The sequence below is a fragment of the Poecilia reticulata genome, linkage group LG5 (assembly GCF_000633615.1).
Source record: "Poecilia reticulata strain Guanapo linkage group LG5, Guppy_female_1.0+MT, whole genome shotgun sequence".
Taxonomy (NCBI): domain Eukaryota; kingdom Metazoa; phylum Chordata; class Actinopteri; order Cyprinodontiformes; family Poeciliidae; genus Poecilia; species Poecilia reticulata.
In genome coordinates, this window is record NC_024335.1 from 9,085,352 (window position 1) to 9,157,440 (window position 72,089).

At 37.7% G+C, this 72,089-nt stretch overlaps 3 protein-coding genes across 3 annotated transcripts; 2 read left to right on the top strand and 1 right to left on the bottom strand.

Moving 5' to 3' along the window:
• The first annotated feature begins 12,791 nt into the window (after positions 1-12,791).
• Positions 12,792-28,553, top strand: LOC103464375 (CTTNBP2 N-terminal-like protein). Its single transcript, XM_008408425.2, has 7 exons — positions 12,792-12,937; positions 16,450-16,554; positions 24,108-24,341; positions 26,168-26,275; positions 26,422-26,610; positions 26,682-26,852; positions 26,941-28,553. The coding sequence occupies exons 1-7, from the start codon at positions 12,899-12,901 to the stop codon at positions 27,865-27,867; spliced, it is 1,773 nt and encodes a 590-aa protein (XP_008406647.1). The 5' UTR covers positions 12,792-12,898; the 3' UTR covers positions 27,868-28,553.
• A 4,735-nt stretch (positions 28,554-33,288) lies between these two features.
• Positions 33,289-43,296, top strand: LOC103464374 (protein Wnt-2b-A). The gene is made up of 5 exons (XM_008408423.2): positions 33,289-33,970; positions 37,123-37,343; positions 38,121-38,398; positions 39,937-40,201; positions 41,825-43,296. Exons 1-5 carry the CDS (start codon positions 33,810-33,812, stop codon positions 42,052-42,054), a joined length of 1,155 nt encoding a protein of 384 aa, XP_008406645.1. The 5' UTR covers positions 33,289-33,809; the 3' UTR covers positions 42,055-43,296.
• Positions 43,297-45,509: 2,213 nt separating this feature from the next.
• LOC103464373 (suppressor of tumorigenicity 7 protein-like) lies at positions 45,510-59,781 on the bottom strand. The gene is made up of 15 exons (XM_008408422.1): positions 59,599-59,781; positions 59,106-59,188; positions 57,944-58,103; positions 57,805-57,859; positions 57,540-57,655; positions 57,390-57,468; positions 56,903-56,991; positions 56,423-56,523; positions 56,137-56,251; positions 55,957-56,029; positions 55,759-55,861; positions 49,039-49,189; positions 48,804-48,896; positions 48,541-48,680; positions 45,510-46,834 (listed from the first exon to the last, which is right to left on the bottom strand). Exons 1-15 carry the CDS (start codon positions 59,765-59,767, stop codon positions 46,739-46,741), a joined length of 1,623 nt encoding a protein of 540 aa, XP_008406644.1. The 5' UTR covers positions 59,768-59,781; the 3' UTR covers positions 45,510-46,738.
• Positions 59,782-72,089: the final 12,308 nt, after the last annotated feature.

The window sequence follows — 72,089 nt, forward strand, 5'->3', positions numbered from 1 at the left end:
TTTTTGGACTGTGGGAGGAAACCGGAGTACCCGGAGARAACCCACGCATGCACAGGGAGAACATGCAAACTCCATGCAGAAAGACCGGGGCCGGGAATCGAACCCAGAACCTTCTTGCTGCAAGGCAACAGCTCTACCAACTGCGCCACTGTGCAGCCCAACCCATGAGTCAATMAGGGCAAATTAGCACCAGATTTCTCACTGGATCTGTGGAGAAACAGAAAGCAAAAAGGAGGGGAAGAAAAACACAAACTGTTTTCCAAACATGTAACAGTTACCTCCTGAAGTTTCAATGTAAGAACATAATACAGAGAGTTTTAAGAAATCAGACACTAGTTGTGTTTCCATTAACCACAAAATTCCACAACTTGAAACTATGAAAATTAATTTGCTGACTGTAAACATGCCAATTAAAAAAAAWAAATAAATAAAAAAACCCTCATGTTTTTTGATAAAAAAGTTGTGGTGGGATGAGATGATTTTTCAGCCATATTGAAGTATTTCGCAGAACAGCAATAGAGACACTATTTTTTGCAACACACGAGTTACATGATCAACAGCCAGATGTTACAGCCTGCAACAAACACAAAGAAGGCAACGGAAAGCAGTAGGAAGATAATAGATTGTTTTTGTTGCTTTTGGACAATATGCAGCTGACTCCACCACAGCTCCCACAGCTTTTCACCTTTCATGAAATGTTGTGTGTCATTTGTATGGGTTGAATCCATAGTTCAAATGGTAATAGTACAAGTACCTAAGGTTTGAAGATCTTCTTGCCGTCCATAAAGGTAAGTCTGTTGTTTCTCCTGAGGAATTCCCTCCAGGATGTGTATCTATAACCAGAAACTTTCCATTTCTTTTTTCTTGCAATGACAAAATAGGAATGCTGAAAATGGCACTTACTGTTTAATTTAAAGTTTGCAAGTTTTGCTTATCTGAGTCTTCATTACAACCTGGTCCATTACATTTAACAAAGCCTATAATAATCCAAAAATAACATGTCTATTTTATTTTAACTTTTGAAGAGAATAAATGATTCTGGCAATGACAGCACTTTAGCATTGTCTGTTTCAAAGACAAAATATTAAACTTAGCAGAGCGTGTGCTTTGAACACAATCAATGTGATCTGAAGCAGAACTCAAATAAACACCATCTGACTTTTCAGGTGAGACAGGTAATTCTGGCTGTGATGTGAAATGGCAGRCTGTGACTACACATATAGYGCAGCGTTTACCACCTGTTTTGTGATTATCGCTGACCAGACAGAGTGGTTCAACAGCACAATCAGACCAGTTCAAGTGGATTGTTTTTTATATGTCTGYTTGGCATTGGGTGTTTTGGTGCAATGGGCTTTTTTAATCTTAGGAACAGACCACTGTTTTGCTGTTCAATGGATTTTTCTGGCCATCTTATACAACTTTTTTGGAAAATCCATCACAACTGATGCTGCGAAATGTTCGAAAAGTCAAGAAAAGTTTTCCGAGCAGATTTGTTTCAAACACATATGAGTGTCCTGTAATAGCAGAGGACCGTAAAGGAAATGCAAAATGTCTGTAAGCATTGAGATAACACATTTTTCTCATATCAAACACGTTGCAAGCCTGGGAGAAAATTGGACTCAGCCAACAATGAATCCAATCATTGACATTTTTTTGTACTTAATYGTATTTCACACAAATCTAATTTAATTGGAAATTAAAGCTCCAGAATAAGGTTAGTGACAGTGTTTTATGAAATAAAGCATATTAATAGCAAAGAATAATGGAACCATTAAGCCTGTGTAAGGGTGCTTTGTGATAGGAAAGGTAAAATGTATCTGGAAAAAGAGTTGTTCTGTAAGCAACACATAAATATTTGAATTATATTTAAGATGTGAGATTAATTATTACGTCTAAGATAAAACCTATAAGCATCAGATTTTTTTTCTTCATCTTGTAGAAGCCAAGAGATTAAAACATATTTTGTGGAAGCAAATTTTCATGGTCTCACTGGTCTAATGGCATCACTTTTGTTTTCCAGGGATGAGGAAACATGATTTGAAGAGACCAAACTGAAATAGCTACATTGAGACAAAGGGCATAATAAAATTTCCCCCACYAAACATGTATCACCACTTTAACCCCTGTATGTAGAAATGGGGTCCAACCGACCCCACACATGTAAAACATTTTATCGTTTGCCTCAGTCCTCGCACACACAAGGGTTAAAACTAAGATGAGCCACAGGAAGTTTTAGGGTTTTGCTTTTGAGATTGCAAATCTACTGAAACTTCAAAATACTTAAACTTAATCTCTCAGTTGGAATAGAGTGACAATGATGTTCTCAGAGTCCATCAGGTTCAGAGAAMGTAGGCAGCTTTAAAGGTGAAATTAACTTTGTCTGTGAAAATATCACCTAAATGTCATCAAAACATAGCAAACCTCAAATCTCTTTGTGAGTGACACYGCCACTGACCCATGACTGACTGGACACAGAAACAGAGTTCATGCTCTACCTTGTGTGTCCAGTTACTTTGATTTAGCATTCTTTTGTTTTTCTGCCTCTTCATTGGCTTTCCACTCAACTTTCTGGCATTCCAGTCATCATGAAGGTTGGCTTCTGATGAAAAGGTTAGAGCTTGTATRTTTTTTCTGTATAACTTCTCAGTCTTTTTGATTGYTTTTTGATAACTTCCAGGAATTAYTACTGCAGTGTGACTTAAAATATATTCAGAAATAATCAAAAKAAATCACAGTACCTTTTTTAAATAGTTGTCCTTTTGAAATGAAGAGTCTTACATTTCAAACAGCTGATTTCCCATGCTGCATCAAATTGCTTAAACAACATGGCTTAATGTTAACATTACCTCTATGACATAGAAYCTGATGTCCTGTCATTGTGCCTCTGCGTACTGCTCTGTGTCAGATTATTATCTTTTTATATAAACAAAACAATGTGCTTTTATGTCTTTGTATTTTCATATAGTTATGCATCACATATTTGTACAGAGCCTGTTTGTGAGAGCCTGGTGAGGTGTCCTTGGGATACCTCTGCTTGGGCAGTTTGAATTGTTACACAAGAAAAAAACACCATAAAGATGCAATAATTTGTTTTTGATGCATGAATGGGTATTGGCAGTATTTAAAGCTCACTTGATAAAATTTCAAAGTGAAGCAGTAATTTAAAATGGCTAGTTTTGTGGTTCTGTGGTTTCTCTGAACAGCAAGGAAGCATGATTTGAGAAATGCCTCATCTTCTGTTCAGTTTGTCYTGGAAATCTCAGTGTAACTACAGAAGATAAAACTGTGTAAKAAATATTTCAGTTTCATCTTCTGCACAAGGTCTGTTGTTCACAATGCCACACATTTTCTCCTCTATTTTCAGACAGGAMMATTTTTGTTTGCTTTTTTTGAATGTTGGCATTCAGGAGACTTTGAAGTTCAGATACATTGATTTATTTTTTCTTTAAGGACAAACATGGTTTTGTTATTGCATGGCATATTCTGTACTTAAAATGATTTCAAATATCAATRGTCACCATAATGAACCRAAATCCTCTGAGTGTTGCCATCAACAAATAACATTGACAGCATTCTTTGGAGTGCATTAACATTACAGCTTTAATGTATAATTGCTTGCTTTCTGTTTCATACACCTGCGCTCTGTGGGTCCATTTGGAGTTCAAAAATTAGTAAAAAAAAAAAAAAAGAGTTTTAAAGCCAGGTAAAACTTTGTCTATGCTACTTTCTTATTCACTTGAATTCATTTAAATGTGTTTTTGTGTGCTGTTATAAATTTCACACAGTAATTAATTTGTTGTGTGTAAATGTGTGTGTGCTTATGTTAATTTATTTGCTTTGCTATTTAAAGCCTGAGAGGTTCAAAGTGATCTCTGTAAGTGTCTGGCTTTAACAGCTAGCTGCACAATAAACAGTGCAAGGATGTTAGCCAACAGTGGAACCATTTTATTTCTCCCGTTTCAGCAAACTGTATCACTTCACAATAGTTTGAATTCATATGTTATTCTGTTTGTGTTTTGGATAATGAAAGCTGGGCATCTATCTTTTGTCTATGAAAGACCACTTCTGAAGCACAATCAATACTACAGGCTTTTATGTGAACTCATCAATGTGCTCCCACACTGTGTTTGGCTTTGTAGTTTGACACAGAATGATCTCAGCTACGTTCTGCCGTTAGGATTCAGTGTCCCTCACTGCCTTTTTACGTTATGAAGTCTCACACTGCGCATAAATAAATTTCTATGATATTGTGCCTCTTAGAAGCTGTGCATCTCTACTGATGTATGTTCTGTTGTCTTTCAAATATCACATGTTGTAAATAGCTGGGAAATTAGTGAAGGAATGTCAATGTTTTTCCTCAGTAAAAATATTTTTGTTGGGGCTACCAACATTAAAAATTCACCACTGACATCAGTGATAACCAATGTTTCTGCACATACAAAGAAACGGGTCGTGTGTGGCGCATGGATGACAGAGGGAATGAGTACTTGCCACACAGAATTTATTAACTATTTAGGCAACTGTCTTCAAATCTTGAAGGTCCCCGGGAAGTCTTATGTTCACTCCGTTGTTTAGATTTTTCAATAACTTTTCAGTTGGATTCCAGTTAGGCAATTGGCATGGGTCATTTTAGCAGCTGTATTTTTTTCTTCTGGAAATAATAGAAAATTCCCATGGCTGTACGTTTGGCATCATTGTCTCAAAGAAAAATCTCCTTTCAATTCATCTTTAGATTCTTATTACAAATTTGACATTTCTCCATTCATCCTTCCTTTGGTTACAAGAAATCTGCCAGTATCATATGCTGAAAAACAGCCCCACACCATTATATTCCAACCTTCAAAAAACAACAACTATGTTTTAGAGTGATGTCTAATGGACGTGTGTCCATTACAAGTTTACTTTGACTTATAAGTCTAGTGCAATGAGTGGGCTAAAATGTACAGTATGGGTGAAATCTTGTGTGGGGTACCCAGAAGTGGATGTTTATTTAATGAATTTTTGTTCTTCCACTCATAGATATGGTGTGTCATTGATATGAATAATTAATGAATTTATTTTGTAAGACAACAATGATTGTAAGGCTTTGCTATTCAAATATACTTAATCAGATTGAATTCAATGTTTTTGTTCTAAAGCATGTAAAACTGTATTTGGAAAAACCAAGGGATCTCCTTACATAATTTGCTCAGATTCTTGAGTTACATTAAATTGTCATTGTTAATGAGTGGGGAGCAAATATAAATCAGTTGTTTTCTTGAAGAGGAGGTGGCAAAGATATAAACATACGTAGCTGTTCACTTGGACAAACAACTGGACCTGAAAACCCACTGTGGTTCTTTTGTAGAAATATTTAACAAATTACTTATTATTCAGCCGCACAGTCAAAAGTGTAATTTTCCTTGCAATCATAATTTTGGGAATAGAAAAAAATGTTGGCTCTATAAGGTCTGCATAGAAGCCTCTATTGTCAAAGGAGAACACTAAACAAGCTGAAGGGCAGTTTTGTTCTTGTTGTTTACTTTGAGCAGCAAATTCCTTTCCATTTTGATTTACAAAAGAATTTTTCACTTTAATCTAATTTAACTATTCACTAAAAGCTCCTAACCTTTGCAGGGTTTTCTTAGCGTGCAATGGCAATTTTACACATCCAATTGTGCTCTACTAAACAGAATTACACAGAATTTAAATCATCCCCCTGTTGCTGCTGTAAATTGCATATCTGTTTTTGCAAGAATAGAAGACTGACAGCCAGAACAGCAGTGATTAAGGGGGCTGAGCTTAGCAAATTGTCAATTACCGAGTTCTACAAGGAGGCTGAAGGAAAGCACATGAAGGTCAGTTTAGTGGAGGAGCATGTAACATGTTTAAATGTAATGCCGGGCACTGGCTTTCTATCATTCATAGTCCATCAATGAAAGCTTATGACTGTGACAAACACGTTAAACATTCTGTGCTCAACCTACATTCAATGCACAGTTTGTGTTTTACAGTTATATGAATCTGCTAATACAGCCTTTAAATGTTGTTTTGGAGTTGTTTTCATGTTCAAACATGTCAAGAGGTTTGATGTATTCAATAAACAGCTGCTCAGTGCCTCACAGCAAGGAGGTGGGCTGAGGTCTTTCTGCCTGAGTTTGCATGTTTTCAGCACATCTATGGATTTAATTTCAAGGTTCTCCGGCTTGTTTCACAGCACAGCAACATGTGAGTTAGCTTCAACTGATAATTTCAGAAAAACTTCAGGTGTGAAGGCTGTTTTTAAGGACTGCTAAACCTTCCAGTCTGTACAACAACAAATCATCTTTGGTTTACACATGAGTTTGTGCAGTATTGAGTAAATGACTGAAAAAAGAAATACAATGTTGGATTTGTCTTTATTTTTATCCACTAAAGTGTATAAAAGCAATATTTTCCACGTTTGTTGTCATATAGCCACTTTTAAAGCTTCCATACTGACTTTTTTCTTTAATAAATATCACTATATCTTTTTTGACTTGTTAGGTTCAGCAGATAAACTTTAATGATCTGTGGGTGCAGATTGGCTTTAAGGACCACTATTGATATCCAATAATTGTCCTATTATAAACACTAAGCAAGATAATCGAATTCTGTCGCTTAACAGTGTTCATTAAGGTTGTGCAAATCCATGCTCTTTCCCCTTTGAATTATTATATTGAATCTGTTTTGAATATCATTTTCCATCAGTCATAAACACAGTTGTCTTAACTGGAATAAAACAATTGCACTGAAGCCCCCATCATTAAAATTCATCCAGCATCCTTGTTAGAGAGGAGCAGACACAAGGAATTAGACTTTTGGAGAGCATAAAAGCCATTATGTGATTAAATTACCATTCATAATTTTGCTATCTGGTGCGTTTGGCCTGGATGGCTGCCTGCGTAAACACTCAGCATCTTCCAGCACAGATATGCACAAGGCTTATGTTGATTTATATATAGTTCTTGAGTATCAGTTGATATTTGGAATGAAACACATTTGCGGACTGCTACAGTAACTTGCTCTATTTATGCTTTATATTTATGTYGTTGAAATAAGTGATATAGCTGGCACGATATTTTCAGCTGAAGAAATATGGTAAATATTTTCTGTTTTTGGTTGAGTGCATCTATTTTCAGCGGAAATGTTTTATATTAGATAATAGATCACATTTCCATGTTTATGAGTTGCTTGGTTGGAGGAATAGTCATAAAACAGAGGAATGTTTTACTTAGCTTAAAAAAGAATAAATAAACCTTTAGCAACAAGCTAAGGTGTATTCATCTCAGATTGGAAAATGATTCATGCCTTGTAATTATTTAGTTAGTGACTTTTAAGTCTTGATTTTAAAAAATACACACATTGTGGACATCAAAATTAATAACACTGATTTGCCTGGATAGAAAAGAGCCTGGTTTTGTCTGGTTCAAATGATTCAGGATGCTTGTAAATCACACCTACCATGATCGACTTGTTATTCCCTCTTCTTCTAAGGTAAGCCTGTGATTTATGGCAGGATTTTTTTTTTTTTTTTTGTCAGCTCACTCACAAGAAGAAAGAAAAATCCCTGACAAAGACATGGAATTATAACTCTAGGGGAAATACTCAAGATATGATGCAAAATGTTTTCCATTAAAAATGAGACTATTCTTCCCCCACACAATTATTCCAGGGGCGAAAAAGTTCAAGTTGAGAAATAATATGAAATTAGCCGACTGTGATAAAGGGGTACAGGATGATCTTGCAATCATCACTTCTCAAACATAGCGCACAATTTGATATATGCAAATGATAACACGTTGCTTACAGGTGTCACTGAGCTGCAACATCTAGCTTATTGACAGGCACCAACAAGACGACTTTCAGCTGAAACAACTGAAGTGCTAACACCTTTAGGGTGGTGTTGTAACAATGAAGCGTAGTCAATTTAAAAACAAGATGTTTTCTTCTACCATTCTAAAAAAAAATGACCAGAGATGAGAATTGAATTTTAGATATTAAAAAACTCAGCCTATACTAAGGACGGCAAAGATCCGAAAGCCTGATTATACAAAAACTGAAACTATTTTCTGTGATATGGAAACAAACTCCAAAAGATAAATGACCCTGGGAGAATGAATGCGTTAATTACTTCTATAATACATGCACAGCTGGACGTTAAAAATGTAGGACACTTTTTCCATTAAAACAAAACAGATCACAAATTGACACAACATTCCCAGGTCTTCCCAGGTCATTCTGAGTCTTTGTCTCAAATAGACTGACTTTTCATGTCATTGGGAAGAAAATAGAAAACAAATCTTTGTGTTTTGAGTGATTTGAAGGCTGATCTGTCAGCTGTCACAAATTATCTTGGAAATCTGACAAATAAAGAATATTGTTTTCATTATTTCATTTTATTGCTCAGTAATTGAGGCTAAATGAGTACAAAGATTTACACATTTGATTTTGTCTAGATTCCAGGTTTGTTCTAATAATTACTTCATTTCATATACTTCCATAAACTTTATATCCAATATTGTGAACCCTTTCATTTATTTTAATGATTTTCTTTTCTTCGGAGTACAGTTATAGACTCACTGGCCATATTATTAGATACATATTAATAGTACCAGATAGGACCTGTGTTTTGCCTTTTAACTGTTTCTTTCTTCCATGTCATAGATTCAACAAGATGCCAGAAATATATATGTATTTTTAATACACTGAAATAACTGTATTTTTTTACTACACATCTACAATGTGGAAATATGAGACTCAACTTCTACTCCTGTATCCAATCTACTTTGAGGTTCAGTGCTGTGTGTATTCAGTGATAGATGTACCTAATAAAGTTACCATCACAATGTTTAACAGATCAAATAAAGCATTTTGTAATATCTGTTTTTATTATTTATAAAACAAAACATAAACTGTGATTGATTTAGTTTATTTTTCTCTCACCAAGAGCTGGATCAGGGACAGTGTTCTTGAAAAGCTGAAAGTATTTTAAGTTAATGACATAAATAATAAAGCAATGTTGGGACAATAAATGTTCCATTCTCCAGCTCCCACATGATAAAAAAAAATAACAACAAAAAAAGCCTTTGTAGGTGAAACCAGACAAATTTCTCATGCTTCAGGACACAGACACCCACTGGTCAGATGAAAATGATTAGTCAGGACTACTTCAAGGTCAGACTCATGTAATTTACATATACTATTTTCCACACATTGGCAAAACTAATCAATGTTCAAACATTTAATCTCCTCATGCAATCAGGTCTGCTGAGCAAAGAAGACAAGTGTAACAGTGACTGACTGACTGACTCACTTAGGGGGTTTTGAGAGGCTACATCCACCCACACTTTTGAATACATCTTCTGCATGGGGAATCGGATGCAAAAAACCTGACAGATATGGAGCAATAGATGAATAACTAAAACCTCCACTGAACTGGGTGCCAGGCAACAGATGCTTATAACTGCCTCAGATTAGGTTCGAGATTGTCGCCGGCTCCTGCCAGGACTCTGATGCTATATTTACAGCTCCCTCTTTCCATTCTTCTCTCTGATCATGTCTGTGCCACTAAGGTTTGCCACATCCACACTGTCTGGCTTCAGTGATGGAGTGCCAGGTGTGAAATAGAGATGAAATATTCATTTGGCACACCACTTAAGCAGAGAATAATACCGCACAAGTAAGACAGATTGAAGTTTTGTAGTTGACTCATTCATTATTTAGACCAGGGTCCCAGATGTTTGGGGTTAACTGACTGTTGCAAATCTGGGAGAACCTTTTTTTTATGTGTGCTCATGATGGAACCTGGAACTATCACAGCTGATGAAATGATATCCCACAGGAAAGATTTTCTTTATGATTTAAGCAGTGTTTTTTTTGTTTTTTTTCCCCAACCTTAGATATCCTTTTATAGAATTCCCTGACGTGCTGAGCTTGGTGTGGCAATGTTATGATATTCTCTTTTGAACTGGATTCAGACACTCACTGAAACCCAGGACAGCTTTGTGAAAAAGAAAAGCTGTGGACTTCACAGTCAGAGATAATGTTAAAAGAGTTGAAAAAGAGCCGGGAGAAGTTTTGAGTGAACAAAAGTAATAGAAAACCTTAAGATAAACCATAGTAACAAACAGTCTATAGGTTTTTCTTCCCAGGAGGATTTGTAGAACTGTAGGAGTTTATGTGAAAAATGTTTCCCCCTTACAAATTCCTTCTGGGTTTTTTCTTTGTTGTCCTAAATGTTTCAGTTAATCAAAAATACTGTGACTGTCACACACAGTTGAAGACTTTTATTTATCTTTTACGAGTTTGTGTGTTTAGCTTTATGGTTGTTAAATAAGACAGAAATAACAAAACAACTACATTTGAGGATTTATATATCAATATATTAATATTTGTAAAAACTGAAATTTGTGTTACCTTTGCCAACAGTTTTTGATAATGGAACATATAACTTTTTAAATTATGAAAGTGAGAAATGTTAGAAACTTTACCTTGCGTGTAAACAAGGCAGACAGAAAGTTGTGGGCATAATAAGCTATCAATCTGCTTTGCTCATAGTAACCATGCTATAAAATGACTTATCCAGCTGTTACAATCTGCCTATTCAAAAGCTAATTAAATGGTATGACATATACTACAAGGTTCAAGTAAACAGATCACCAATACAAAAATCTGCTTTATGACAAACCTGTGTTTTTATGATTGTAGAAGCAGAATTCAACCACATCTCAAAGAGGGACATCAAAACTGCACTATTGAAGCAAATTATACTTTCATATCACTTCTTACAAAACCAATTTTCAGTTCTAAGAGATAGCCCTGCCATTTCCATTTTCCACACGGCCTTCCTATCTCAATTATAAAGTCCAAAATGAAGAAAAATCATTCTTGGTTCACATTTAAGCCACAAGCTTTAACAACTATTTCAAAGTGAACTAAACGGAAAACCTTGTTCAAACAGGTTCACAGTGGAACCTGTCTGAAAGGGAGACAAGGACATGGGCCGGTGAATGTAAGGACACTGATTCTCCACAGCAGCCAGTCAGCAGGCTGAGCGGAGCTGCTTAATTGAGGAGCCTGAAATAGAGACTCTTATTAGTGCTGAAGAAGCGGCAAGCAGCAGCAGCCTATCAGGAGGGACAATCCTCTGACTTTGCTCTCTGTACACCCTCAAGATGAAAGAGAGGGTGAGAAAGGAGGGCAAAATAATCAAAAATCACAGAGGCCTCTCTGTGTAAGGGTACAATTTAGTAATAAAACGGCAAAGCTAAAATGCAACTGAGATTTCCTCTTACGTCATTGTACCATGCTATTAAACCGTGCTTTAAAAACTGGGTTTGTGGTCCAGGAAGACATTTTGACAGCAGTGCATGAATCCAGCTTTTGTCCCTCACTATCACTATATTTATTGTGTGTGTGCTGACAAAGTAACTGTCAGCTATTGTACCAGCTAACTTATGTGAGCATTGCACTCTACTGGTAGTTGTTATGTATTACAGAAAGAATACTGCAGGCAATTGACACAATACAGTGTATTTTTATAGATGAAACACCTAGAAACACATGTGTGTTGTCCTTGATAACTGCTTATGTTGCTACTCAGATATTGGAAATGTCTTTAAAAAAGTTGTTTTACAGAAATTAGGACTAATTTCTTTGTTTAAGATTCCTTAAGACAGAAGACAGAGGTTTATTTAACAGGTTTGTTACATTTCTAACACTTTGTTGATATTATGAAACATTTCCAACACAATCTCTTAAACTTTATTGGCTGCTGCCAGTATAATTTTTTTATTCTGATATGTTCAACGGGGGTGACATGCAATAATGTACAACCAAAATTCCAGTAATGCTTGAATGGAAAAAAAATGGGGAAAAATGCAGTTTATGGTATTGTAATGCTAATGTCAGTTAGTTAACAACAACTAACAATTCTAGGTTTTGGGGGGTCATAGGAACACCTTCAAGTAAGGTATTAATGTAATTTTCAGATCTAAGATTTATCTTCAGAGAAAACTGAAAGCAGCATATTTTATACGAGTTTAGCTGGAATGAGCCCTCAAATGAAAACCTTCCCTGGGCTTCATACACCCTAGTCCATCCCTGGCTCAAATCTTAAAAATAAGGAGTTTATATTTTTCTTTAAAGTGTTTTTGTGTTGCTCAGCACATTTGGTTGTCTATTTCTGCATATACGCCCCAGAATCACACCCAATGCTGATTACAATAGTAGGGGAAAATCTTTCTTTAGCATGATCTAAAAAGATCAGTTTCATTTTGAAAACTTTTATTAGGGAGTTTTAACTTTTTTTCATATAATGCTATGCTTCTACAGATTTTGGTATAATCTTTAAAAACCTTTTACTCATTAGACTGAGAGCACATTTGGGTTAAAACTGTTTTGAGCATGCAAAATAAAAACCAAATAACTACTGACATTAGTGAACACAGACATGAGACCTAGGCGACGTTATGTTATCTGCTATACTACAACAACAGACATCGACCATTAATTTACAATTGTGGACCATTGTTATGGAAATTATTTGGAATGCGGGACCTAAAGTCTCCTCTCTATAACATTCTGGCTTCCAGTAAAGCTTTTCTTCAGTCTTTAAAACCGTTTGCGAGTCTCTGGGAGACCCTTTAAGAGGCTGGTACTGCAACCTAAGAAAATCCAAACAAAGAAATCCGACCAAAACTCGAACAGGCGGAATTTATTCCGCTCCTCCTATTTTCCCATTACTACATTTTTCATTGGCCAGATCTCGTGGCCGCTGCTTTCCTATTGGTTGGTTAAGCTGCTCTTCTAGAAGTCACTTGGCCTTCCAGTGTTCCGCTGCGTCGGGATCGGGGGACGCAAATCAAGGGAAACAAATCGTCTGACAGAAGAAAAGTTCATGCTGGAGTTTAGAAACGGCCTTAAAAGACACATGAAGGTAAGAAGTGAAAATGACAAGTGGTTTCTGTTGACTATATGAAGAAAACCTTCGACTTTTGATCGCGCTGGTTGTTTCACATGAGAGTAGAAAGAAAAGATTCACTCGAGCCTACTGGCCAAATCGTTTGACCAAAAAAAGTATTAAGAAGTTTCTCTTCTTTGAAACATTTTTTCCCCTTATGAGCCTAGTTTTTACCTCATCAGTCAGATTGCCTGTTGATCTCAGTGGATGCGCTCAAAGATTTTACTTTGCAGCGACTCCAGTTGTTAAACAATCCTTAATTAACTGAGAAGGAGCCACATTTATTTTATTTATCGTTTTTATTTTACGAGTAAAGCTGCGTTGAATTAGGTAGAAAGCCGAGTAAGGCAAGCTTGCGGCCGGTATAAAAATTGGGTTGGCTAATAAATCCAATTTAGTATCCAGACATGCTGGTGAGGGAAAAGGAAACACAGCAGACCTCTCCGGCTCTGCTTCCCCTCAGCTGAACCCCCCTCACCCCCATCTCACGGCTGCATGGTCTGAGGTATTTGTGCAGATGCTGTTTTTTCTTCTTCTTCTGTCTGTTTTTTTTTTTCTTTTTCAGAAAAGTCTCTTGAAAAATAAGAAGAGATATTTTTGTGCACAAATGAACACTTTGCTATCTTGATTATTCTTAAAGAAAAAATGTGAGTGCACTCCAGATTGCTTAATGTATTGGCAGGAAGGCTTTTCCTGCCATTCAGCCTGAGCTTAAGAGCTTATAACCTCTTCTGAGACTAAAAAGGGGAATAGTTAATGGGCTTTGATTGGATTAGGAGAAAGGATTTTCTTTCTTTGCCCTTATATTTTACAATCACCAGCAGCTACACTCAAACCCAGAGTCTGCTTGGTCTTCACATATGTATTTCACAGTGAAAGCTGCTTCATGTTTTATAAAGATATTTACGGCTTTACAGGTAATGCAAATGGGCTGTTGTCGTCYGAAGTGAAGCTTTGGAGGACATGTAGAAGTATTTGTGTTTCCCATGCCATCATGTYAGTATATGTCATGGTTAACTGCTCCTCTCTCAGGGAAACAGTTGTGATGCGTTTAAAAGTGACGCCAAGCACGATGGCGCATGCAGGCCTTGGCAAGCCCAGACACTTCTCACAAAACGTGCACAACACAGACTTCTCACAGTGATTATGGAGGCCTATGAAATTAGCAAGCAGGCCTGTAAAGCAAAASCTAAAGGAGGGCATGTATATGCTGGAGTTTAATTAGCGTTTTACACTGGTGGTTTAGCCACAGAGTGCTGCTGCAAAGGAGGACTAAAAATTTCTCAAGCAGATGCTGCTTGTGGTTTTTCTTCTTCTAGCTTCTGCTCACTGCTTWGCAGAAAATGCACTGGATACAGTTAGTTAAGGCACCTTGCAAAAGTATTCATAACCTGTGGACCTTTTTGCTTGTTGTGGTGTTTCAARCACAAGCTTTATTGTATTTTTTGATTATGTTGTGGAGCAGAAAGCGCATATTTGGATATAATTTTTATRTAAAAGGAAAACRACACATTTGTTTCTTTGTATTCAACCCATAGCTCTTTGCTCTGCTACCCATAAATGAAACAAGACCTGTAGTAACCCCAAGGAGCTGCAGGGATCCACTGCTCAGGTGGACAACTATTGTAGAAGAAAAGCTAAATCCACTCCTTRAAGAAAGTTATGAGAAATTAATTTTAGAGCTGACCATAAAGGGAAAGCASCAAAAACGTAGAAGGATGTGCTCTAGTGGGAACGATGGATTGTTTTGTCCTATATTTAAAATCATACCATCCCAGTATGGGAGTGGTTTGATTTTACTTTTCTTAAAAAGGTTCATTGGGAACAGATGATGTGTGCAGAGTTGATGGGATGATGGACAAAGCTAAATTAAGGGTGATCCTGTAAGAAAACCTGTTGGAGGCTACYAAAGACTTGSTACTGGTTCATGGGTTCATCTCCAAGTAGAACAACAACTATAAGCACAGAGTCAGAGCTGGAATGGGATGCTTTAGATTTAAGTTCATGTGTTATAATGAGCCAGTCAGTTTACAGACCTAAATGCTAATGCAAACCTTCAAACTTGATRTTCACAGTAGGTCTCCATTCAAGTTGGCTACACTCTATTTCACAGAGCACTAGGCAAATAGTTTGACTTCTATATGAGTAAAACTGGGACTGACTTACTCCAAACCTCCAGCTGTTAAATCTAGCAAAAGGTGGTTCTRTAAAGTATTGACTTAGTTAGGCTACAAACAAAAACACATCATGAATTTTATTCTGTCATTCTCCCTCCACTTGACCCTTATGTACTATTTTCTGTTGGTTTACCATATAAATGTAAATAAAATATGCTTGAATTTTTGATTGCAATGCAAAGGTGAACATCTTCAGAGTATAAATCCTTTAGTAAGGGACAGTGCTAAGAGGAGATCATTTTGAATACATTTTGACTTTAAGTTCATCATGGCTTCTTTTCTCATAAACTTGTGCTAAAACGCAACCTCTCCTTTTAGACACCATAAAACTCAGTTATGGTTTGCACAGATTGCTCAAAGCAGAATCCTAWTGCATTCATGGATCACAGCCTTTAAGCAAACTGGGGGATTTTTCAGATGCTTCAGCCACTTAAATGGTATTTCTGTGATTCAAACAGCAGTGGATGTGTGTTATTAAGTAGTCAGTCAGTCAGTGGGGTGGAGATCTAACCCACACGATGAGTCTCATAAGAAAATGATGTGTAGTGTAGTAACATGGACAGCTTTGATCTCRTTTCAAAGCGAGGCCCGCATGTTTTTACTTGGGCAGAGTGYGGCTGGATGCTGGAGATGTAGACACCGCGGGGCTTGTCAACAGAACCAACACAGCTGGGAGATTAAAGCACAGAGACTCTACAAAGGGGCTACTTCTCWTCTCCAACTCTAAAATAACTGTCACAGCACCCATTAGGGTTTGGACTCTTGGCAAAACAAGAAGATATTTTAAAGTTCTGTGACTTCATCAGTTCGATGRCTTTTGGACCTGAATGGGTAAATGAAAGTGGAGAAGCTTGAATCTGATTTGTCTGCAACCAGTACCGGTTGCAGATAGAGCAGATTCTGCTTGTGGTGTTTTMATTTGGCAAAGCTTAATTTAAGTCTTCCTCTAAAGTAAGCCTACAATATCAAGGTTTTGTTCCTCATTTATTAAATAAAATCTTCCTTGCTCCACTTTGGAAAATTACTTCATTCGAAGATAATAACCACATGTCCACTGAAGGCTCATAAATAACTGGAAGAGATTAKATGTCTGCCTCGATGTCTGATTTCTGGGAAGTGAAAAACACGGGGCTTAATATAAAGAAAAAAAAASTACATACCTGGAAAATTGTTGTACAGTCACAATGAGAAAACTGATGAGAAAGGATTATGAGCTTTTCTGTGTTTCCTGTTTTAGACTTGTTTAATATTTTTGCTCAACTAAAGATATGCCTGGTCTAGATCGTTTTGTTCTGTCTTTTGTCTCAACAGACCAAAGTGAACATGGAGAGCCTGAGCAAGCCGGAGTTGCTGATGCTCTTTAGCATCCTGGAAGGAGAGCTGCAGGCTCGGGACGTTGTCATTGAAGCTCTAAAGGTAACAATAATCAAATAGTAAAATCCTTCACAGCTCGTAATGGCCATTCCCTTTAAATAATGCCTCATTATGATAATCTCACGCTGTCACCTAATTAAGTGCCCTGGATGTGGACACTAAGCATATTGACTAAGCATTCTTTGGAATTTTTTTAGACRAGCCTTTACAGAATACACACAGTTTCCTCAACCATGACAGAGAGTAAACAGACTTTTTGGCAAAGTGAAATCTTGAAAGCTTGTGTCCTGCAGTGAGGGGATTGAGTGGCTCTGTAAAAGCCCTGGGGTAGCTTTTTAYGTCTGGCGGTCTGACTCCAGTTTTCTTCCTTGAGGTAAGGGGTCTCTGTAAATTACCATGAGTGATCACCTCCACCTGCTAGTTGCCGCCATCTCCGACATGATAGGAGTTGCATTGTCCAGGTTTGTAGTCCTCCGTGTCAATTGCGGACAAAGGAGGTGATTGAAGGATTTGCTGGGGAGTGAAAATCATTGTTCCACGTAAGAGGATTTGGACAACCATTAATGAGTGTCAAATTGGCAAAAAGTTATTGTCTGAAAAACTCAAAACCCGAATCTTGGCTTGTGTTTGCCATAACAGAAAAGTGACAGCAAGTGCTGTCATTTCCTGAAGCGGGTAAAAAATGTAACTCCTATAACCGTCACGATAAACTGTTGCATATSTTGATTACGCAACAGCTTTGAAAAAGGTGAGATCTGCACTTAGGAAACAAGTAAACAATGCCGGAGTCTTACTTCTCGTCATTAACATCCAGGTTTTGCAGCCGTTAGAGCAGAGAAAGAGCTGCCGAGTGTTTTGTGCGTTTGTGTCTGCACTACCTTCCTTCATTTCCCCGGTGATCTGACCATCTAAGGCAAGAGAAGTTGTGTCTCAGTAGGTGCCTGATGACTTGATGTGAGCGAGGGTCAGAAGGAATAAATAAACACTGGACTTAAGTAAAGCTTTAAGGAAATACTTTTTGATAAGTATTCATTTACTAAGCTGTTGAAATACAGATACAATGAATGGACAAAAAAAAAAAAAACGTTTTTCATGAGTCGTATCAGTTGCACAACTCATTTGTTGAGCTTTGTAGAGTTGTAGATGTTTTATCAGCCTAAACTGATGGATGGAGTCCTACCTTATATTCAAAGTAGAGGATGTARGGGAGGGGAAAGGAATTTACTTTGGGTTATATTTGGTTTTATCTTAACACGAAAAAAAGATAATCATCAGTTAAACGTTATTCAGTGACACAAATGTTCTCTGAGATGATTAAGCACTGAACCATACAGGTAGTGTGTGTTTTAGTAGTCACTTGCTTGAGAAACTGTACATACATTTATATGAAGTGTAGAAATACTGTAGTAATTTCATAAAGTATCACTTCAGACGTGTGCTATTAATTTATCAGAATATATGAAATTTTGAAAGCTCCTGAAGTTGTAYGTTTCCAATTTCAAACTAAAAATCCAGTATTGGTACCATCAGCTGCAATCAGCCTGTGACTATGAAAGAAACACAGAATAGCGGCCTTCAGCTTGTCTTCATTGTTTGTTCTGGTGTCTCTTATCTTCCTTGTTCCTAACTTCATTGATCCTCAGTTTTTTGGCCAGTGTCCTAGTGGAAAATGAAATCATCWCCATAAAGCATGTGAAACACRAATTTCTCTGCAATTTACTGGTACGTGGCTGCTCAGGCTTTGGTCTTRGTAAAACACAGAGGATCAACAYCAGCAGATTACATGGATCCCCAAATCATTACTGACCGTGGAACCTACACACTGAACTGCAAGCAACCTTGATTCTGCATTCTTTCTCCAAACTACGAGACTTTTATYTCCCRTTGAAAAGCAAAATGTAKAGTAAACAAAGGAAGAAACAGCTGATYCTGAGACTGCAGTCCATTTGTGAATTATCACAATGTTTTCTAACCAGAGGCTCTCACTGYTACTTGTGCACCATCTTTTCACCAAACATTTTTACACTCAACTCTCCGATGATTTTCTTTGATGTAGCACTCTGTGAACAACCAGCTTCTTACCTGTGTGGCTTACTCTACTCAAAGTGTATCAGTGACTGTCAGCTTTAKGGCAAAGTCAATGATGTTTCACATGATTGTGCAGCCCACAACATGTCGTTTCTATATTTAACATGTTTTCTAAATTGTCTTCTGTCATATTCTATTTTTTTATTAAACTAAATTTTTGGATTTCATCATCTTCAATCCATAAATCATCATAATGAACAGAATTAAAGGCTGGAAGTACATTCCTCAGAAATGTCTCCAATGTGGGACAACAAAAGGCATKTCCTTTCTATTCTATGCCACTGTAAWAAATGTACTTTTCTGATTTACATTTAAAARTAAATAMATTTTTCAGTGGTAGTCTATTTTACTAAGATTTCCAAAAAGTAGCAATGATTTTGATCATCATTTCAGTTTTTAGCAACATCCTCAAGTTGAAATTTCTATTTTTGTATATTAAATGATAATTGAGAATAAGATAAAATATCATTGAAAAGCATTGCATTTATCTTCTTGTAGGCTTATCAAAAGATGTGAACACACCAAACGACTGTATGAGAAGTCAGTTCAGACATTCTCATGAGTCATTGTGGATGTGTCATATCCCTGTCAGTATCATATGAGAAATATTTAAAATAAACATAAATCGGTTTGGAAGTAACACAGTGTAGGATAGACTTATTTTAGTAAACTTGTCATCAAACTTTGTTGAGCGTGTTTTCGTTTAAAGCCCTTTTCTCTATCTGGGTAAAAAGATAAAACYCTCAAGTTTTTATCTACACATTATTATCATTGCTTTTCCCTGTGGTGAAATGTAGGATATGAGATATGAACCTATATCAGTTTTGCCTTTCTGCTTTTTTTGTAGCTTTTTTTCTTTTTACGGTTCTCTAAATTTAATTGCGCAGAGCTATCAATGGCATTCTAACTATCTGCTGTGTTCCCCCCCCACCCCCTGTGACTCACTTCTACAGCTGCTATACAAAGTGTGGCTTTCAAGAGGAAGGAAGTGTTTGGCAATGCTTATATTTGGCACTCAAAACTCTGTGGTGATCTAGCAGTCACTTTGGTTTTGGGAAAAAATAAAAAATAACTCTTTAGGTCCAAATGGGACTCAAAAATGAAAATGAGCCTTTAATTAACYGTCAAATTCTCATGGTGTGGTTGACTGCAGTTTCCAAGCAGAGCTACTTCAAATAGCTTTGCTGTCTGTTTTGCTGAAAAGCCAGTGTTGAAGTAGAAATACGAATTGCGTGTCTAGGTCTGAGATTCATCAGCTGATTATATTGAGTGTCATCAATGAGGAAATTAATTGCCTTTTTTTTATCTGCAGTTGCTACTAGAGAGCAGTTTGGCCTTTCTCCTGCAGAGAATACGAAATACAAACACTGGCATGATGGACGGTTTATCAGCCTGAAAAAAAAACAGCTACTGCAATATCTTGGACTGTAGACTAAAAATGCATCTTGGTCAGCCTCTCTTTTTGTTTTACACAGATCTTGTTCCCACCGTTGCACATCTGAAGGATTCCAGGCATGTGTCAGCAAAAGATAAGCTGGAAACGCTACAGCTGCGGCTTGCCATATACAGACACGCCGATGTTGCCAAGAACTGAAGCCAACAAACAAAGCATGAATAATGAGGCTAGACTGTGATGCAGAACTGAAAGCGTATGGGTGTTTTACTGTATGATGTAATCAAATTATAATCGTGAGTGCTAAGTGTTAGGTGGCATTGGGGAAAGTCTCCTGAAATCAGTGGGGTTTTTTTGGGAGGGGGGCGGGGGGGGGGTTATGCCTGAGCACCACTTTCTGAAAGTGGAAGATTAGTGTGAAGAAAATGCAGCATTTCTTTTCTGCATAGCTATGTAGGCACTGAAGGAGAACTGAGAAGGGTGACAGGAGAAGCATAGTAGGGGTTTGCAAAGATATTTCAAAAATAGTTAGCTCTAACTGTAAAGTGACACATCAGACAGTCACTGCCAGGAAAAGGGAGTAGCCTGTTGCCAGGTTACTTGACTTTAAGAATAACAATCCTGTATTAAACTTTCATCAGTGACACTGAACCATTTGTAGCTTTTTTTTAAATTATTTTTTATTTTTTTGTACAAGTCAACATTTGCATTTGCAGAGTCCTGCTCTGAATGGCACGTAATCTAGTTACTGAGGTTCTGAGTGGTCATGTGGCTTTCTTTAATGCTCACATGTGAGAGGCATTTTTGAATACTCCTGGGTGCAGTGTGTTTTCCTGCTTCACCCCTCTCTGCCGTTTGATCCGCCTTCGCACCATCCTTGACAGACCAGTTCAAATAACGGCAGCAAAGCCTCGGGGCCGTGCCCTGCTTGTGCTGAATGAGCCAATACCGATGATGGAGGAAATGACAAGCCTAAACCTTCTGATCTGTCTTAAACTTTGGTTCTATGTCAGCGCTAATTCATCATCCCTCCCTGCACTTCCCATTAATCAGCTGAGCTCGCACAGCTTCACTGAGTTTCTGGTAGTTCATTTTATTCTGATTTGACTGGACCTTTTAAGTTTCAAAGCAACAGTCAAAAAGCAGGTTTTTGGCTCAAGTTTACATCTCATTTGATTTATGGAAAGATATGTTCAAAACCCTTAAAGGCGGGACGTTATGTAAAATAGAATTTTCTTTAGCTTTTTATCAGGTTATAATGCAACTTCCTCATTAAAAAGATATTTAGAGTGTTGCTTTGGTTATGTTCAAACATGTTTGAGGAATCCTTGAATTTCCCATGGCAGCCATACAGGGTTACCTTAAGTGCTTGCTTTCACTAAAGTGCTGCCTACTAGCCAAACGCTGCAGTCTCCAAGTTGAACTTCTCAACCTTCTCCTCTAAGCTCCTTCAGACTAGCGGCAGCAGCAATTAGCAAACACCTGGTGGAACTGGCATCGGCTGAGCTTGTCATACAAACCACTTCTCAGTCACAATGCGCACTCTTGTTCTATAATGACCCATCCAGATACATTTTTTTTTGTGTAATTTTAATTCCTCACCAACTCCTGGCATCAAAAAGGCATTTCAGCTGATGAATTGCAGTGGAGTCTAGAGGATTGTGTAAAATGAGTCCACCATAAAAGAGTAAGAGAAAAAAGTAGGTTGGTGGGTAAAAACCCCCAAAAAGCATTCAGTTAAAGAACTGAAAGGGTAAATATTGCAACGCAAAGATATGTCTAAATTATTCTTGACTTCAGGTTAATTTCTAATGTCAGTCTGGTATCTTTCTTTTAGAACTCTGCGATTCCCTCGGCCAAGCAGGATATAGTGTTTTCTCTAATCTCCTAATCCTGCTTTGTTGAAATCTCACCAAGATATAGCTCTTCTGCTGGCCTAAACCATCTTTCTCTTCTCACTCACACGCCAGCCCCCCCTTTTCACAGCGGACCTAAAGGCATCTGCTGAACTTGAAAAGTCTCGCCGCCATTATCTCTTTTTTTGTCATGAGTTAAACAGACAGCAGGTCTGCCTTGGACAAAGGCCAGTCCGGAGCAGCTGTCCTGCTAAAGATAGACAGACACACACCATCTGTTGCTCCTTCCTCCACTCAGCACCATTTCTCTTGCGTTTTTGAAGTGTTTCCTCTCTCTGTTCCTCTTCCATTATCTGATGCTTTAGATGTGTTAAGTCATTTGAGATGGTGATCATGCTGTGCAGAATGCAAGATTTTAGTTCCTGTTTTAATGAAGGCAACAGCAGGTTTTGTTAACTTRAAGTGAAAACTTTTTTTTTTATTATTATCAAATAAAATTCACTTGGAAGAGGTTAATAGGTATGTCATGCAGTTTTGCAGTCTGAAGATTTTGATTTCACTTAGTAGCTCCTCAGACACTTTCAGTGTTATACATAATGTCAGCACTGAACAGATTCATAAAGTTTTGTGAATTCTTATTCTAAGACAACTACCTTGACTTAATAGGTGTTGATAAACCTTTGCTGAACACAGATTAGATATCAGTGACAGAATTTGCTAAAACTCTCTCTGAGATGAGTTAATTGAAATTTCCCAACACTGTGAAAACAACTTGATTAAGGTACTTGCAGGTAATAAATGCATTAAAAGCTTGAGTTTTTAATGCATTCTCATGCTAAATGCAAATGCAGATTTGATTCTAACATAGCACATACTAATAAGCACTTGGCGTCTCTCTGTGCTGACATATTTTGATGACATTTAAGTTATGAATCATGCATGAAATAGCCACCTATACTTATGCATATTAGTATAGATTACACCAAACGCAAATAACATTACATCATAAAACACTATTTGAAATTATTGAGCTATTTGTGTTATGGAGGCTCCATGAAAAATACACCATCTAAAGAAAACTTGTAAAAATTTTAGTGAAGCAGTAATGGGAGGGCGGGAGGGAACTGCCATGCTGGTTGAATTTTGGGAAAAGCACAGATGTTTTACACAAGGAAGAATTTTCTCCCAGCAGCTATTAGACTTTCTATCACTGAACCTAATAAGTTGCTTAAATACCTGCTTTATATTCTTGTGAATATCCTATTATTGCATAAAACACAATATGCCTACCCTTTTCTTTTAATTATCTTTTTCATTTGTAAATTTCTTAGAATCTACATAGGCTTTTTTCCCTGACTATAGTTTAGATTTTTATCACGATATCACAGTTTGTCTTTGTAATTCATAATCTTTTCAGTGAGGGGCTAATTTATAATTAAATTAAGTGTCTAAATTGTGCTCAAAATCAAGCAGATGCTTTTTGAAAAGCAGAATAAAACCTTATAATTACTAAACATTCTAACAGATGCCTGTTGGAATGGATAAGATTGCGAGCACACAGACAACACCCAGCAATAACTACACGCATCAACAATATAAAAGTGTTTCTTTTCCTATTTGGATTTAATTACAGGCTRGTTTAGTATGCTTGTAAAACACCATGTAATAATTTTACAGTCACATGCACCACAATTAGAATGACTCATTTAAAATGGTTAATTGTTCCACCATTTTTATTTATTCATTTTTTTTTTTTACAATTTTCAGCATCACTTTTGAATGTAGAAACATCATTCTGATGTGATTCCGCCTGACAGATGTTCTTCAAAGCTTTGGGGGAACCGTCTACATGTCCAGGAGTTCTCTGTTAATTTAAACAATAAAAACATAAAACATTTTTCCAAACAGTGTGGCTGCAGAGAAGACAACATCGACCTGTCACAGAAATAGGGGCACATTACTCCCATTTCCTGGACTTTAAAGGCATTTTTTTGTGTGTGTAAATATTTAGTGCCATCTGCTTTGTGAATCCTGTGCAGAGATTAAGTAAAGTGTGAGCAAAACATCTGCTAAAAAAGGAGGAGATTGCAACGCTTTGTGAATTCCCTCCTGCATGTGTTTTAAAGTTTACATACACAGTTTAACTCTTCCTTCTGGGCCTGAGATACAAGAGCCTAAGAGTAGAATCACACAGCATGACCCACTTACTAAATCTCTGTAAATAAAAGTCTTGACTCCTCATTTTCTCTTCTCCTCAGGCCCAATGTAAAGAGCTGTTTATCCAGGAACGCTATGGTAGGTACAACCTCAGTGACCCCTTCCACGCCTTGCAGAGAGACAGCGAAATTGCTGGGGGCCCAAACAAGGAACCTGGTCGCTCTTCCCCCACCTCCAACCCTCTGGTGGTTCTCAAACTGGTGGTGAGCCACTGCAGGAAGATGCAAGAGAAGATGCTGGTCCAGCTGGCTGCAGCTGAAAGCAGGCACAGGAGGGTGAGCCCCAATACTTAGTACTTTAAGAGATTCAAACCAAGCAACTGACGGAAAAACTAAAACAAATATATCACTGGTGCTTATTTCTATTTCTAAAAAAAATCTGTGTGAAAGCAGTGTAGTGCTTATGTGTGATGTGATAATGGATTTTTTTTTTTTCCCCACTCAAAGAAAAATATTGACGGACCCGTTCATTTAGCTGCGACATTTTCACATCTGTTAAATTAAATCTCACTTCCATCACAGTCTGTTGGGTTTTTAGGAACATGATTAAATACACATTTATGTTTTCAGCGCACACACACATTAAAAAGGTGTTCATAACGGGCTGGGTGAAACGGAATAAAATACTCATTTTGGATTCAAGACCTAGCTTGAGTAAAAGGCAGATATTTTTGTTTAGTATCTGGGGCACTCGCACTTCATAATGTATGCGGCGTTTTGAAACAAAATCAATTTTACTTTTTGATGCAGTCAACCAAACTCGCTGGCAGGCATGGGCTAAAATGCTAAAACTTTCTGTCAAACCTTTGCTTTTATCCCTTTACTGCCTGAATTTATTTACAGCGGTATACAAAACATTATTCGTCTGTTTAACACCAAACTGATTATAAACTAAGTAGAGATTGTTCATTTGTATATCATACACATTAACAATTCCTACTCATTTTAAGTAGGAAAATKAGTAAAATTAGATGTAATAGTGTATGACGCCAATCATAAGATGGCAGCACAGGGTTTCCAATACAATCCTGGGTTCAGGTGAACAATGCATTAACAGATACCAGTGGTTTATATACGTCACCTCAGCTTCATGATGGTTTGTGGGGAATTTGTGGCACTAATGTACCAGGTATTTTAATGAGATGTCAGAGAGACACAGATGGAGTGACCAGGAATACCTCAGGCTATGTGGAGCATGTAGGAGAGCTGCGTCCCTACATGTTGCTGTGAACTTCCTACCAGCCAGTTGACAAATTCAGATGTAAATGTTTCCAGCTGTAAAAAAAAAGGAACTATGTGGCATTCCTTTCAAAGTTCTGCTATTTCAAACCAAATGTTTACTAGTTTACTGACATGTCTGTTAAGCAGGCTAGCTACCTCAGGAGATAGCCTAATTAACCAGTGAAACCTAACTGAAGGTTTATAATTTTGTGTAATAAAACATGCTCAGACTTTTTATTTTAGCAAATATTTACTCTCAGTTTAAAGTTACCCCTGGTATCCAAATAAAAAAATAACATTCTTTATATCTTTAATATTAATAAATGGGTTAATTAGCAGTTGTAAAAATAATTGTGCTGTCCCATATTTAACGAAAGTAATTAGTTTATTTTGAAGTTTTTTTGAGAGCGTTTACAACAACAGGTGTTCTGTTTGAGTGATGCTGTTTAACTCTGAGGTATTTACTTAAAGGCGTCAAACCTTGAGAATATGAAATTACCCCATAAGAGGGATCAGCAACCTTTACAATCCAAAGAGCCGTTTTTGCCCTCAGTCCAGCTTCGTAAAACTCGTTTCAAGCCACAAATGTTACCTGAACTTTGAAGAAAGATAAMTCATAATTTCTGATGAGTTTCTACAGTAGAACATTTGTGTCAATATTACTCAGTTATTCTGTAATAAAATAAAATGTAAAAAATCTGCAAAAAACTTGCATTCCTTTTATCCCTATTTAAAAAGATTAGTCTATAATGTATCACTTGTATCCAAAGTTATTAAGAGCCACTGTGGAAGGTACAACGAGTCATTCTGCAACTCTGGAGACCCAAGATGTAGATGCCTGGTTCAGGATGACTTCTTGTTCTATTTTGTGTTTGCTTTAGGTTATTGCAGACCTGGAGGAGGAAAAGAGGAGGCATGCTGAAGACACAGCAGAGGGAGATGATGTCACCTACATCCTGGAAAAGGAGAGGGAGCGCTTACAACAACAGGTGCTTTGTTTCAAAGACATTTGCCTCAGCCAGAAACTGAATGACTGACTGAATTTTTTAAAATATGAGCTGTATTGCAGACAGGAAACATAATGTCTCCCAACTAATAACGGTTTCTTGATGGCACGTCTTGTCTTTGCTCGCAGCTGGAATTTGAGCGGAGTCAGGTCCGCCTTCTGGAAAAGGAGCAGAGATGGATTACTGAGCAGCTCGAAGAAGAACGGGCTCAGCACAAGCAGCTCTCCTGTGCTCTGGCCAAAGAATGCAAGTGGGCGAGCGCCAGGGCTCTGGAGGAGGGTCACCGCCTGACGGAGCTGAACCGCAAACTTGACAAGGTCCTAACATTTTGAATCCAARTACCTCATCCTTTTGTTTCTATTATTAACAGTTGGCTTTATACATTTAGGAAAAAGATGCCTGTCAGACTCTGCGAAAGGAGCTGGAGGAGGAAAGGATGCGAGCCCTGAGGATGGAGGCGAGGGTGGAGGAGCAGCTGGCTGAGTTCGACACGGAGCGGGAACAGCTTCGCTCGCGGCTGAAGAAGGAAGAAGCTCATTGCTCCGATCTACAACAACAGGTGTGAACACTTTGACGAACTGCACCGTGCGCTGGTGCACTTTCATTAAATTACTTCATCTCATTCAATGAATTTCATTTATGGTAAGGTTGAAGAGCTGAAGASKAAGCTGGAAGAAGTGCAAGGAGTCTTTGCCTCTTCAAATSAGGCAACAGGAGGAGATCGAGTTAGAAAGGTTCCTGCAGGGAGCTCATCAGTGGACTGCATTAAGGTTGAGGACATTGAAGAAGACCACGCATCTGAACAGCCAAAGCCCCGATCCTACTGTCCAGGGGAGGCCAATGGGCTTCATATGTCAAGCATACATTCAGAGAAGATGTCCTGTCAGAATGGAAATGAGACGCAAACATCGCTTTCTCACTCCGGTGCAGCGTTTCCTTCTCAGTCTCGTTCCTCGCCCTGCACTTCGCCTGTTCTTGCCAAATGCACCACARGCAGCGTGAGCCAGGGAGGATACCAGTCTCCGTATCAGGCTGGGATCAACCAGCGTTTCCATGCTGCGTGGCACAAGTTCCAGGGTTCCTTTGAGCCGGATTCACAGGTCCAGCCTGCTCAACCTGTCCCCTTGCTCTCACCAAAAGAGCTCTCCCCTGTGACCAGCAGCTCRTCTCCTGAGGCCAGCCCAGTSAAGCAGATGGCGCGGAGCACAGTCACTCAGGTTCTGTCTCGGTTTACCTCCGTCCAGCAGAGCGGGTCGATGAAACAGGGCACACCAAATAACTCTCCATTTGGTACAGACTACCGTAGCCTTGCAGCACCCCTGTCTCCTGCCACTGGGAGGGCCACAGGGGCAGTTCCACAGGGGGTCCGATCACCAACCATCTCCAGGGTGGAAAGGGGAAACCCCCCGCCTATTCCTCCGAAGAAACCCGGTCTGGCCCAGGCTCCTCTCTCTCCAGCAGCCGTTCCAAAATCTGGCAACCACTTCTCAGAGAGCRCCCTGTCGGGTAGCTGTGGCCTCAGCTCAACCCAGGAGGGCGTCAAAGAACTCGACATGGTGGTCTCATCAAATTAACACATTGTTCAGCCTTCAGATACTTAATTGCGGGATCATCTAATGGTTATAACTGAGACTTACACAAGTCAGGTTTTATAGCGGTTCTTTAGCAAAAATCCCCCTCATAATGTTATATGTATTTATTAGATGTATTTTAAACATCAACACAGGCACTATTTTAGGTGGCAATAAAGAGCTAAAGTCTAAAATCTAAAAAAATTTAAAAAAAGAACATCCACACTGAGCTCTCATTCGATCCCTGTATCTGAGTCTGAAGTGTTTTGCTGGTTAATAAAAAATAAAAAATAAAAAAAATCATCATTGAATATTACAAGTTTTACAGAAGTTATGTGCTACCAAGTCTTATTTTATTGTACACTTTATTGTACAAGTATTAAAAGTTAKGAATGTTTCAGARTCTATTAATCACACATGACRTCTACATTGATTCTTTGATATTCTCTTTGCGTAGCAATGTTTATTGTTTATCAAAGAGAATGATTACATGCAGTTACTGTTGGAAGAGATTTTAAAGTTGAATGTTATGCCTTTGTCGTTAACAGAATCCTGCGTTACTTAACTATTAACCTTTGCTATAATTAGTACCAGGGTTCTTCTGCCATGTTGGTTATTTCTGCCTTTATCACATGCTTTACATGCTGGATGAAAAGTGACATATTTAATAAACTACTCTCAAAGTTAAAGTGTCTTTGTTGTAATTGACAACYTTATAAGGTTTGTGTATATTTCATAAAACAAMAGTCTGATGTGTTAAACCATTATGGCCTCTTTTGTATAGAGTTTATAAGTACTTTAATTCTTTACCTGGACAGTAGATTTGTGATGGACTGATGATTGGTCCACTGGGTCTGTCCTTATGACAGCTGGRACAGACCCTGAATCTGGAAGTCAGGAAACATTGAACAGGACAAAATGGGYAATAAAAATAAATTAATGTGTTATTTTGGTCCATTTCTACTTTTAAAGTGGAGCAAGTTCCTTATCTCTTTAATGACTACCAGCAATAGTTGCAAAGTTGCACTGTCCTTGAAATTCCGCCAGAGGCCACTGTTTCATATGTTTTTGTTCGGTTGACTTTTTTCATCATAATGCAACACTATTCCTTTAGTTTTCTTAGAATTACATTTTACTTATGGTTTACATATTTACATGACGTGTTCCATTACAAAGACTTCTGTATCTATACCGAGTTGTTTGTCTTGATCCAATGAGTTTTACGTTTAACATAAGCTGGAGAGTAATACATATTTGAGTTCAGTTGAATGTTTTAGTTTGTTTCAGCATGGCATAGTCAGCTGCACATGAGGAAGTAGATCTCCCTGTTTGAAATCCTTCTTTTCCTSCAAACATCAAAAGCAGCTTGTTGTTTGCAYGGAAAAGTTGTGAAATCTTAAAAGTGGACAGAAATGTTATTTTGTTCTATACCCGATGTTGCTTCAATCAGTAAACAGTGCTTGTGTGGTACGCTGTGAAAAGTGAAGCTACTTAAGAAAAGAAAATTAAGAGAAGATTAGTCAGCAATGTCGGAGCACATATTGTTTCTGTGTCTCCTTCACACACACACACCCACACAGGCACTTGCTGACTTGGCTTTTCCGACACATTGAATCCCCCTCCTGGCTCTTGGGGAAAAGGGTTAGCTGGTTAACGGAACGGGTCACCTCTCTTTCATTCAGCTCACCTAATTAACATTCCAGTGTAGGACAGAAAAGCTGCATCCTAAATCCAGAACAGGCACGCCTAGTCGTTCTGTAAAGCCTCATCTTCTCAGCTTCTCAGGCCTCTGTAAACACAAGCTCACACCGATGAGCTGTGAGAACTGCTCTTTGAACATCTCCGAAAATGTTGTATTTCACACGGAGTCCATTTGCAAACAACAGCAAGTGGACATTAATAAATATTCGTTTACATATTTGTTAGGGTGCAATGTTGAAGCACAAGTAGAGGCTCTTGTTCGCAAAAGTAAAATACCGCAGACGTGTTACCCAATAGCAAGAATCTACAAGAAAACAAGGGAATAATAAATAAAGAGGAGATTTTCTGTGGTCAAAATATGATAAAAAAGATACATGCTTGTGATAAAACACTTTTATCACAAGTGATAAAAGTGAAGTCCAACAAAATTTTGACGGTACTTGATGTTTAAGGTTTTGTCACATAACCTCAAACCGCAATTTATTTAATGAAGATTTTATGACAGAGTAGCTGTCATATGATTGTAAAATAGAGGAAAGGCAATAAAGATTGATTCAGAATGTGAAAAATATTGTATGTATTATAAGTACCAGGCCACCTACTTTGATTCCACTATATAATAATACTATATAACATATTGTGTAATTCCCTTCAAAAGTYCTGTAATTATTAGTCCACCTGTGTGTAATTTTAGAGGCCATGATTGAACAAACAGCAGACAGACCAGAAGTCAAATTGTGGAGAAGTTAAAAGCRGGTTTAGATTGCTAAGCAATGTCGTAAGCTTCACATGGAGCACTGCTTAAGCCATCATTCAAAACTGGAATCCAAAGCAACCAATGAATCCAAGGCTGGAAGMACTAAAGTTAGAAGCTACAAAACACAAAGACAAAAAAATTCTGTTTACAAACATGAAAAAGTGCAAGAAACATATTTTAAAGGACTTTTATGTGTAAATGCAATTGAAAAAGAAAACATTTTCCTCCACTTCACCACCAGTATGAATCACTTTGTATCTCTCTCACATGAAATCCTAATAAAATACTTTGAGGTCTGTGGTTATAACAGGAGAAAATATGAAAGATTCAGGGGTCATGAATGTGTAGATCCATAAATAAATGAAGTTGAACTTGAAAATGACTGCTGCAGACACATATTTATTTAGTGTAGAGTTCCCAAGTGCTGACTTGCTCTACAACATCAAGCTGACCACATATCTGCAGTTCCATGTTGTGTAAATGAGATTGTGAAACTGRGGTCAAGGAGGGAGCGCATAACCTGTCAGGAGTTAAACCATAAATTTACAGCCTTCTTTTTAAAGACTTGCCTCAAGGAAGAACAGAATCCCCTACAAATGTTTTCTCTGTGAACTTGATGCTGCCGCTTCTCTTGACTTGTAGGATATGATCACTATTTGTCATTATTTTCCTCCTAATCAATTTTCTTCCTTTTTGTCTGTTTCAATCTAAATTTATCTCCAGGCATTTAATGGGTCCAGAATAGGAGCAGAGACCCCACACACGGCCCCGTAAAGACCACAGCTGGAGCTGCCTCAAAGCGAGTCACCAGTGGAGGGTGGGCTGGATGATGAGTGGTATGGCCACCATCACCTGCTGCCTGTAAAGCAATTTGTTATAGAGTTGTCACTGTAAAATCCATAGCTCGTCCCAGGGTAAAGAAAGCAAGGGTCACATGTAATGAGGATCCCTTTTTGGCTCCAAATCTAGATCCGACTACCAAAGAAGGACAAACAGCTGGGCAGCAGAAAGAGAGCATGCTTAGTGACCGCGCTGCGTAGAATGCACGACGGGCCTTTGTTTGAGAATAAAGGATTTTTGGATTGTATGGTAACGTATTTCATAACGACGTCCCAGCTCCCAGATCAGCCTTATTGAAGTGGCTGCCTGAGCTGAAGTATTTTTAGGCAGCTGCATTGTTATTGACCTTTACCTCGATCCAGCACTAACACCCCTGGATTTGCACTGATTAAAATGACCTCTCACACTTCATCTGCACACAGCGGGAACATCGTATCTTCTTCTCTGGGCCTATCTCTACCTGTCACATATACTTAAGTGACTCACTGAAGTCTCAGGGACATAAGCTGAAAATGTCCTTGAGGTGGGTCAGATGTTTCCAGACAAACCCGTCTCTGGACTGAGACTGTTGATATGAGCTGAACTACAAACATGCACTCCGGTGGCATTACAAGAGAGGTTCAAGTGCTTGGAACTGAGGGGAGGATATTTTACTCCCCTCTCCCTGCAGCACATGGCATGGAGGCATCTTCATTGACTTATTAATCATTTTCTAACGTACAGAGGCTATTATGGGCATAKAACCAAACATGGGAAAAACTGAGCAATATGAGAAATGACAGAGATAACGTGTGCCAAAGGACACCTGCGATGCCACATTTATGTTTTAGAACTGTCAATTTAAATAACCAAATTTAGCTCAGGCCATGGACTTAGGTGAAASATTCAAATTTTTATTTCTGTAAATTCTGCTCACTTGTAAAGTTTCTCTGTGGAAGGGCCAGAAAATTCTTAATTTTGGTTTAAGTGTGCTTTCTTCTCTCTTCAGGAAATTTAGGAGCTTTTGCTTTTGTGAAAGAAATTAGCTTAAAATTAAGACTTGGCACATAGTCTGAGCTGTTATGCCATTAATGCAAAGAAAAACTTCCTTATGGATTGAATAGTATGAAACACAAGTTTTTAAAGCAAAGTGATTGTTAGAAATCATCTCCTGTGGAATTGCAGTCATGGTGAAAATAAACCATATTCTTTCTGAAATAACCTGCATTTAGCCTCACATGCACCATGCAGATTCCCCAATACCACTGTTTATGAAAGAAGGATTACAAGGACTTGAACAGAAAGCAGCGCCCTCAAAAACCCTAAATATATATAAAATAGCTCAAGCTTTTTTGTTTTAATGACAATGGGTTATTTATTTTTCATTTTCATTAGATCTTTAATTAATCATCTGAGCTGAAGAGAAACAGTTTTTGCCTCAAAACCCTCCAGTGTCTGCTGGAACAGTGAAGGTAAAGACAGATTTCATTCCGTGCATCAAAGTAGATCTAACAATATTTTTCTCACAAGGACAACACAAGTGCCTGGCAGAAAGTTCTGCAACTCTTTCATTATTGCTGTCGGTATCTTTAGTGGCTGATCCACTAAAGATACCGACCGTCTCTTCGTTCATTTTGGAGAAGCTTCTGGTTTTCTCAATGTTTGTTTTGCCCCGTTTTTTCTCAAATTACTGACAACTGCTTTACCTGTGCGGCGTTATGCATACGGCTGTATATTATTTTTACACTATTTTCCTGATAAACACATTTGTACAATACAATGAGAAGAATAATTAACAACAGCTTTTCATTGCCTGATTTTGATTCTGATAATACACAGGTAGCCCGAAAGACCAAAAGCTAGGAAGGTGAAAAAACAAAACAAAAAAGAAAAAAAAAACTACGAGAAAAGAAAAGACAAAGCTTCATTTGTCAGTGTTATGCTTCAATTTTAGTCCTGTTTTTTATTTATTWTWWTTTTTWTTTTTTWMMAAAAWKKWARSCYTTKSMWTTTTKRWKRAAMYKSMWYYTTTTWAAWKWWAWTTTWAAAATCTGGGAACTATTCAATCTGTGGAAGGATGCGCTCACAGGTAAAGTTTGTGTTAAAAAACAGAATTTCGTTTGCAAAAGTTCATCACAATGCTTTTCAGTTCAAATCAAATTCACAACCGCTGTTTGTCATTTTGGAAGTCAGGGCAGGGCGAGGGAAGAAGTGAGGGGTGGCGCACAGCTGACGCACCAAAGCAGAACGCTGCGCCTCTCCGTGCGCATCTTCTCTCCCGGCTGCTGGTGGAAAGGCGAGCACTGGATCTGTCCCCGTTTCTGATATTCCTCCCACTGGACTGTGTTATTAGTTGAGTCTGTCGATTTTGAGTCCCTCCAACTTTTCCGAACTTCATCCTGAGGCTCAACAGGGGAACTAAACCTAATGTCGTCCCATCTATTGGCGACGGCGCACTGAAGTATCACACATTACGACCAATCTCTAGTGCCAATGAAGGTGGTTACAGATGTGCTGATCCAAACTTCGCTCTGATTATTGTCTTTGGAAAGCCAATGGAGACTGAAACCACTTTTTCCTCGTTGTGAAGTTCTTTTTATCCGCCGATGATGGACGGCGGACAGTCACCGGGGACTTTCACGTCTGACTGTACGTCTTTTACCAACACATGAGAAGAAGAAAAATGATTTCCCCGATGAACACCAGGAGCTTATCAGACAACAGAAGTGCGATGGCGATTAGAAATGGGTCTAAGAGGCAACATCATGCCAAGCCCATTTTTATTCTGCTCCTACTCATTTTCACACCCCGAGTTGATTCATCGTGGTGGTGAGTTTGATCTTGAAGTATTATTTTTGAACTTATGTAACTGGACATGTAGCTGCTGCAAAAATGTTTGGAGGGATTTTTMTTATTCACATTCCTGTAAATTAACGTAAAAATAAATGAAAGTTTTTTTTGTTTTTTTTTTAGTAATTCAATTTCAAATTAAAACTCTCATGGCACACATATTTTAAATGTTTATTTACATGATCATGGCCTGCAGGTGATACAATCCTAAAATTCAGTTTATCATAAAATTTAAATATTGAATAAGGACAACAAAGGTCAAAGAAAATTTCTGGTCAATCAAGCACAGTGACACTGTGGTCATAATACCAGGAGTTGGAATGTTAGGCAGGGTAGTAAGGTGCCAAGTCCATGTATTGTCAAATTCCCTTGTAGAGAGCTGCTCAGTGACAAGATCCGGCCAGGACAAGCATGTGTAGACTTGGATTTCTGAGTGAAAGGCAAAACAATCTTCAATCAGAAAATTGTTTTTTGACCACAACAGCTTTGTCCTTTTTCTCCTCGGTCCATGTATGGTGTTTTGGATGTTGTTTAAGGTTCAGGAATGGCTTAAGATGAGTGATACAGTGAAAGCCTACATCCTGACTCCTGAAACCAGACTTCAGCTGTAGCCCACACCTTGTGAATCTCCCTTGTGGTCGGACATGGCTTTGTTTCACAGTCCCCCAGTTGATTGTGCATAATTCTCTATTACACAATTTTCCTTCCACACAACTTTCCATCAATGTGCTTGGACACAACCCTCTGTTCACAGTCAGCTTCTTTAGCAATGACCTTTTAAAGCTTACACTCCTTGTAGACTGTCTGCTGGATAACTGTCAAGTCAGCAGTCTTCCGTAGGATTATATAGGTTGTATTATGGACATAACATAAAATTGTGTCTGTATGGTGTTATGTAAAAGCCAAATAATCTAAAACATCATCAAATAAATACTTAATATATGTATATAACTTTGTGTGCGAATTTCCATTGATTTGCTACTAAAACTATTCAAGTTCATCTACTTTATCTAAATATGTGCACTCTCCCATGTCTTTAAAAGATCTTTGACTCTTTGTGTGTTTATGTTATTCTTCTGCATGTCACTGCACAGAGAGATATTCCCTGCAACAGCGTTCTGAAGATTAATGGTGTGAAGAGAGGTTCCCCTATCCACCTCTCATGCTCAGAGTATAGGTGGCAGGTGCAGGCAGTGGTGCATGAGTAAATGCCCCTTGAAGATTTCTCTTATGGATTTTAAATGCTCTCAAAAGAAGAAGAAAAAAATCCTGGAGAAGAAGCAGCACCTTTAATCCAATCTAACTTGAAATCACACCTGCAAGAAAATGGAATCTGATGAATTTTTAGTTTCCTAATCTCTTTCCTGTTAGATTTCTGTTTTGAATAGTGTTACTGTTAAAAATGCTGAATGATATTGCACAGTATCTGCTTTCTGTTGTTTTAGCAGCTAAAGTAATTAAGACGATCACCATAAATCTCCCTAAATGAACCGCTCCTCACTTTCTTTTTCTCTGTGTCCTGTTGGAAACTCTCGGGGCTCTTTCTGTACATCACACAATATAAACACAATAAGCATAAGTCGTGCCTCTGTTTTGTTTTATTGCTCTGGCAGATTGTCACGGTCAGAATGGGAAAGGACAGCCATAACAGGAGTGGAAACAGCCCGCTCGGTCTGTTTCTGTTTCAGTGGCCCGGTGACACAAATGGGGCTGCGATTAAGCATCAGGATGATATCCGGAAGGAGAACAGAGCTTAAAGAGGCCAAAACAGGGAGAGAGGCGAGAGGGGAGCCTAGAGCGATCGTATGGTTGATCTGAGCTCTCACTTATACTGGAGGTGGCTGTTGATAAGTGAAGCCCACCAACAATGCCACCATATGATCCGTACTCTTATGGGCTGCTGAAAAACTCAGGGATAATAAACAGAAAGTAAAATTATTAATAGGAAGTCTAAATTTTTTATGTGAATTTGTTTTTGTTTTGTTTTGTTTTGTTTTTTGCTGCTTTTTTCCAGTTTGAGTTTCCCACAGCTGCCTGAACATTTAATCGTATCAAACAAGAAACAAACTTAAACAATGAACATTTTTACATTTTTATCTTGACACTCAAATTTGCATGTTCATAATTCAATTTAAACTTTTGCTAGAATGAAATATGGCTGTATAAATGAGAAGTGTAAAATCAAACACGAAAGTAAACTGAGAACATAATTAGTGGAACAATCAATAGTTTTTTTCTTCTTCCGAACTTACTTCATCCTGTGAAAGACTTATGTAGTTAAGTTCATTATCTACAGCACCTCTGGTAAAATGTACACAAAAAATTTGCAGTAAATTGCTGTAATAGCGACTCTGTAACCCTAGGTTATAACTCTTCATTGTTCATCACAGCTTGAGTTGCTTTCTTCTTGTAGTCATTTCCTGATTTWTGAAGATACATACATTTGGCTTGCTTGGTATATTTTCTAATCTTTCCCATTTTGAAGTGTTGCTAAAACAAGTGAGACATCAGATCATGGAAACAAATGATGAAAAACTTATTCTGACACCAGTGATTCTGTTTAAACAATTATTTCACAATGTTGGAATCATTTTTTCTATTGAATGCATTCAAAGGTTAGAATTTTCAATGTTTTTTGTTYGTTCAGTGTAAGATTACTCAAATGCAATGAAATATGAATTTATTCTTGTGCCTTTTATGTAGCTTCCCCAGGGTTTCCAAAAAAGTGGCAGAGTACAAGTTTAATTGTTAGAAATTAAATCTGTAAGCTGGAGTTTGAACACATTTGACCTGATCAAATTTATTCAAAATGAGACTTCTTTGTTCTTTCTTGGGATAGAAAACTTTGACATAAACAAATATTTCTTAAATATGAGTAATGAGTAACCCACCATCAGACATTTAAGTGCCTCATGAGTTTGTTAGGCAGATTGCTTTCCATTTGAATTTTACATCATATAAAATATATGAACGGTTTTGTAACCCAACATCCAAACATTGTTTTAGCCAACTCAAGAAAAAAAGAAAAAGGAGAAAGCAAAAGTTAATCTGCAGCAGCAATCGCAAAGTGACAAGTGCCACTCTGATCAAACACTGCGCTCGCTCTTCATTTGCATTGTCTGTGACGGCAGGTACATCGGAGCACTGGGAGCTCGGGTGATCTGTGACAACATTCCCGGCCTGGTGAACAAGCAGCGGCAGCTCTGCCAGCGGCACCCGGACCTGATGCAGTCCATTAGCGAGGGGGCCAGCGAGTGGATCAAAGAGTGCCAGCACCAGTTCAGATACCACCGCTGGAACTGCAGCACGCTGGACCGCGATCACACTGTGTTTGGCAGGGTGATGCTGCGAAGTGAGTCTGAGATTTCTCTCTGTGCACTGCTGCTGTGTGACAGTGGTTGCTTATGTAGATGACGCTCGAGTTCCTTTTCCTCAGAAAAGCCGCAYGAGTAAAGAATAAACTTTAAATCAACATTTATCCTGGAATACAAACAGAAAGAGAAAGTGTTGTGGGGGCATTTTACCATCTCTGGAATGAAGGAAGATTGGGAAAGTGAATGTTCTCYGAAAACAAGAAGCAGATCGAGAGATCCACACTGGTGATGTATAAACAGTAATAGAAGATGTAAATATTTGGGTAGATGTATCTGGCAGCCAGACAAAGCTTCACTCCCTGACATATCGCCTGTGCTTTGCCTCATTGCGTGAGCAGGAATGAGAACAGGAGGAGGGTGGAACAGCCAGACCAAATAACCCCCAGAATCTCCTCTTGTCTGAAATGAAAACACAGTTCAGGGACCCAGAAAGCCACCATCTGTTCTAATTGAAAAACAAAACAAAAAAGGAAACAGAAAATAAAAGGAAAAGGAAAATTGTTTGGCATGACACTGTAGCCACAACTTTGTCTGGTCCATCTAGAACAAATGGTCTGATAATGGCACTCCTACTTAAAATATACAGAGGAAAAGTTCCTGTATTTCAAACTMAATACTAAGTAATTCAAATCCTAAAATAGAACAAAATGACTGCAGGTGACTTAGGGTAGCAAAAAGGACGTTTAAAAGTCAATCAAAATCAAATTAAAAGTGTTGCCTTTTTCTCTAACGCTGACATATATTTCTCCATACAGGCAGCAGAGAAGCAGCATTCGTTTACGCCATTTCTTCAGCTGGAGTGGTCTACGCCATTACGAGGGCCTGCAGTCAGGGCGAGCTTAAAATCTGCAACTGTGACAGTCTCAAGCGGGGCCAAGCAAGCGACGACAAGGGCTACTTTGACTGGGGGGGCTGTAGCGATAACATCAACTATGGCATCAAATTTGCCAAGGCCTTCGTGGATGCTAGAGAAAAGATGGTGAAGGATGCGCGAGCGCTGATGAACCTGCACAACAACCGATGCGGTCGGATGGTGAGCAGCAGCAGTTCTAATTTTAGAATTACAACTTTGGATGCAAGTCAGAAAATAAGTTATGTTTCCTAATTCCTAAGAGAAGTCCAAATCTAAGAGGGACATTTCAAAACTTTGAATATTGTGAAGCAATTCAATATTTTTTCATAGGCTTCAGGGGAGGCAAGTTTGTCAGTCAGTCAAGCAAAGTAACACCCTGGTCATKAAACCACTGCCAAAGGTACCAYACCTCAACAGTGGRTACAGGTGCCAAGTCTTTCTGGAAAATTAAGTCAGCATCTCCATAAAGCTTGTCATCAGAAAAAAAACATGAAGTTCCCTAAAATACGCAAGTAGATAGCTGTGTTAACTGTGGGCTTCAAAGACAATGGACCAAAACCAGTAGATGATAAAGCGCACCAAATCATCATCGTCTGTGAAAACTTTACACTGAACAGCAATGTGGATTCTTCAGACTCTGGGACCTTGATTTCAAAATGAAATTCACCCCTTACGTTTATCTGAAAAGAGGACTTTCAACCACTTAGCAAATGTTCAGTTCTTTTTCTCTTCAGCCCAGCTATGAGACGTCTGATGTATTCTGTAGTTGAGGAGTGGCTTGACATGAGAAATGAGACATCTGTTGCCCATGTCTGTTACCCACAATGCATAAGGTCTGAATGTGCTGACTGCAGCCTCAACCCATTCCTTGTGAAGCTCCGTCTGCAATTATCTTTATTGCTGATGCACCTTTTTCTTCATAACTCTGTGAACAACCAGTTTCTTCAGCAATGATTTTTTGTGGCTTACTCTCCTTGTTGAGGGTGTCAATGACTGAATATCTCCTGAATRTCTGACAGGTTAGCAGTATAACTTACTGACCTAGAAGGAGATCATTTAGAGTTTTGTTGCTTTGAGTTTATTACCTGATTAGATTGTACCATCATGAATGTCAAATATTGGACTTTTCCACAATATTAAAAGTTTTTAAGACACYAAATTCTGGAGTTTTCATGATATATAAGCCATTACAAACAAAAATACAAGGAATAAAAGTTTGAAAAAGTTCATTCAATGTGTGATGGATCTACACATTATAAGAGTTTCACTTTAGGAAAAAACTGGACGTGCACCGGAACTTGTATATGAAAATAAATGAAAGGAATTCCTATTTATTCCTATTTAAAAGTTAGAGTTCTCAATTGGTTATTTTGTTTAATAGTTGCAAAATTCCTTCACATATACTGTAGTAATTTTTCATAACACATTCCTGATTATGATTGACCATTAAGATGACTAACAATTTTGTCACATAGTTGAAATTATGTCCAAAATGAGAATGTAGAAAATACTGTGTCTATATCTATATATAAATACACATGCCTGCAGACCAARAGGACGATACAAAGTTTATTGATCTTTTAAGATCCTAAATGTGATCTTGAAAGATCACATTTAGGATATAAATTCAGTTCTAAATAGAGCTAACAGCAGAGCTGATTACACCAGCCGGCAACATCAACAGCTTAACACCCTGTCACCTCTGACCCCTGCTCTAGGCAGTGAAGCGCTTTATGAAGCTGGAGTGCAAGTGTCACGGGGTCAGTGGTTCCTGTTCTCTGAGAACCTGTTGGCTGGCTATGTCTGACTTCAGGCGAACCGGGGACTACCTTCGGAAGAAGTACGACACGGCCATCGAAGTGACGATGAACCAGGATGGGACTGGCTTTATGGTGGCTGACAGGGACTTCCAGGGAACCACCAAGAACGAATTGGTGTATGTGGAGAACTCCCCAGATTACTGTGTCAGGGACCGGATGGCAGGTAAGTGAATGAGTTTCAATTTATTGCAAGTTGTTTGTGATGTACAATTTTCTGAAAAGATTGGTTCAAATTGGCCAAATTGATTTAAAACTGTACATTGAGATATCAAAGTCTCACACTTTGGGGATCATGAATTTATTTAAGAAATTCAATTCAAAACCTGAAACTCATATATYAATCAGTGATATATAAAATGGTAATTGTATTTTATTAATATGGCTTACAACTTATAAAAACTAAAAAGCTTTACCTGACTGTGGAGAATTTCTCAAAAAATCTGAATATTACAAAAAAGCCAATAAGAGAAATGAGACTTTTCATTGAAATGTCTAGCCTACTGAAACATAAACCCATTTAGTGTGCAGTTTATGCATTATACAATGAAATGCAACATCCATCTGAAAAGAGGATGTTGAGGCTTGCAACAGTCTAGTTTCTTTTCTCCGTAGCCCAGACACTTGTGAGGTGTCTGGTTTAGAATGACCTTCCCCAAGGAAGGTGACATGCGTTGCCCTTATTCTAGTTACGTCTGTTTATGCATATTCTTAAAGCACTGACGATCTGAAAAGCCTGAAAAAAACATTTCCATGGACCTGTGGTGTTTCTTTAAAACATTGGGGAAAAAAATTAAAATCTAGATTTTCTTTGAAACACCGTTTTGAAAAATGACAAACAGATGGTGAATCATGCACTACTTTAAAAAAAAAATGGGTAGAAATCCATCCTCTCAAGTCTTGAATTCCTCCACAGCTTAAAGTTCAATAATTTGACCTCTCACATCTCCTTTAATTCCTGATGTTTGCTTTGCCCGGTTGTCAGATCCATCCCCTTCAGCAGACCGTGACGGAGTTCACTGTTAGCAGATTAGATGAGGTTAGCATGTGCAGGGGATGTGATGGCACTGATCTTACAAATTCCTCTGCTCCTTCCAGCATTTAGCTTGGTTGCACTTTGACTGAAAGGGACATGCTGTCTTACCTTGTAAAAAAAAAAGTGAACTTAATAGTGGTCTCTGACTTGCCACTTTAGTATATGCCTGATTTTCCACTTTAGTATATGACCACAATCTGAAACTATTTTGCCTGGTAGACTGAACCTTCTGGAATAGTGAGGGGAAAAGTGGTATTTTGGTTTGGTACACAAATCATTGCATCAGAATATCTGCTGCTGTTGGCCAACTGGTAGAAATACCAATTTCACCATAAATAAATTGTGAAATCTATGCTGCGGTATGTTACATTTAGTAGTAGTTTTTGATACAGTGATGTTCCATATCTGCGTGGTGGCACCGCTTGGAAGTAGCCCAAGCACAGGTTTGTCAGTTGTGTGTATTTATTTTTGTGTCAGTAAAATATACACTGGTCAATCCAGATTTTGATAACTGTACGCTGAATAAGGCTATTTTTTTTTTTTTTTTTTTAAACATTGACGTTTATGAAACCATTATTCTAATTGTGAAACCACAACGTTATTATTTTATGATACATTTTTGGGTAACACTGTTAAAGCATGTAGCTAATTAATGAAAAAAAGTAATGATAAGTGGAAACTATTTAATATAACCTCTTTAAGTTCAAAGTCTCTAAATTATTTGGTCATTATACTCTTCTCATCACTTGACAGGCTCTTTGGGGACAGCTGGCAGAGTCTGCAGCAAGTCCTCAAGAGGCACAGATGGCTGTGAGGTCATGTGCTGTGGACGAGGCTACGACACCATGCGTGTCAAACGTGTTACCAAGTGTGAGTGCAAGTTCAAGTGGTGCTGCGCAGTGGAGTGCAAAGACTGTGAGGACGTAGTGGACATTCACACCTGCAAACCGCACAAGAGGCCCGATTGGTTGGACATAACTTAGCAAAAAGGCAAGGCCARAAACAGYCACAATAGGCTCAAGAACTCGCTCTAAAGATTTCCTATAAGTGGGATCTTGTGACTGCAAAGGCTTTGCYGTTTGATGCTTTGATCCTTCTCCATGCAAGGACTTCCTAAACCTTGAGAGGAGGAAAGAAACTGGAAAAGAAGTCCATTGAACAGTTTACAAGACCATTTATGAGACACTTAACTATTTGTTATTAAATGGTTGAATATATTATGAAACTATTATATTTTGATCTTTGACACAATGCATTCTTATCTGAAGATGGGAGACGTAGCCATAATAACAGAAATACCGGATCTAAAGTAACAGAAAAAAAATGCTGCTGACAATGTCTCATTTATAATTGACGGTAGACATGCATGTTGTTGTTTTTATTCTAGATACCTGAGAATTGGAAATGTATTGGTTGGCAAAATAKCTTACATGGGGGCAGTAAAACCGATAAGTTTTTCTGAAAACAAAAATCMTGTTTAGACAGTATTGCCTTTCAGAGACATTGTGATTAATTAATTCAGGGTCATATGTTGCCTTATTCAATCTTGAGTAAGTAGTGGGAAGGTGATTTCAGTGAGTGGCCAAAAAGTCTTTTTTTTGTTTTTTTGTGGGAATTTCTTGTTAACAACTATCAGGGATGTTAAAGACAAGAGWCTCTGAAAGACTACATTTTTGGCAGAAATTAAGATTTCTTTTTTTTATTCAGTTATTAAGACTCATTTGAGAAAACAATGATGATCCCGTCTTAGACGGCTTGTGACAAACCTTATGAACTGTCAGTACCTTACAAAGAATGGATTTATCTTTGTAAGGTACTGAGAAAGATAAAGCTGAGTAAAACTTACTCAGCTTTACTCAGTTGCAAAGCTGAGTAAGTTTAAACAGTAGAGAATTTGGTGTGTAGTAGTTTTCAATGTTMATGCATTCAAGTCTGCCTTAAATAATGACACAAAAATGTGAATCAATAGATTCTGGTATTAATAAYTCCTGTTCAGGACAGTAGAATAGACTGCAAACGGGTCCATTTCCAAAATTGGAAACAACTTATATTATCATTAATTATATAACTGCTTGCCATTAAACATTTTTTGCACGTAGCTCCCAACCAACTGAAATGTATCTGATACAGGCAAATTACAAGGGTACTACTGATATAATGTAGCACACACCTTTCACGTTACAGAATTCTGAAATAAATAAATTATAATATTTGTATCCATCCAACCATTGTCTTGTCTGAGATTGGGTTGCAGACRTAACAGATCAGAAGATGCATACCTCTCCGTGGCCACACCCTTCAGCTAATCCTACGAGGCCACAATATACTCCCATAATTTAAGGATCACATTTGTGCTCAGATGCATGTACTGCTTTTGGAGTCTCCTTCAAGAGGAGCATGAACTGAGACATCTGAATGTCTCCTTTTTAAGTGAAGAAGTAACAACTAACTGGTTTTCTTCCAGGGTTGTTGTGCATATTTAGCACCGTCCGCCCGCCCTGTAATGAGCTTCCCTGACATGCGTTCCCAGACATGCGTTCCCACAGCATGATCCTGCCAGCTTATTTATGATACTGTTTGTTCTGTAATTTCAACAAAACTCTCAGGTGTCACAATTGTATTTATACCGAGATCAAATGACACATGGGGGTACTCTATTTACTAATTAACTACCTTATGAAAGATCGTTTTACTGAAATTAGAGGCATCAGATTAAAYTGAGCTCAACAGTTATATAAACCAGACTTTTCAGATCTTTCAAGTTGTTGCGTATGAAACTTTAGTAATGCACATTATAATCTTGTCTATGCTTTTAGCCCAGTGCACAAGCACTTAGTCTCATACTGCTCCTTGAGAACTTACAATTGTCAGGAAATGAGCCAAAACATTACAAAAACCATTGTAATGGCTCAAGATCTTAAATATGACAGCCTAACATCTGGTAAAGCAGCAGTGTTAGGCCTTCTCAGACACAAGTCTTTAGAAGGGTTTATGGACCTAAATGAATTTGACAACAAGCTACGAACATTAAAAATGAAGAAATTGTTTCAAGACCACGCAATGCGAACAACAGCCAAGAGAAAGTGCTTTAAACAAAGCCAAATGATACACCAAGTCAAAAGTCAATTACAAGTAAAATAGTCTGTTTTCAATTTCTTCAGTAGTCTGAGGTGGGTTTGTTTTTCTTAAAGATTAGAAAGGTGAAAGTTGTAAGCAATAACTTCTGACTGATTTAAAACGCTCCTGGGTTTGATCTGTATTAAAAGTTCAGCTTTTGAGTATGTTAATGAAGACATTTTAAATTTAGGTATTTTTTTCATTCAACAAAATAAATTTTATCTGATGATGAAATTGTTCAGGTTGGACTGAGGCCAGATTCTTTTGTCCAAGTGAAGCTTTGGTCCAGGGGGAAACAGGGCAAAGGTCTTGAAGTACACCTGACAAGTCTGTATACTTTGTGAGTAGAGTAGTTGTCTTGCGATCGGAAGGTTGTAGGTTAGATTTCAAGCTTCCTAATGAAACATGTYGATGTGCCTCTGGGCAAGGCACTTAACCCCARGCTGCGTATTGGTGTGTGAATGTGACTCTGGTGCAAAGCGCTTTGAGTGGTCACAATGACTGGAAAAGAGTTATAGAAGTTCAGTCTATGTACCATTTTAGATGCAATTTACTTTTGCATAGCTCATCTAGAAATATTTGACTGGTTTTATACCAAGTCACACTTCATTTATTACCAATAAAGACCTCATGGTATCTTTAAGGAACCAAAGCTCCTTTTATACTTCTTTGTGACTGTGGCATTCAGAGGACAAAAATAATAAAGCTTACTGTCTTGATTTATTGTTTAATTGGCTGAATTGCGCCAACAATAAAGGAACAACAGTTAACYATTACTCATACTTAAAACAATTTGTGTGGTGCCTTATTCTCCACATGTGATCCCAGTTGAAGTCTGTAAATATAACAGGAGTGGCATCAAAGGAATTCTCYGCCAACAAAGTTATATCAAATCAGCATCTCAGTTTAACAACATCTCAGAGCTAAAACTGTCCCAGGGGCACAGAGTGGTTTATGTGTTTTTTTTACTGTCAGAAGAAAGAATTGTCATTCATCCCGAAAAAACCTTWACAACTCAACAATGTTTTCACTGAACCCCATGCATTTAACATACAAGTGTGCTCTTTGTTTGGGCTATTCTTGTTATTCAGATTAGGGATGAACTAAAACATGTTTCAGCTTGAGCACATGAGCACATCATCTCTAAAGTGACATATTGAGGAGGAAGCATCATGTGGTAGGAGTTTTTTTTTTTTTAAGCATCATGTGGTAGGAGTTTTTTTTTTTTTAATCAACAGGGATAGGGGTGCTGATTCCACTTCAGTATGTATATATATATATATATATATATATATATATATATTAAAAAAAACATCACACATGAGAGGGAAGAGACATTTATTGTAGGTGTTTTGCTGTCAAACCCATTGGAAGGTAATTACAGTTGTGAACACATTCTCCTGTCCTCAGCATGCCTTGCTTTATTTCAGTAGTACAATGTAGATATATTGCCATCAACTTTTAAAAATCAGCTTGGAATGAAACAWAGTCATCGGTTACCATACATTTTATCAATTTGTGCTCAGGGTTTACCTCGCCTCCCACTCAATGACCATTGGCGATGGGCCCCAGATCCCTGCAACTCTGCACACATGAACTGGTGTAGCCAAAGGATGGACAATCAATTTGGAAAGGGCATACGAAGGATTAGTAAAGCCATTGCAAAGTTTTTCAGTTCATTAAACCCTTTAACAACAGAATAATTATGTTTATATTTTTAAGGAATCATTTGTAATCAAACTAGATGTGTTCAGTGGCATAGAATACTAACAAAGGCATTTTATTTCAATAATGGTTCTTATGGAAATGCTCTCAAAGTGAAGATTTGTCAGTATAATTTACAACTGGACAAATTAGTTCTGACAATGTAATAATGTAATAAAATCTGAAAACAAGGTCAATGTTTTTAAGTGAGACTTAATTTAAAAGTCTTTGTGATTGAATAAGTCTTAGGTTTCACCTCTCAGTAATTTAAAGAGTTGTATTTTCAGGAATACATCTATTTTTACATCAGATACTGACTGCTTGGCATGTACATGTTTAGCTTAAAAAGAATGGAAAGTGATCAATTATATGGCACATCTAAGAAGATGCGTCATATGAGAAATTATATAGTTTCCTTCATGACTTTTTACAGACACAAACCTAATGGTTAAATGGGCATTGGACATGCAGATCTTAATCATTTCATTTTAACAGTAGCTTTCTGATGAAAACTAAAAATGCCTGAATTTACCAATACAAACAACATGACAGGATAATTAGTTGTAAGTGGTATTCACCAAATCAGTTCTTGGAAAACCCCTATTAGCTGGAAGCATGTTGGAGAGCATCTTAGAAGTGTTATTGCTGTGTTGATACAACCCTGGCCAATATAATCAGTAACAATGCAGCAAGTGGACAGCAATGCTGAAGACAGGAGAGCAAACACTTTTTGTCCAAGAATTTTGAGTGAGATTGGTGTTTGTGTTTTTATTAAGTGTGTGTGTGTGTGTGTGTGTGTGTGTGTGTGTGTGTACACGTGAATGACTGAGTGAGACAGAGATGAAGTCAAATCCGAGTCAGCTGGTGCCAAAAACTGGACGGCATGAAGTTTTCCATTTTGTCTGCAAAGAAGCCCAGCGGTGCAAAGAGTGTGCTGAAGAACTGTAAGTAAAGGAAAAGCAACACCAAGCCTTAATTCATCGTGCCAAAAGTTTCTCAGATTTTATGTTGAGGAATACCAAAATATACTGGATATATTATGTGTAAATAATCAGGCAGCTCTAAACAGCTCTATTTGCAATGATACTAATGGTCAGACTTCAGAACAGATGAAGTGACAACTACATCTTTATCAGCCATTTGAATTCATGCTTCCTGTTCTGTACTTTCAAATAAATAAGTRATCCTTAACTTTCTTGGTTCTGAAATAAAAAAGGCTGAATATGAACAGAGTATAGAAGACCTTTTTATCATGTTATAATGTCTTTCCCAAGGTATTGTTTTGACTCATTCATGCATGTTAGAGCAATCCTTGAATCTCCCATGGCAACCATTTARAGGTTCCTAAACACCTGCTCACACAATGTGCCGCCTATTTCCACAGAACTCCACCTTGGAGCTTCAGTCAGCAGCTSAGCTTCCACCACACAGAGCACCCCTCCTCAGCTCCTCCCCCACTGACTAGGGGCAGCAGCAATTAGCAAACACCTGGTGAAACTGTACGTCTGCTGAGCTCATGTGAACGCTTGCAAAAGGTATCATGGAAATGCATTGTTGTGATGACGTGTTGAAGGTAGAGTGTTGAAATGCTCTTAAAAAGACAAAGGCTAATTTCAAGGCTTTGAATGCACCTATGGTGCAAAGTCACATTTCTAATCAAGTTATGTTTGATATATACATAGCAGTTGAAGGTAATATATTTGCATGATTRTGCTAAAGAATGGAACTATGTGTCTGGAAAATGCATAATAAACCCCTTTAATCCAAAATCCATTCATACTTGTAAAGGGGTCTCTTTATATAAAAGCTGGTTTAGGAATAAAAAYGAAAAAAAGAGAAAAGAAAAAACAAAACGAGTCTGTAAAAGGCCCTGGAAAACCACTGAACATTTTCTAATAAAACTGCAGCGAGTTGCTGATGGAAGTTGCATTCTTGATTAAGCTACGCAAGTTTGATTGATGCGTTTGACACATCAATAATTTAAATAAAACAGTAAATCATCTTGTAAAGCCAATCCAATTTAATAATATAAAATAATTCAACTTATTATGCATGACAGATACCCATAAATAATAAAACCTGCAGACTGTAAATACAACTCTGCAGTCATAGCAGCAGCTTTACTAAAATCTGTTTCTCCTCAGAGGGCAGAGCTAACCTCTGAATTCCTCAGCTTAACGGTTTCATGCTTTCTAACAGAACATTACACAAACCAGGCACCCTGGGTGTTGAGTAAAACTCTGCCCTCGAGTTTTAATAAAACAAAGCAAAGAGCACAACATGTTCTCTATGACCTTGTTTCTGTGACGAAAGAAGGCCCAATGAGTCTATGTAGTCAGACGTAATAAACAAGTCAACCATAAACTAAAGATTACTCCAGAGTACAGAGTGTGGTTAAAAACAGTTTCTGTAACAAATAACTATAATAGGAACCCATTCACTCATTTATAGCCTTTAAAGGTTAGGCTGCCATGAAGCTTATGGTACTGGCAGACATTGAAGACAGAAGCTGAAAGTGATGTATTTTCAACAAAAAGCCCATAAATTAGCAGAAGATAACTAACTTCTAAATAACTAATTTAAAATATTTAAAATCACTATCAATAGATGTTCATAATATGTCAGAGTTACGCAATGACAATACTTACTGCTTTGGCAAAAACACCCATGAGCTCAGGAAACTGATGTGTGAGCATGGCCAGCATGGCAGTGAAAGAGCAAAGGCCTGCTGTGAAGAGTATGAAGAAGGGAAGCTCTTTCTTTGGGTATACAGACACCTCATGAAAAGCTGGAACAAAAATAAGAAAAAAATACACCCAGAAAATTGATATAAAGGGAAGATAATTGTTCCAAATTGCTCAAAAAGGGAAGATAAACCCTTCTAGAGCAGGTTGAAGCTGCTGAAACGTACAGGGGAGCAGTTCTCTATCTGCCGTTTCTGTGCATCCTGGGTAGGGGTAAAATAGGTGACCCTTTTCCAAGGGGTATGGAATTATCCGGAAGGCTGAAATGACAGAAACTGGTTATAACAAAGATTTATCCAAGACATTAGGAAATTATAAAAAAAAAATGTGACAAAGGGAAAAAAGGACACATTTGCTAGAATTAGATTGTGGTAAAGCAAGAATACAAACAGTGATACATACTGCCCTCCCAGGTGCAGTGTAGCAGGTTTAAGGCTCCTTCTGCTCTTTTCCAGTGTTGCAGGTGGAAGAAAGCGTATGCTACTGCCTCACTGTCCCCCCTCTTTAAGATGTGCTCGGGAGGCAGAATCAGGCTCTTCATCTCTAACAAGTACTATAAATGGGAAATAAAAAAATGATGAATAATGTTAAATGTTTGTCTTGCATGGTCTCCAATTCGTTTTGGGGTCTGATCACAAGTCAKAGTCATATGATGCTTTGCAAAAAACCAATACCTCTTGAACATTGCCACATTTTGTCTAAAGCACCAATGTGCCTTATTGATATTTTGTAAGACAGACCAATAAAAAGTAGTGTCCAAATGTGAAGTGGAAGGAAAATTATATATAATTTTCAGAAGTTTAACAAGTAAGGAGCTGAAAAGTGTGGCATATATTTGTATTTGGCCTTTTGTTTTGAGTCTTTCTGTGGAATATCTCTAACTTTTTACAAYGTTTTAAGTCTTAATATGCAAGTTTGTTTAGTTTTTTTTTTACCCCATAAGTATGTTTACTAAATTCATCTTCTCACTAATTCTAACCATTTTCGCAGAGAAAAAGCCTTCCTACAGCATGATGCCACAATCACCATACATGAAAAATAGACATATGTTTCAAGAAAATGAAAACAAAACTGACATAAAAAGGCAGGAGAAAAATAAAGCAGATGGAAACATTACCYATSTTTTTATGTGAACACAAGAAGTGCATATTTCAACCCAATTGTAAATTAAAGTCGTACAATCTTGTTTTCAAATGAATGCATCAATTTATTTGACGTGGTGTAATATTGTATCTATTTAAAAAGCATAAAMATTTGAAAAATCTGACACTTTTATGCAGTTTCAATAGTTTACTTTTATTGCACTAATAGATTCTCAGTCAGTATTTGACTGAGTCGAATTGTGCAACTCGTCCTGCTAAACTCCCTGCAGACTGAAAATATATTTTCATCATGTGAGGTATTTGTGAGGTATTTTTGAGAGCCTTGTTTTGCAATTGCATGGAGGGGGAGAGGCTGGGGTGTTCCCAAGCTTTCTGTTATTGTTACAGTTCATTTTATGAATGTGTAACATGTCCAGATCAGCCCTCTATTCTTTACCAACTCTAAGTTTGTTCAGTGAATTAGTTTTGACCACTGAGTTGACAACAGCTGACTAAACAGGCAGTCTGCCTGAAATAACAGATGACAAGCTTCTTGAAATACAAGTAAAGGTGTTTTGTTTAATGTTTTTCTGTCATACATATATTAGTTAAATTATGCAAATGTTAAGGAAGTCACTATTAGCTCGATGCACGATGATGAACCTGCCACTCTATAATTTACCTCTGTGGTGCCAAGTGTAGCAAGGGAGTCTGTAGAACAAAGCCCCTGTGCAAGGCTGGGGGCCCCCTGGGCTGGATTCCCAGGCGGCCAGCATCACAGAGCTCTGGATCTCAGACTGACACTTTGGGAAGGTTGGCCCAGAGTTAATCCTGTCTAATCCCCTCCATGGTCAGAGGCTCAGCCAACCAGCCTGACCACGCTGCTTCACCCCTCGCCCCCTGGACCGCAGCTTGCCCAGCCTGACCAGGCTCATCCTCCTCTTTCTACAACTTCTCTTTTCATTTCTCTCAGTTTGACAGTCACACAAGGTATACAACCTCTAATGTTCTCTATGTTGTTTTAGTCTTTCACATGGATGTGAAAGAATCAATAAGAATGTGTAGCATGCACATAAGACAGTTTTCAAACATTGCTATGATGAAAAGTCTTTTTTTGTTGTCTTCATTAAAGCACCGGAAACAAATATGCTCTACCTCTATTATACATCTGTTTTGTGTTTCAATGGCAAATAAAAAAAAGCATAGCTTTAAGTAATAATGTTCCAGCATTGCCTAGCATTTGACATGGCAAGCATACACAATTTGAATTATAGCAAAGCCAGACTGCCAAAAAACTACTTGGACTTGCCAAAATATTCCTTGACATCAGCATAGCAACTATGCTGATGTCATAAATATCATACATGCCATAAATATCATACATACAATCTGGGAAAAAAAAAACTTACCCAAGTACCAAAATTTCACAACAATGTCCCATTTATGACATGGCCTCATCCTATGTGAATCTTAAGCAGGCATTCGGACTGCACTGACTGTGCATGTTTCTCTGCATGCTGAACTCTTGAACTGATGTCAACCTGGTCTACATTTTGATTCAATCATACGATTGAACTTTTTTCCTGGATAATTAGTTGATCATTAAATATGAAAAAAACTAAATCAACAAAAATAATCCTTTAAAAAGAAGCACACTTCTGACAGTACTGCAGTTTCCATGCCAGAATACAAGAACTATACCTACAACCTATATGACTGTGGATCAGTGGGAAGATAGAKGTCCTACAATCCAAAAGGTGAGTTATTTGTGTAAGTTTGTAAGTAGGATTGGGTGAATCTGGTTTAAATGTAAAGCGCTTTGATCAACATGAACAGAAAAGTGTTGCCTTTGCCAATATTATCTCCRTATGTCATTTACAAACATAATACACATACTTAAAATATGAGAGACCCCGTAACAGCCATTTAATTTTCTGAAACAAATTGGCATGTTTTTTTTWWATTCACCAACAAACATGGTAASACAGGAAATTGACTTAAGGCTGCTTTTGAAATCTCTTCAATGTGAGGAGTCGTCTTTCATAAAAATCTTTCATCAGAAATGTAGGTTGCATCCATCCATTGACAAAAGGTCAAAAWTCATGGAGAAAACTCCATTTAAAAATCTAATAAAAATCAATTTTGCATATTTGTGTCCTAAATAAGCACTACAAGATACATTTTGAAACCCACAGACAGAAACAACCCTTTAGAGGAAGGAAGGAGAGGTCAGCAAATGCAAAATCTTTCTGTAACATAATCTTGAAAAAGTGAAGTAGGTTTTTTTCCCAGCTTTATTTCTGTCTTTACCCATACTGAAGTGCTGTTGATAACAAGCGGAGAGTATACAGCAGTCGCGCAGACCTGCCTCTTCTGTGTTTTAAGATTAACCATTTAGAGAGCCGCTCAGCTGTTCTTCCTCACATGCCATGGCATTAGACTTGGTGACACCTTAGTCACACACCCCACCACCACCACCCTGTTCTGAGGTCTGGCTCTTTAGTCCCAGCCGCCTCTTTGATGAAGGGATTGAGTTTCATGTGTTCTCCTTTTATCCTGGGGCACTCATAAGCCCAGAACATAACCCATAAGCCTCCGTCTGATTTTCTTCTGTGGCTCTTTTTGCCTCTGACATACAAGCAACAATGACATCAGCTTTGTAGTTGCTGTATGATTGATGGGCATGCATTTTTGAAACTTGAAATAAAAAGATTWAAAAACTCATYAACATACAGCTTTAGCCAATTTTACTACAGGAAGGGAAAATACCAGAAACCTTTCAGCATTTGGGTAAATCTGAAACTACATGGCAAATATCTATAGCTGCTCCATTTTTGCTGTCAAAATCAAACCTCATGCATCTTTGTTTCAAACTAACTTAATCCTGTTTCTGTGTCTCAATTTACAAACTGAATAGCCTATTTTGGTGGCAACATGAAAAGTCCATATTTCAAGCTCTGTGATGAAAAACTGCTGCTGAAGTAAACTAGCAAAAAAAATTGTAATTGGATCACCCTGCAAGCTTAAAAATGAATGTGGATTGCCAAACGGGGTTGTAAATGTAAATATAAAGCAGATCAAGGTAGCAGGGACGTGTAGTTGGCTCTGCAACCATTTACAAAACTGTTGAGTTTCCGAAATACCAGTTCATACATTGGCTAAATAGAATTGGCAGACAGATGGAAAAAAGAAATGAAGATTAATAGAAGACTACAAGAAGAGGAGGAGAACAAAATAGAAACCGACAAAGGAGAACTTGAGGCAAGATAGAAAACCTGAGAAGAAAAAAGGAAAGCAGCTGTGTGCGAGGACGACAGCGTTTAGCCACACTGAATTGTATGTGGATAAAGATTACTTGTGTGGACATTTTACTGGCTTTGACAAGCCTGAACGAGCTCAAATAATAAAGCCTTGAATAATATTCTCCTCACACTCGTCATATATAAACCACTTTATCCTCAATGAATTTATTCATTTAAAAACATCTAGTTAGGTCACCAAGCTGATTCTAACCACCAGACGTGTCAACAGTCAACTACAGAAGAGCTCTTGGCCAATTTTCTAACATTTTAGGATACTCTTTAAGGTCAAYGTCAGTTWCTTTTTAAGAAATATAATCCAAAAAGATATAATAGAATTAAAAATATTTGTTTCTAGTAATCCTGCCATYAGTTGTAATTTATTATAGTAGTTGTATAGACTATGCTATACCTTATCAATGAGAACACAATTATTTAAAAAGGTAAGATTGCTATTGTGCTTATTAAAAATTATCATCATTAGGTTTACTGCGACAGACTGGCGACCTGTCCAGGGTGTACCCCGCCTCTCGCCCGGAACGTTAGCTGGAGATGGGCACCAGCAACCCTCCCGACCCCACCAAGGGACAAGGGGTAAAGAAAATGGATGGATGGATCACTAGGTTTACTAAAAAGCTGTCTTAATTTTCCAGGTCTCTTTAGAAAGGCTGTAAACTCATTTAATTTGTCTCATTGTAAAATCATAAGCACCGTTTGACATCTGGTTACATAAATTCACACCTGTAAATCAGTAATAAACATACTGATGTGTTGAGTATATGGGTGTTAATGCAGTAGCTGGGGGCKGTGCATATCCAACTGCTGGAAATAGGGGAAAGGCATTTACCAGTTTCTTTTTCTTTCAGACATACAGTACATGTGCATGCAAAATTTACATTTATTTTCATTTTTGAAGAGACAAAAAGAAAGAAAAAAGAAATGCCCCTCTAATTTGTTTGTTTTACTTCATTGCAGCTCTGATATTTAAACCAGACCGGATTGTTATCAAGTCACACGTGATGCATCCTAAATGGCCACAATGCTTTTGTAAGCAGTGTTTTCATGTAAATCAGATCTGAACAGTACCAGTGACACAAAAATACACTTTGATCATAATAACAAATGCTAAACTGAAATCATATAAGGTTTTTCTGCTCATACAGTTCACTTACTTTACATTAGGGCCAGATTCATCTATTCACATGCCGATAAGCAAATTATTAGACAACTTTGAGTTAAGTGTCTTGCGCAGGGGCACATCGAGAAATCTTAATTCAAACCCACAATTTTCAGATCCTCTCTCAACCACAGGTGCCACAACAAAAAGGACCCAGGCTTTGGGAGATTAGGGCTTTACTCCTACTGTTGAAAAAAAAAAATCTGTTTATTTGTTAATGTAGTTGTTTTAAGTCTAATATAAATGATTTTTGTGGATTATTTTAAACAAGAAATGTAATTACGGCAAAACAAATGTAWTTACATTTTGGCATGAGTTTTTCCAAGACTCATTGATTTTTAAATCCATTTCAAATTAGTTTTCTAGAAGTGACTAATGTGTGATTAGTGTTTTGGATCAGAAACTGAGAGGGGACTACATGTCAGACAGAATAGTTGCAAGGCATCTTTTGTAGCTCAAGAGATGAGAACATTTCTACAAAGGGCAGAGTTACAGGTGCACTCATCCATCAGACGTTGCAGACAGCTCAAAACAACACCCTGCCCCCACTTTTCAGTGTTTGCATTTTCATACCATAGACTGTTATATGAGAGAGAAGGAGGGAGCCCTGAGCATGTAGGACAATTCTGGGTCAAAAAGTAAATGTTGAACGCTCCAATATATCATGATGAAAAGTGTGCTCAGTTTTGGATGAAGATGGGGTAAGGGAAGATAGGAAGATAAGAAAGCAAAATGAGGGTATGTGTTGAGAAGAGAGATGGTGACTCCCACCATCTCTCCTCATCTTCCTTCCCAGGACAGGGGAAGAAGATGAGGACTCTCACTTTAAAACGAAAGTGATGTGGAACACAGGAAGAGTAGCCATTGTTACGGCAAAGGCTAATGGAGATCCAAATAAACAAACACAAATGATGAATATAAATGAAYGTTGTGTCATTAACATTCACACAAACTAACACACTCTCCTCTTTAGAACACGAGGATGTGTGACTGTGTATATTTCTGTGATATTTAATCACAGACATGCAACTGATGTAACATTTAAAAGAGGCGTACAGAGRCATTCAGGTACAGTTTCGTGTTCCTTCGGTTCAATGTAAATCCAGCAAAACATAACTCTTCTGTTATGCTATGATATGTTTTAAACAGAACATTTGAACAAAAAAAACCATGTACAGTTTCAAAGCATTGTTAAGCAAGCGTGAAATAAAAAAAAAAGAACAGATATGTCAAAGAGTTCAACAAGGCTTGTCTGAACTGAGAATATGCTGAGATTTTAGGTACAATGACCCACACTGACATCTGCTGGTGAGTCAGCAGTATGTCAACACTTTTATCTGCAAACACAGTGTTCTTGATTGCTTCACTTATTGTTCCATCTGACAATTAAAAAAAATAAATTGAAAATGATTCAGGTATTTCAAAATATAGAATTGTCAGAGGGTACTTCTTTGTATTTAGGGTTTATGAGTAGGATGAGTTCAGCCCATTATTTCATAGTTAAATATCACTTATTACATTGATGTAAAGCTTTCATGAGGTCCAGTTTATACTTATTACTGACCTTTGGCACATGTGGATTGAACTCAACAGCTCTGTGTATCGCCTCCACAGCATTCATCTCTGCTGTGCTCAGCCCTCGTCTAGAGGCTGCTTCTGGAGAAAACCTGAAAAAAAGTCACAGACAGTGGGTTTAAATGATATGGACAGCAGATGATTTACAAGATTAGCAACTACTTAGTTAAGACAAATAGGAACATACTTATCTGAAACTGCCCGTGCTTTCAGCAGTGCAGATGTGTAGCAGATAGTGGCAGATTTTGGCAAACTAATATCTAAAATAAAAGCAGAAATAGTTTTGTGGATGTTGTACAATTATTGTGACATCAGAGCTACTTTCTACGACTAGTTGCAAAATATTCAACATTCCGTTTAGTCTTACCATCATATTTTGCGAGGACTGCTTGGACATCAGCGTATGCCTGAAGCTCCAATAGTGCCTCCAAGAGATTTTCATGTATATTTAGCATTCCCAACAATGGGAACTCTTTCATTAACTGAAATGAGATTTTAAATCACATTAGCACTACATATTCTGAAATGTATTTTGTGTGTGTGTATACACATATACAATATATATACACATATACAATATATATATATATATATATATATATACACACACAAATACATTTGGACAGATATGCATTTGTTTGAGAGAAACTCACATCTCTCATCATTTTTACTGCTTCTTTAATCCGGCCCAGTTTGCGTGCACACATCGCCAGTCTGCGTTTAATGTAAACCAGTAGATTGATATCTTTCCCAGCTGTAGGTCGCAAAGAAGACATATGCAGTGTTCAAGAAGTGTTAAAAAATGCGGAACACAAGTAGAATTAACATATGCATCCAGTAAACAGAACGAATATAGAAGAAGCTGCTAATTAGCAGAGGTCAAAGTTACAGCAATATATAATTGCACAGCTCTTTACAGAAATTAATGAACCAACTGCAGACTAAAGTCAATACTTTACACATTTGAGATCTGGTGTTGCAAAAGAGCATGCAGAATTTTACATTGCACTTGACTACATCCATTACCATGGACAAATACTTTGCTGAGTATATTCACCAACTTTGGGGACTTGCATTTTAATTGATCAGCTTTTGGATTTCAGGAATCACTGTTCAGTCGCGTCCATCCTTACCAAAACTCAGTGCTTTTCTAAAGAGGCGTTCAGCTTCTGTGATGGTTGTGGCTTCCTCTTCTGCTAGCAGCACGTATGCAGCAGCACATCTGCACATGCAAACATGCACAAAAATGAACAAAAAACACCCAAAATATCTCTTTTGAATTTGACAACTAGAAACTACTGTTTTTTGCAGATGTACCCAATGTAAAATAGCATAATTTATAAGAAAGGGGGAAAAAAAAAACATATATTCAAGACGATTCATCAGATATGCAAACAAGCTCCTATGACACATCTGTGTCATAGGAGCTGTGTCATTGTACTGTTATTATTAGGTTATCACCAATCAAGTGATTAAAATGTATACATTTTCTCTTCAATAGCTTCGACAGGTCAAATACTAATGTAAATCCCTAAAAACTATRGATTTATGTTGTGATTTTTGAAGTTTCAGTAGCATGATCTGGGACATGATTGGCAGCTGTGTAAAAGTAGAACTTACTCATGGTTCATTTCTATGGCCTGGTAAGCAGCTCTGATCCTGGCCTGAGGATTTCTCTCTCTCCATGCCTTCTGCATCACTACGGAGATATAACGAGCTAAGGTTTATGAGGGTTATTTAACAATGAGTTAGAAGTAACGTCTAACAAACCTGCATCCTCTGGCCTTAACTGTTGAGTATCTCCTGTGAAAAAGGTCTGATGATCTTGAGCAGAAAGGTTCATATCATAATAGGTCAAAGGTTCCTTCCCTGTCACCCAGGTGTACCTGCAGTACATACATATTTCACCAGAAACTTAAACTAAAATAAGTACAATTTCTCACTCATAAATAATATATTTAATAAAGTGTGGTTTCTRTCATGAATTATAATTTTTAGATGACTTAAAACAGCAGCTAGTTATTGTCATACATACCTGTTRTATTCTGCTCCTCTGAAAAGGTTTAAAGGATTCCTCCAGACCTTGCAATCTATCAAAAGCAGGACAACTTGTCAGCACATGGAGTATTAAGATTCCTACTGCTTTTAAATACACAAAGCTCATATTKATTTACCAGAAACACTGGGTCTGGAATCTGCCTCTCCATTAACTGATGAGAAGAGACCAGTTGAYGAGCTGCTCTCCACCCCACCCAGCAGAGGACGCAGGTGGCTCACAGACACTTGCTCAATAAAGGACGTGCCATATTTGCGAAAATACCACCACTCAAAAATCTGTTCCAAGTAAAAAAAAAAAAGCATTGAAGAGAAACAAATATAAAGCAATAGTTATATTCTCATGTCATTATAAACTAACATTAGAGAGCATGMCAATAATTCTAAATCTTAACAATGCAAAACAATCAATTAAAAATACTCATGTTTAAATAAATTCAAAAAGACACAAATAGAAGGTGGTAGATGAAGGGTTAAAGAGAAATAGCAATGTATCAAAATATGTGAAAAGAAATTGAACATTTGTGAGTCATTATGTTGATCCGAAAACAAAACTTTTAGAAAATGGTTTAAAAGGAATATTGACAAGTGTTTAAAGAGTTAAATTCAGRCAGAATAAAATACTTTTACAATTGTTTTGACTAACTGAAACTAACCTAGAACTTTCATTGAGGGATCGTGTTTTGAAATTGGAATTCCATTACAGACATGCATCCACAGTAGTTATTAAAAGTCTTGGTCAAGTAAAAAAAAAATCATAAAAATTTWAATGTGGTTCTGTAGATGTGCACACACTCCTATAACTGGGTATTTGGCTTTGTTCATAATTAACCATTACAKTCAACACCTGTTGGGAGTGCATAAATTTACCATCATTTAAAGTGCTTATGATCAACCCTAAATAAAGTTCACCTGCTCGTTTTGGGTTTTCTTAATATTTTCTTAAGTTACATTTTAAAGTCAAAGTCAAGGTCCACCGACAGCTCCCAAAGCACCATAAGGGTCAATTTGCCAAAAGGTGTCATTGATAAGATATGCACAAAATTATTTTCAAGCCATTGGCACTTTCCACCTGACAAAGGAAGGTGGGAAGACAGTGTGTTCCAGAAAAGAAAAGTGATGTCTTAATCTCTTTAACAGGGCTGTTTCAACTTTTTATACCCACTAAAGATGTGCAGAACAAAAGCCCTTTGGATGGCGATGGTGTATCCTTCAGAGGGTGAAAAGTTAGCACCGAGATAGCATAAATAAAAAGCTTTAATAGTCGAGTTGGAAACTTACAAGGATAAGACCAGAGATAAGGGAAGAGGTTCCGGTGAGAGCCACGTAGAATTTAGGAGTGAGAGTGTTCAGAAACACTGAAGCTGAAAGACAAACATGAAGTAGAGCAGTCAGATTTGTGCAACCTAAACCACAMAAATGTGCTGTTCCGTGTCGTTTCTCAATATGACAATAAATGAAAGTTCAAACATAACTACTTTTTTGCATTTATATGACAATAAAATATCTGCTGTCGCATTTGACGCTATTTAGCTAATTTAACCGACTAATGTAAAGAGCATACTTCTAAAAAAATAAAAATATTCATTAAGAATGGGAAAAATGTTAAATATCACATGATAGAATGTAACTAAACAGACAAATTCCGCACAAAAGACCATCTTTGTTCGTGTACTCACCACACAAACAACGAGCTGTCAAAATAACGGCTGCTGAGATAAAAGCTACAAACCCTAAGGCTAACAGCAGCTAGCATCAAACTGCAATAATTTACCTGAAGTAAGAGTTTCCTGCAGTTTCAGCGGACTCCACACGACATATACCATAATCAGCACCATGCCGAACCAAACGAAGCATACGTAAGTCCATGACCAGGAAAGCCAAGACTTCAATTTCTCTAAAAATCCGAGAGATGGGGGATTACTGCCAATGGTGTCCTCCATGTTTCTCCGGATGTCTGTAAACAGTGGCGTCACGTGACCATCGAAGTCAAACTGCTTTTATTTTGTAGTTGCAAAATCAATTTCCGGAAATAAAATAGAATTCTGTAAACACTTTTAAGTCAATGGCTCTTGTGTGACGAATTTAATTGAACAAGTTGAAGGGCCATCCAGAGGTTTTGATACATCATGATGGACATGAATGTTATATTCATTTTGGGAGGTGGAATGATTATAGAACAACCAACTTAAATTTTAAAAACAAGAAATTTGTCATAATTAAATAACCCCTCTAATATATGGATAAACTTTGCAGAGGATTCAATGCTCTGCAAAGCTCTGTTGATGGTTCTGTAGCCATCAACACGATTCTGGTATAATTCTGGATTGATATTTTACCAAGGCAGAATTAGGGGAAAATCTGAAAGTTTTCTGTAATTTACTGATAAACAGTGAACCAAATATTTATGAGTTTGAATGTATAATTTTACCATCAGGGAAAACCAACTGCAATGTCTAATTATCCTCGCAATTCTTTTTTTCAGTTCATTGACATTGCTTATTGTATGATCACACCAACCCAAAAAAGAGGACAAATTCTTTTGATTAAATGATTAAAATACTAAAAAAATAAACTAGAAATATTATCATAACTGGTTGGTTTCACAGATGGCATTTACATAATTAGCCTAGTGTTTTTAGGCAACTTTTGTAACAACATGAAGCAAAGTAAAAAGTAACTAAAACAGTGTCTTCTTTTAAACAGCCATATAGTATCTTTGGTAAAGCCTGAATAATATATTTATAGAAATATATTTACATAATACATTAAACGGAGTAAAGAGTTTATTTCTATTTTATAGAAGAGTCTAATTTAAAATCAGTTACGTTTTATAATAAGAACTGATGTACAAAGTATATTATTAACATTAAGTCTGATTTGTAATTCAACATTATATCAATGCAATATTTAATCATTACACTTTAGTGACTGTTTGAAAGCCAGAAGTTTTAAGAGTAATTCTCAAAACTGACATTTGCTGGACTGTTGCCCCTAATACTTGACAACAGTTGTTCATTGTGACTTGCAATRCAACTAAAGTCCACAAAGGGGAGCAATTGGACAATGAAACCGTTAAACTATAGCGTCTTCAACTGTCTGCAGGTGGAGACAATTCAGTGTTGAATCAATGTTGTTTTTATGCAAGTACTTTAGAAAATAATGTCTGTAAAAGTGAAAGCTGATTTGTTAATTTCCTAAAATATCTAGAATACAAATTGTAAGTTAGTCACAAAAAAAGTCTACTAGAAACACAATCTTCATGGATTCATCTATATTGTAAGTCTGAAGCAGCTGTCTGTATCTTCTAGTTCCAGAATTTACATAATCAAACATGCGTACACTCTTTAGACAAATTGCTACTCTCATTTAGAGATGTGTTTGTTAATATTGCATAGTAGCAGTTCTCAACTTAAAGATAGATAGATASTTATACTCACATCACCGAAACATTCAGGAATAAATGTGATTTGTAGGAGTGCATTCTAGTTGGAGGTTACAGTCAGTGAATGACAGAGAACCAGATTTGGTCCTGCTCACTCGTGCCCTTGGGTGTTTTCTGCCTGATGCTGATGGACAAGAACATGCGGGGTTAAAGGCCTGTCATATAAATCAGGTACAATCACTTTAGAGGTGAAAACATGCATGATGCTACTGACAGGGAAGGAATAGTGGGGCAGGAAAAAAAGACGATTCAGAGAGGGAAGGAAAAGGGAGCAAGACAGGTCTGCAAAAGTTATAGCTTGCAATGTCTCGGTGAAAGTATTTTTATGTGAAATCATATTCCTAAATTACTTCTGCTTTGTAACCCAGCCCAGAAATGTAGCTTCAAATTGCATTATATTTTCAGATTTGCACTGCATCACTCATATTGATAAATATCAACACAGGCCCATTACCAGCAGCATTTAGATGAATGCACATCGAGTTACAAAATTCCTCCCTGTAATTTGATCATACTGTACATAACCCTTGAAAAATGTTTATCCATAACCCTTTGTCAAATAGGCCTTCGGTTAACTATTAAATAAATGAAACTGCAAAAGTAATGCACAGTTAACATTGTTATGAACCTGCATACAAGAGCTACTACCTTAGCATATACTGTGGTAGACCCTGTGCACGGTCAGCTAGTGTCCAGCCATGCAGAAGCAATATCCCTCATCATTCTGCACTCACCTGTATACTTAAGGTTCATTTACAATTTCACATCTGGTATCCATCCAGCCATTCTGGACTTCATGTTCTGTTTATGTAGTTTCTTTCTCTTCACTCTCAAAGCTTTTAGGAGTCCTCTAATCATTCATAATTAAACAGGGTTTTCACTTAAATGCACTGCATTTCTTTCTCTCATTATAACTTGAGAGGATGTTTTTTTTTCCAAGACTTGAAAATACCTGCTTTTCTCTGAATAAGACTGGCCACAAAAATATGTGTTTATGCAGATAGTGCTTATTTTCCTAACCGAGTTTAAGCAAAAATGTATCTTAAAGTATTTAGGAATACTGACAATGCTTCACATTAGGTCTGCTAAATATCAGTGAAGCATTTTAATGTAACCTAAACAGAAATGTGGATACAATGTGGTTTTAATGACTTGTAAAGTTCAGTTTGAGTTATCTGGTGCACTGAACAAGTGCATGATTTTTGACTGGCCGTTTGTCAACTGTGCATTTGGTGGTCTCTGCTGATGGAAAAAGTCAAACTTTATGAAACTGCTCCCTGTCTCCCACACTACTTTCTTTCGCTGAGTTTATATTACTTGTCTCCATTAAGGGACTCTCCCTCCACAAGTCATTTCTCTCAAAACACTTCATTTTCAGAAAAGGCGTGTTCTTTTTTTTTTGCATGCTGTTTGACCACATCAGAAGCCAAGCATGCCGCAGAAAAATGACTTCCTTCTTGACAGACTCAGAGGCCAATAAGTAGCATTTCAGCATTTTTCTTAATAAATCTATGAGAACAAACAGATACCAGCACTAAAACACAAACTTAAAAAAATCGGCTTAGGTATTACATAGAACCTCTTCTGCTTTGCTGAAACATAAAGACTTTTTACAATTTTGTGAAAATTGTAATATATTTCAGACAAGACACTATGGCAGATGTCAAACACTGCACATCGTCAGAAACACATTCTCCTGGACTTTTGACTTTTGCAGTATCCTGCTGTGAGAATGCTTCTCGCCAACAGCCCCTGGAAGGCTTATAAGGTAGGAAGGTCAAATGGATGCAGCAAAATATAGGGAAATCCTGCAGGACAAGTAGTTTCCATCTTTAACTGAACTACAGCTGTAGAGAACATTTGTTTTCCAGCAAGACAACAACCCGAAGCATCCCGCAGACAACAACTAGTGGCCTATAGGCAAACCCCAGGCCTCAATTCAACAGAAAATGTGCGAATGTCTTGAACAGGGCTGTCCATAGCTGGTCCCCAAGGAACCCGACATCGGAAATCACTTTTCTCTTTCATATTAAATGAGGGTTTTAGATATATTTTTTTGTCCTTGGTGAAAAAATGTCACATTTTGTCGATCATTATTCACTTGTAAAAGCAATAAAAATATGAAAACATTTAAGGGGTCAATGCTTTTTTTTATAGACACTGTAAATTTTCTGCTTACATTCAGGTTTAAAACAAACTGTATTTGTTTGGTTTGCATGTGTAGTGAAAGGGCAATACCAAAGATTTCTGATATGAATTTGTGTAAACTATTAACAGGAAGGGAATGCTCTCTGTCTCAATATGTGATAAATATCAGTGTGACTATCACTACAGTATGCACAGCAGCTGTGAAGACATAGAATCCAAAACTTAGATCTGACTTAGATCTTATATATTTTTTTTCTAGGTTAAAATTTGTTTGAGGGTCTAGATTAGTCATAATTGGACTCAATGACTAGGATGTCTGACAAGTGATTTTTTTGCATCATTGTCAAAAAGGTACAAGGAAGTAAACTGAATTTAGCGTTTTCAAAACCATAAAGACCAATGCACATTTCCAGARAAAGTCAATTAGATCATTTRRAACATCTATTCTATCTGGCCACAATGACTTTTAACTGAGTTGTAGTTCTCCTCTAGTAGGATAAATTTCTTTGTGAAGTTATAAACCTCACAACAGTCACACTAGTTGCTGACTGTAGTGGTGTAGTGATGTGGAAACCCTCATTTTAAAACTATCAATATCTTAATGAATGCATCATTCACAAAGTTTATTAAATCAGAAGGTGAAAGAACACAACGACACTTAGGTCTCTGTGGTTTGAGTCCGCCATCATATTCAACACGACTGATTACAGTTAGTGCTGTTGAGAATCACCCAACCTTTATGGGATGGTTTCAAAGATGAGTCACAAACAAACTAATTTTAGAGAGCTTGGAGCTCAAGCGCAACTCTAATTATGATATGTGAAAAAAGGTGACACAGATAGAGAACAAAGCAGAGTCAACTGCTGTGCACAGTGATTGTTGGAAGAAAGAATAACCTTAAATTCAAATGCAAGTCGTGAAAATTTGGAAACTGTGGCATGATTTGTACTATTGAGTTGTTGTTGAATTTACGATATGCAAACACTATAAATGGTGTAAACTAAAACTAAATCTTTTCTGTCTGATGGTTAGTAACACAAAATCTCCCACACAACACATGGCAGACATTTGGGTTTAAAATAAAATCAAACAATTTTCCTTAATAATTGTTGTAATGTTCATTTAAACCCCACGGTAGTGGCCTCGCAAAATGGTTCAGTCAAAATCAGAGTAAGTTCACTAGTTAAGTTTTGCTGTGCTTTTATTATTTTGGAAACTACTACCTCCTACATTTGTTTGTGTAAAAGTGTGACTTTGTCCAAGTTTTTGGACTAAATTACATTTGTTGCTTGAATTTTAACTTTGTCTTGTGTTTCATATGTAGAGTAAAATAAAATGACATCATTATACTCTAAAACTGAAGGGGATTTTTATCCGATTGTTTTGTTTAAGCTGTGACCCAGTTTCCAGGGTTAGTGAAGAGACTAGGGAGCTTCTTCATTCCTCACAAATAGACATTTTGAACCATTTGACAACCTAGTCAGAATTCTCTAAACCTTTCCCATACGCAATGGTAAGATAGTTAACTTGTGTTTCATGGTATAATTCAGGTAGTTGTTTTAATTAGGTTACATTTGAGAATGAGTTTGTTTAGTGAGGTTATTAATAGCCTTCTAGCCTGCTAAGCACTCAGCACAAGCAAGTAGTTATAGTCGACATTTGCAGTTTTATGAAAGAAATAGTGAGAAAGTCATTAAGATATTTCATAAAGTGTTACAGTTAGGCTCAAAATTATTCATATACAAGATTTGAAATTACAAAGGTATCTCGCTGGAGGTAATGACAAAATAAATCTGTCTTTAATTACATATGAACAAAAAATAGGGAAATAATTAGTGTAGCTGAACTTAGTTGAAACAAAAAGTAAGAAATAAACGTTTTTAACCTATTCTTTGGTTAGTAATCCAAATCATGTTTTTTTCCTTTCTTTTGAATCCAGTTTTTTTTTGTTAATTCAACAGTAGCAATTAGTCACTTCAATCCTTCTGGTACTGAAAACCTAACCTAGTTGGGTCAGCCCTTTAATCACATCCTGTTGTGTTAAATTGACAAACATCCAGATTCAACACAGGACTGAGGGAGCAGACAACAAAATGTGGCTTTTCGTGTCCTATCAACTTTTAGAGTGTAGGACTGAAGAAAAGAAGGGAAAAAAAGAAACAAAAATAACAATGAACACAAAACCATGATAATGAATCATCAATGAGTTTTTTTTAATATTTGAATAAGCCAGAAGGCTAAAAGAAAAGTAAACATGTTTTCTCTTTGTTCTTAATCAGCAGTGAGAACAAAACTWAAGAGACTTCAGTCTGAGATGCAAACTGAGCTTTGAACTGACCGCACCATTATAAAGAGTGGTTTTGTATCAAACTTGACCTTTATGAAATTGGCAGTTACATAATTTTTTTTCACATTAAAAATATATTTGTTTGGACAAAAGTTTCAAGAAGTCAGTTATTCAATGATGTAAAGAAAAAATAGCAAATTGTTAACCGGTAAGAAGTTCATGCATTCAATTTAATCAAGTCAAGTTTATTTGTATAGCATATTTTTGGAACAAGGCAGTTCAAAATGCTTCACCCCATAAAAACATATTGCAGTAACCAGTTGTAAAACAAGCAATAAACATTACATTTTGTCAAACGTCATCATCAAAATTTCAAGCAAATATGCATCAAATATATTTATCAATATTTCAGTAATTTTGAATCAAACACAACTCTAAACAGGTAGGTTTTTAGTATTAATTGAAAGGAACTCAGTGTTTCAGCCGTGTTGCAGTGCTTTGGAAGTTTGTTCCAGATTATTAAAGCATAAAAACTGAAAGCTGCTTCTCCATGTTTGGTTCTTGTTCTTGGGAGACAGCATAGGCTAGCACCAGAAACCTTGAGTGGTTTGGAGAGTTGACACAACAACAATAGGTCTATAATCTGTTATGGTGCTAACCAATTCAGTGATTTATAAACAAACGGAGGTAATTTTAAGTCTGTTCTGTGAGATACAGGGAACAGGTGTAAGGGCTCTGGGGCTGGGAGGATGTGCTCTGCTTTCCTAGTTTTAGTGAGAACATAAGCGGCAGCATTTTGGATCAGCTGCAGTTTGTCTTTTTAAGCAAGCCTGTGAAGACACTCTTGCAGTAATCAATACAACTAAAGACAAACATATTAATGAGCTTCCCTAAATTCTGATAGGACATAATCCCTTAATCCTAGAAATGTTCTTCAGAAAATAGAGGATTGACTCTGTAATTGTGTTTATGTGTCTTTGAAGTTTCAGGTAGAGTCTATCACTACATCAAGATCCCGGACCTGTTCACTAGTTTCTAACTGTGACAACTGAAGCTGGATGCTAACTATATTATATTTCCTTATGTCCAAATTATTTCAGTTTGTTTTCAGCCGAAGAAATGTACGGAACATCCATGCACTGGTTTGTTCCAAGCATCTGTTCAGCATTTGGATGAGTTCATAGTCACCTGGTAACATTGTAGATCTGTGTATCGTCTGTGGTAGCTAACTTTAAGACATGTTATAACCTGAGCTTACAGTAACATGAGGATATTAAATAAGAGAAGTCCCAGGATTGAACCTTGGGGTAACCCATGAGTGACTTCTGTCAGCYCTGATGAGAAGTTACCTATTGAAACAAAAATGTCCCTGCTCTCTAGGAAAGAACATAACCAGTTAAATATTGGACTAGATAGTCTGACCCAGCTCCCCAGTCACTTCAAAAATATGTCATGGTCAACCATGTAAAAATCCCCATGTAGGTCATAATAGGTTTCTCCTTGATATTATCAGCACTCAGGGTACTATAGAAGACTGCTGCTCGATGCAGCTACAAAACAAAACACCACACTGGACCCAGCTAGTTTCACTGGTGAATTTGTGACCTTTAACAACAAATGAGACTTGTTAATGTCACCTGAAGAAAACCCTGTTGATGAACATGACTGCTCCCCAGATCTTGACATCACTGTGAATCAACATTCGCTGGCCATTGGTATTTGTACTGGTCAAAAACTGAATCAGATTTTAGAGGGAAAAACACAAATTCACATTGACAGCAGGAGTGAGGGAGGTTAGTGCTCATAACTGTGGGAGTCTTTAAACATGAAACTAAAATCTGGGGCAACCCAAAGATCACGCTCTTCAAGACGAGATAAAATCTATGTGAAGAGACTCTGAGCTAATCGAGTTTTCCTTTGCTTGCACTAATGAAATATTATTGCTATCTTTTCAAAGCCTCTTGCAAGATTATTTAAAATGTGAGCAGCATTTTAAAAAGTATCCCATTAAATGAGACTGCTTAGCATGTAAGATAAATAAAATTTTGTATAAGAACTGCATATATACAAGCACATAACATCCACAATTTTTTTGTAACCCATCTTAGCAATAAAACGTATACATTTTCTTCAAGCACCAAAACAGAAGCTATGCGCTGAGAAGGCATTGCCAGTCATCTGTGCAGTAATACATWTCTTCCTCAAGCTGACCTTCCAAAAATCTAAAGATAATGAACAGCATGACTGTTCTGGAAGGCTTCAGGAACATGAAAACATATCATGAAGCTGTGACCATGTGGTTTAAAGATTAATAACAATAATGATCTGCCCCATTTAAGCTGCACAAAGCTGTAGCCCATTAAAAAAAGTGTTAGAGAGCAGAGCATGAAAAAAAAACAGTAAAGAGTATAAAGTCTTTGAAGTGGCTTTTTTTCTTCTCCTGTGCACATTTTGAGAATCATAGAAGCTGCGCATTTCCAAATTCCTTGCCATCTGTGTAAATGTGATACCTCTTCTAAGTACAATGAACTGAAAATGGAAACTGTGTTTCATATAATCCCCAAATCCATCCAACTCTCACATCCTATCATGCAAATTTGGTGCAGTTTGAAGAGAATCCAGTCTCCCAACCATATGCCTGAGCCATGTAAAAGATACAACTATTTATTATGCATGCATTGCAGCAAGCTTATGGTAATGAGGTATTAAATTAGTGCTGGACATTATTGCTGTTCTATATCATTTCTGCTGAAAGAAATTTTGTACAAGTTACAAAAACTGAAAAGGGATCAGAATGTTTTCAATGATTTGTGGGTGAGCTGTACCTGTTTTTCTCTTTGATTAGAATAATTTGCTTCTGCTATGGGATCTGTGTGCCACTAGTAGATTTGCAAATAGACTGGGAGATGTCTAAAAGCAGTTATTTGCCACATTTTCACAAAGCATTTTGTCTGCTCTGTTTGAACAAAAAAAAAAGGATTTTGTACAATTTTGTAATGCTTAAACATTTGTGCAAGTTTTTCATCATAAAATGTAGAAAGAGTAATGACAACATGCATTAGGTCTATATTGTCAGCGTTGAGAATGAATTGGCACAATTCATTCTCAACAACAGCCAAATCTGAATACATTTTGGCCTGGATGAACTGATTCGTGTTCAGAGTTCAGCACTTAAAAATTCTGAACTAAGATCACAACTCCAACTATTATGTTTTGTCAAGAGTCAAGTGCATATTATTATATGCTCACGTTTGCTTCCGTCTCCTGATTGTTTGTTTGTTGTTGTTTTTATTTTGGCACATTTGACAGTTCACTGAGGGGCTGGGCACAGCCAGCCCTAGTGTTTTTAGCTGGGCTGGTGGCACACCTGAGATTGATTGAGTGATGCGTGGCGTGTTTGAAGCTGCTGCAGCAGCAAAGTTTTGTAAAAAAAAATTTAAAAAAAAGAAAGCGGTGCGGGAAGGCTCTGGAAGAAGAAAGAGTTCCTTTCACCTCGGGACGGTTCCACCCAGAGAGAAGCGTCGGATGTTTTGGCCGGGAGGAAATTTGTTTTCTTTTTTCTTTTTTTTGGGATAAACCAGCTGGACGCTGGACGCTAACAGATTTTTAGCACCGGCGAGTTTACACGCCTGCTGAGACCAACCACCAACGAAATCACAAGTGGTACGTTTTTAGGAAAAGAGAAAAACTATATTAAGAAAAAAAAAAACAAAAAAAAAACAACAACTATTGAACAGATAGTCTGACAGACGAAGGATCGTGCGGGCTCGCCCTTCACAATGACGTCAGCTGGTTGAGAAACTCTGATCAGACATCTAAGGTAAGCCCTCACAGCACTGTGTGTTCCGTCTTGTGCTCGTTTTGTTTCTTTTCTCTTTTCCTTTTCATTACTTACTTATTGTTGCGGCTCTTCTCTCCCGTAACCAGTCAAAAGAAGAAGAACGWGAACGGGTGAGAGTAGYGGTACCTAACAAGACACTCCGAATCGGCAGATTYCTTCATTCATCCTCGGAATAAGTCACAAAACAGGACAAAATGCCTCTCCGGAGATACTTARGTCGTTGATTCAGGCTGGCGTTTATATCAGCTCTAAAGGACTTCTTAATTTGCCCTGCCGACAGTTTGCTACATTAGCTTACCAAGCTAATTAGCTAGGTCCTAGCTGTCTGCTATTAGCCAGCTGTCTAAATAAAYCGTGAAGGGCAGTTTCTTAGTGACAGCTTAGCTGTTTCTATTCTGGTATCAAAACAAAAAGAGAAGAAAAGAGATGGTGCAACCACAGCCGGAMGGCCCCATGCAGTGGGACATGTCTGGAGAGGACATCGGAGGGACCCTCAGGGTCCCACCAGAACTCGCTAGCAATGAAGTGCTGACCAGACTGTTGGGCGACAACCAGCAGCTCCGAGATGCGCTGCGGAGGCGCAACAAGGTCCTGGTCAGCGCTGCGAAGAGATGGGGGGGGATGGCAGCGGCGGACCAGGGAGGAACGGGAATTCCTCAGCTGTCGTTTCCAGGAGGCCTGGGCGCTGGAGCGATACCATCAGACTCTTAAGTCCATGATCAGGACCTACTGTGTGGAACAGCCTGGGGAGTGGGACAAGAGTGTTCCATTTCTATTGTTTACTATCCGTGACTATGTCTGTGAATCTACARGCTTCAGTCCGTTTGAGTTGGTCTATGGAYATGAAGTGAGGGGTCCCTTGCAGTTAGTCAAAGAGAAATTTCTGGCTGAAGAACCTGACAGAAACGTTTTGGATTACGTTTCTAAGTTTAAGGAGCGCTTGAAAGCAGCTTGTACTCTGGCTAAGGGTCAGTTACAACAAGCCCAAGTAAAGATGAAGGACCATTTTGATCGGAAAGCCGTTTCTAGAAAATTTGCAGTTGGGGATAGAGTGTTGGTACGTTTACCCATTCAAGGTGACCCCCTACAAGCAAAATGTTCTGGTCCATATATAATTAAGGAAAAAGTCGTAACTACACCAGACGGGAAAGAGTCGACACGTCCGTGCCATGTGAAWCTGATTAAGCTATATCGCTGTGTGTGTTATTCACCCTGATCAGGAGGAAGAAATGGAATCAGTTGAACTGGATTGTATGGGTCCTAAGGATCTTARGTTAGCAGATAGTGTAGTGTTGGCTGATCAGGAGAAGTTCCTGAGTCATTTAACTGCTCAGCAAAAACATGTGACAGCTCTTTGGAAGAAATGTTCTATGCTATTTGGTGACTCACCAGGTTGAACATCTTTAACAGAGCATGACACAGATGTTGGTGYTTCTCCTCCAGTTAAACAACATCCATATAGAGTAAATCCTGATGAGATGGATAAAATTAGAGAGAAGGTGAAATACATGTTACAACATGATATCATTGAGCCAAGTATGAGTGAGTGGAGCTCTCCTGTAGTAGTAGGAGAGCTCCAGAACCTGATGGTTCCATTTGACTTTGTGTTGACTACCAAAAAGTTAAGACCTTAACTAAATCCGACTCTTTTCSGATCCCTAGAATAGAGGATTGTATTGATCGAATTGGTGCAGCCAAGTTTGTTTCAAAGTTTGACCTTCTGAAAGGATACTGGCAAGTTCCTTTGTCAGAACGGGCAAAGGAAMTCTCTGCCTTTTGTACAACTGATGACTTATACCAGTTTAAAGCGCTACTTTTTGGGGTTAAAAATGCGCCTGCTTCTTTCCAGAGGTTAATGACTCGGGTCACAGAAGATTTGTCRAACTGTACAGTTTACATTGATGATGTAGTATTGTATGCTGATGCTTGGGAACAGCACATGGAGGATATGACACGCTTCTTTGAGTGATTAGAAGAGGCTGGACTTATCAACTTACCAAAGAGTGAGACAGGCAAGGCTTCCATAACCTACCTTGGGCATGTGGTAGGRCGAGGCGAAGTTCAACCTCGTGCTGTTAAAGTGCAAGTTATAGCACAGATGCCAGCTCCAAAGAATAAGAGGGAACTTCTGAGATTTCTTGGAATGGCTGGGTTCTGCCAAAAGTTTGTCCCAAATTTTGCTAGAGTGGCTTCGCCTTCAACCGATMTTTTACGGAAGTCTGCAAAGTTTGTTTGGACAGATTCTGGTTCAATGGCATTTGAACAACTTTAGGCCATTTTGTCCTGTGAACCTATTCTAACAGCTCCCAGTTTTTCTCTGCCATTTAAGATAGCTATTGATACTTGTGATGTAGGGGTAGGAGCTGTACTSTTACAAGAAGATAATTTCAGAGTTTTTTATTTTGGCACTTTTGACAGTTCACTGCTGGGGGCAGGGCGCAGCCAGGCCAAGTGTTTTTAGCTGGGCTGGTGGCACACCCTAGATTGAGTGATGCGTGGCGTGTTTGARGCTGCTGCAGCAGCGGAGTTTTGTTAAGGAAAAAA

Excerpts from the sequence above, each read along its gene's own strand:
- LOC103464374 (XM_008408423.2), top strand. The coding sequence starts at position 33,810 with ATGAGAAGAAGAAAAATGATTTCCCCGATGAACACCAGGAGCTTATCA. Across the intron at positions 37,344-38,120 it reads TGGCAGGGTGATGCTGCGAA|GCAGCAGAGAAGCAGCATTC; the intron begins GTGAGTCTGAGA and ends TTCTCCATACAG. Across the intron at positions 40,202-41,824 it reads TGTCAGGGACCGGATGGCAG|GCTCTTTGGGGACAGCTGGC; the intron begins GTAAGTGAATGA and ends ATCACTTGACAG.